General features: G+C 45.0%; 1 protein-coding gene across 1 annotated transcript; it reads right to left on the bottom strand.

Annotated features, from left to right (window-relative positions):
• Positions 1-24,326: 24,326 nt before the first annotated feature.
• RNF4 (ring finger protein 4) lies at positions 24,327-43,408 on the bottom strand. Its single transcript, XM_018563278.1, has 8 exons — positions 43,379-43,408; positions 38,662-38,826; positions 34,195-34,309; positions 31,646-31,731; positions 30,323-30,332; positions 26,730-26,889; positions 26,168-26,219; positions 24,327-24,598 (listed from the first exon to the last, which is right to left on the bottom strand). Exons 2-8 carry the CDS (start codon positions 38,668-38,670, stop codon positions 24,449-24,451), a joined length of 582 nt encoding a protein of 193 aa, XP_018418780.1. The 5' UTR covers positions 38,671-38,826; positions 43,379-43,408; the 3' UTR covers positions 24,327-24,448.
• Between the last annotated feature and the right edge of the window lie 8,355 nt (positions 43,409-51,763).

Genomic DNA, 51,763 nt, shown 5'->3' with positions numbered 1-51,763 from the left:
TAAAATATTTTTTTATTATACACTTTTTGTATTTATTTTTATTAATTTTTATTAAATATTTTTACTTTTAGGGGCTTCGGGGAAATATTGGGCATCTAAACAGACCCCTGATATTTCCCTTTTAAAATAGAAAAAGAGATTGAGTCCTCAATCTCTTTTTCTGTGTCCCCTGTTATCAATGACCAGGAATCCTCTATACTGAGTGTTCCTGTTCATTGATAACATGAGAACAGAGTATGTTACTATGTCCACAATCATGAATGAACAGGGGGTGATGTAGAGCACTGTGATAGGAGGCTGAGCGGTGCGGGTAGGAGAGACGCAGGCCACTCACAGCGATCTCCTGCCGCAGCGCTCGGCCACCTGTGACAGTTTCTCTCCTCCCCGCTGGGACACAGAGCAGGGCCCAGCTGGGAGGAGAGAATAGGATGCGCCGCTGTATCGGCCAGAAAATGGGTCACAATATTCTAATTATTCGAGTTTCACCTGTGTATATATATATATATTCCCCATTCCCATTAACTTATAGTTAATTCAGCATTTCAGTGCTCACCATACCGTGTGACCTTTACAAATTTGCTCTTATTATATTGTTATTGTTATAAATATAGTGATTTCTAGATTAGCCTGTATATTCACAGAGCCATTCGTCCTGCCAAACTGTGAGAATGCACATTTATTCTGTGTGAATGGGAGCAAAAATGAATATTATTTGAATATTTTCTTTCCAGGTTGAATGTAATTCATTCATAATGTTAGTGTGAATCAAGAAAATACCACTTTACGGGATGGAGACAACAGATGGGGGCGAGCAAGGATCATAGGAAATTGGTATTTAATTGCACGATTGGGAATTTAAAGTGAGCATGGCCAAACGTTTGCGGACAATACGCTATTGAACCAGAATTGACTTTTTGGACATCCCACTTCAAAACTACATAAAATGAAGCACATTGCTACGCAATCTCCATAGACAAACAGCATACTGAGACATTTTAGACCCATACATTCCAACTTTTTGAGATGAGAAAGAGGGACACCTTCCGGCCCAATGTACAGTACTTAGGTAATGGACGCACCCCCCTACCACATCCCCGTTATGCAGACCATCAAGAATTGATATGCCAAAAATCATTGCTTAAACTCTATTGTTGCTTTTTTTTTCTACCCTTTAAGGACTTTTTAAAATAGCAAACTAAACAATAAGAGATAAAATGAAGGTGTTAGTACAGAATAACACTTTTGGTAGGAAAATAGTAACTTTTCAAAGATGTCTGTATATCAGACCAAAAAGAGGGACAACTGAGGATGAAAGAGGGATTTAGTTCCCGATCAGGGACAATTGGGAGCAGTGGCGGAACTACCATGGGGGGGGGGGGGCCCGCATCCCCGCTGCTCTCCCCCGCTTGTATGGGCTGAGGAAAAAAATGGACGGCGGAGGAGCTGCTGCCATCCTGAAACTGACAGGAGGACATTGGCACCGCTCTCCTTGCCGCTTGCCGCTCGATCATCGTGATCGGCTGTGTGCGTGGCTGAGCGGAGGATCGGTAAGTATCACTGATATTTACCGACACTCCGTGTGCAGCACAAACACTGGAGTGATCGTTTGATCACTCCAGTGTTTGTAAATAACTGGGGACACATAGTACTATCTGTTCCCAGTTATGAATGAACAGATTTACATCACCTCCTGTTCATTCCTGAATTTCTCGGCACAGCACCGGGAAGGAGGGGGGGAGGCACATGTCCAGCCTGCTGTTTGGACTGGGGAGGTCATTTATTCCTGTGTGCAAGTCAACAGAGGCGACCTTTCCTCTTTCATCCTGTGCAGGAATGACAGGAATATGAAATACACATACAAGGCTCCATTGGCAAAGCTCTAATACAAGTAGAAGTGTCTGCATTGTAGCCATGTGATCTTCAAATCTTATTAAACTCAAATGAAAATAACTGTCTCCTCATTGCGGTTGGTTTGCCTGGTGAATGGAGCCGACATTGCGCTATTTACACTCGCTGCATTTATATCTACATGTCATGATTGTTAAAAACTATTGAAGATCGCTGAAAATATTAATCATTTTATGACAATAAGGATCTGATTTGGGTGTGTTAATTTGGGGGACTGTGCCTTTAAAATCAAAATGTCAGTTGGGCATTCAAAATAAAAATTAAAGTGAGATTTCCTTTTTTAAACTAGCTCAGCTATTGGTTGCAAGCCATCAGGGCTCCCAGTGTATAAATATCTGAGTCACTCAGTGAGGAGCTCATACAAGTTGCCAGAGGATCAGAGGAAGCTGTGCTTTTTTCTGCTCCTTGTTGTGCCTGTGTGGTGCTGAATTGCAGTTGCCTGCTATGGGGAATTGCTTCTTCCACTGTGTATCAGAGGAGGATGATCTATATCACCGATCATCGTCCAAACGACCAGTCTTGCAGCCCTTGTGCGCTTTCCTCGGCTGAGGAGGGCGACTACCCAGGGCCTTGCAGCCCTGATGCGCTTACCTCGGCTGAGGAGGGCGACTACCCAGGGCCTTAAGGGCCTTGCAGCCCTGATGCGCTTACCTCGGCTGAGGAGGGCGACTACCCAGGGCCTTGCAGCCCTGATGCGCTTACCTCGGCTGAGGTGGGCGACTGCCCGGGGCCTTGCTGCCCTGATGCGCTCACCTCGGCTGAGGAGGGCGACTACCCAAGGCCTTAAGGGCCTTGCAGCCCTGATGCGCTTACCTCGGCTGAGGTGGGCGACTGCCGGGGCCTTGCTGCCCTGATGCGCTTACCTCGGCTGAGGAGGGCGACTACCCAGGGCCTTAAGGGCCTTGCAGCCCTGATGCGCTTACCTCGGCTGAGGAGGGCGACTACCCAGGGCCTTAAGGGCCTTGCAGGCCTGATGCGCTTACCTCGGCTGAGGAGGGCGACTACCCAGGGCCTTAAGGGCCTTGCAGCCCTGATGCGCTTACCTCGGCTGAGGAGGGCGACTACCCAGGGCCTTAAGGGCCTTGCAGCCCTGATGCGCTTTCCTCGGCTGAGGTGGGCGACTGCCCGGGGACTTGCAGCCCTGAACAGCTCACCTCCACTGAGGTGGGCGACTGCCCGGGGACTTGCAGCCCTGAACAGCTCACCTCCACTGAGGTGGGCGACTGCCCGGGGACTTGCAGCCCTGAACAGCTCACCTCCACTGAGGTGGGCGACTGCCCGGGGACTTGCAGCCCTGAACAGCTCACCTCCACTGAGGTGGGCGACTGCCCGGGGACTTGCAGCCCTGAACAGCTCACCTCCACTGAGGTGGGCGACTGCCCGGGGACTTGCAGCCCTGAACAGCTCACCTCCACTGAGGTGGGCGACTGCCCGGGGACTTGCAGCCCTGAACAGCTCACCTCCACTGAGGTGGGCGACTGCCCGGGGACTTGCAGCCCTGAACAGCTCACCTCCACTGAGGTGGGCGACTGCCCGGGGACTTGCAGCCCTGAACAGCTCACCTCCACTGAGGTGGGCGACTGCCCGGGGACTTGCAGCCCTGAACAGCTCACCTCCACTGAGGTGGGCGACTGCCCGGGGACTTGCAGCCCTGAACAGCTCACCTCCACTGAGGTGGGCGACTGCCCGGGGACTTGCAGCCCTGAACAGCTCACCTCCACTGAGGTGGGCGACTGCCCGGGGACTTGCAGCCCTGAACAGCTCACCTCCACTGAGGTGGGCGACTGCCCGGGGACTTGCAGCCCTGAACAGCTCACCTCCACTGAGGTGGGCGACTGCCCGGGGACTTGCAGCCCTGAACAGCTCACCTCCACTGAGGTGGGCGACTGCCCGGGGACTTGCAGCCCTGAACAGCTCACCTCCACTGAGGTGGGCGACTGCCCGGGGACTTGCAGCCCTGAACAGCTCACCTCCACTGAGGTGGGCGACTGCCCGGGGACTTGCAGCCCTGAACAGCTCACCTCCACTGAGGTGGGCGACTGCCCGGGGACTTGCAGCCCTGAACAGCTCACCTCCACTGAGGTGGGCGACTGCCCGGGGACTTGCAGCCCTGAACAGCTCACCTCCACTGAGGTGGGCGACTGCCCGGGGACTTGCAGCCCTGAACAGCTCACCTCCACTGAGGTGGGCGACTGCCCGGGGACTTGCAGCCCTGAACAGCTCACCTCCACTGAGGTGGGCGACTGCCCGGGGACTTGCAGCCCTGAACAGCTCACCTCCACTGAGGTGGGCGACTGCCCGGGGACTTGCAGCCCTGAACAGCTCACCTCCACTGAGGTGGGCGACTGCCCGGGGACTTGCAGCCCTGAACAGCTCACCTCCACTGAGGTGGGCGACTGCCCGGGGACTTGCAGCCCTGAACAGCTCACCTCCACTGAGGTGGGCGACTGCCCGGGGACTTGCAGCCCTGAACAGCTCACCTCCACTGAGGTGGGCGACTGCCCGGGGACTTGCAGCCCTGAACAGCTCACCTCCACTGAGGTGGGCGACTGCCCGGGGACTTGCAGCCCTGAACAGCTCACCTCCACTGAGGTGGGCGACTGCCCGGGGACTTGCAGCCCTGAACAGCTCACCTCCACTGAGGTGGGCGACTGCCCGGGGACTTGCAGCCCTGAACAGCTCACCTCCACTGAGGTGGGCGACTGCCCGGGGACTTGCAGCCCTGAACAGCTCACCTCCACTGAGGTGGGCGACTGCCCGGGGACTTGCAGCCCTGAACAGCTCACCTCCACTGAGGTGGGCGACTGCCCGGGGACTTGCAGCCCTGAACAGCTCACCTCCACTGAGGTGGGCGACTGCCCGGGGACTTGCAGCCCTGAACAGCTCACCTCCACTGAGGTGGGCGACTGCCCGGGGACTTGCAGCCCTGAACAGCTCACCTCCACTGAGGTGGGCGACTGCCCGGGGACTTGCAGCCCTGAACAGCTCACCTCCACTGAGGTGGGCGACTGCCCGGGGACTTGCAGCCCTGAACAGCTCACCTCCACTGAGGTGGGCGACTGCCCGGGGACTTGCAGCCCTGAACAGCTCACCTCCACTGAGGTGGGCGACTGCCCGGGGACTTGCAGCCCTGAACAGCTCACCTCCACTGAGGTGGGCGACTGCCCGGGGACTTGCAGCCCTGAACAGCTCACCTCCACTGAGGTGGGCGACTGCCCGGGGACTTGCAGCCCTGAACAGCTCACCTCCACTGAGGTGGGCGACTGCCCGGGGCCTTGCTGCCCTGATGCGCTCACCTCGGCTGAGGTGGGCGACTGCCCGGGGACTTGCAGCCCTGAACAGCTCACCTCCACTGAGGTGGGCAACCGCCCGGGGACTTGCAGCCCTAAACAGCTCACCTCCACTGAGGTGGGCGACTTGCAGCCCTGAACAGCTCACCTCCACTGAGGTGGGCGACTGCCCGGGGCCTTTAGGGCCTTGTAGCCCTGGACAGCTCATCTCGACTGAGGTTGGCGACTCCCCCGGGACTTGCAGCCCTGAACAGCTCACCTCGACTGAGGTGGGCGATTGCCCTAGACCACTAGATAGGTTGTTTGTAATGTGATATCCGGTGGTGATCCTATCAAGCTTCATATTGCACCATGTACTTGGAGAAGGAAGCTTTGGAAAGGTAAGCGCTCAATTACTTGCCTATAACCAGGATTGGGAGCTTCACCCACAAAACAAAAAACACCCTCTGACAAGCAGCCAATATGTGCCAGCCCTGAAAAATTGCTACCGCTACTGGTGGATCAAATTATCACCTGCTACCTTCTGCCATCCTGTTATATATTTACATAGTTAAGATTTTACAAAAAATGACAGCATGACCCTATACAAGGGCTGCAGCAGGTGGAAGGTGTTGGGAACACTAAAGGGGATAGGTCTCCTGCCAGACATATAGGAAGACAGTATGCATTGAACCCAACAGCCTTCACCTAAAATTCTTTCTGATACGAAGCCAATGCTAGTTCTACCCTGCCCCAGTCCTGAACACCTTCTCTTTCCCTAACACACCACTGACTTTTATCTTCTCTCTCATTCAGGTTGTGCTGGCGACCCACCGGAAGTGCCAGCAGAAGGTGCCCATCAAGTCCTTCATTAAGACCTATGATGATTACTATGACATTGAAACAGAGCGGTACGTGCTGGAGAGGGTGGCAGGGTGCCCATTTCTTACCCAGCTATACGCCACTTTCCAGACTCACGTCTCCGCCTGTTTTTTCATGGAGTATGTATGCGCAGTGGCGTAACCAGAGTTATGGGCACCCGGGGCAGAACATTTTTTTTCGCCCACCCCCACCCCCATATTATATAAACATCCACTAGAACTGTACCCCCCACACATATATATCAGCTAAGGAACTACAAGTCTAAGCATACCATCATTGTCCCTGTGCACCCCCACACACTCACACATATCACCCAGGGAACGGCAATTCCCGGGGCAAGCGCCCCCCCACCCCCCCGGTTGTTACGCCACTGTATATATGGAGGCAATATGCTTGATTTTATTGCAGACTATTCCCCTATCGACAATAACACCATCAAGTAAGTCTTATAACTTGGGTTAGAATAGAAGAGAGAGCAAACTTTATAAGATATTTAGTTCAAACCAATCTTTGCTATTTATTACATAATACAATCAGGTTGCATATACAGTAATAAATGTGCTCCTTTTTCTGTTCTTTTATATACTTGGTACTGCAAGGCATTTACAGTTAACCCTTGCAGTGGGGTTACCCCTGCCCTGCTAAGGTTAAGTGCTCGTTTTGGTCTTGGGCCAAAACTAACAGATATATACTCACCTAAACCCAGGTGGGACTGTTAATGTGAAAGAACAAGATTCATGTCCCTGCCTCCTTGTGTGTGTCCCCCCATTGTGTTTCTATATGAATTTAATCTATTTAAAATGTTGTTTCTTCTAAATCTAAACACTCTCTCTTTTATAGGTTCATCGCTGCCGAAACATCATGTGGCTTGGAGTACCTTCATAGCCATTCCATACTCCATAGGTAATTCGACGTGACCCCGCTTTTTATATTTTACCAAAAATATGGGTAATAAATGGGTGTGGTTACTGGGGGTGTGGCCACTGAGGGGTGTGGTCACTAAGGGGCGCTGTAAAGCTTTCTCGCACAGGGCGCCTAAAGGCCTAAGGCCGGCCCTGGGGGTAGTCATTAAATATGCAAGTCCTGCCTCCTGCTTACCTGTTCAGCACATTGCTTGTGCTTTTTTTCCCTACCTTTTAATAGCGCTCACAGTCCCAAAAAGCCAACAGTGCACCATGCACCTTTGTAAAGCTCTCTATAGGCTTCCTTGACTTGCTCTGGTTGAATTACCGTATTTTGCGGTCCATACGCAAAAAAAAAAAAGAAGGTTGTTATACACAGCCCCATATTTACTATATATATGATAGTTGGGAGCATTGCTGTGTCCATACAGAAAATGTAGAGGACACAGGCACTCAGGCAGATCCCAGCTTGCAGGAATACCCTGCAGACTTATCAGATCATTGTTTCCTTTTCCATGAGGAAATAAGAATGTAACTTTTACACCAGATACAATGGTGCACAGTTGGGAGTGAATTAGATTAACGGTACATGATACAATCTCTGCAATCTCTATGAGATGTCATATCGGACATTGCCATGTGGTGCAAGGGATGAGCACAGGCATGTAGTTTGCTTCTAGATTCCCACTGCATGGAAAGGAGGGAGAAGAGGTTCTAGGTTGTACTGAGATAGTTCATCATTATTAAACAATATTGACAGCAACAATATCCATAAATACTCAATCTGACATATTTGTCTTTTCTTTTTACAGCCCATGGAAATGGAGATCAGAACATGACTCCCTCCATCCCAAGTCATCTCACCTTCCAGACGAGGAGGTGTACATCCCTGGGTTCACCTATATCAGCAGCGCGTGGGCGCACATGTGAACCCGCAAGGGACATCAATCTCCTCCTCATAAGATCCGAGGATGGAGATGACAAAAAACACCTCACATATGTCAGCAGTCTCTATACACCACACAGAGTTGATCCAGGGAGTAATCCGATTGCCTTCGGGGGTCAGGAAGGAATTTTTCCCCTTATGTTGGAGCACATGATACCATGCTTCATAAAGTGTTTTCGCCTTCCTCTGGATCAACTCTGTTTTATAAAGTCCCACAAAAAAGAAATATTATAAAACCACACATTATTTGTACAATGTGTTTATCCTAAGTTATTTTTTAGACAGTGTGTTTGCAACTTTGCTGGTCTATATTACTTAAAATGTATCAAGATATAGGTAAAGGTAAACATTTTTTCTTTGTTGGGGATGGAGCAGGAGTGGGTTAGAGTCTCTGTCAAGTTTTTAGTTCTATTTATGTCCCCACTGGGCAGATTTACCCATTTTCTTCTACAATGTAAAGGGGAAAATCAGAATTTTTTGAGATGCCACCAAAACATGAAGTGAAGGGAAATCACCCAATGGGAGCAAATGTTCCTGGAGACAGTTATCTAGGATGGGAATTCCCCTTGAGGAGATTTTCTCTCATTTCCTTTCACATATCCAGGACAGAAAGTGAGGAGAAAAATCAAATGCATCATAGTGCCCCGAGTGATTAAAAAAAAAAATTACGCTTTTCAGTGCATTGGGATTGGGCTACACTGCACAGTTCAACTTTGGATAGGAAATACTTATACTTGTATTGCCTAAGCTCCATCTAGTGGCCATTATGTGGTATTACAAGATCACATTTTAAAATACATTTGACCTACTATAATGATAAATATAGAAGAACCTTCATTCTGTGCATCCACTTACACAGAACGAGCATTCACAGAGATTTGTCGGGTGAATGGCTCTGTGGATTGGTTATATACAGACTCCCATTTGTCTTGAAGCTTTGCAGATGGACAGAAGTGGCAGAAGTGAGGTCAATTACATGCTTCCTGCTCGTCGTTGGAAAAGGGAACAGCTCACTTTAGGGGTTTGGTTAAAGCCCAACTTCGGGAAAAAGTTTATTTAAAATGGTGCCCCAGAAGATTTAAAAAAAATGTAACTCTGGCTGCAATACTCATCTCGTGTCTGGTTTTGTCCCTGGGGTAATTCCTTTCTGTAACTAGGTATCCTTAGTCTTCTGTGTTATAATGACATCCAATGTTATAACTTTCTATGGAAACCTGTACCCTTAGAAATATGTAGTCTGCCACTGCTGACCACCTCCCCTGATGTCTTCATTATTTTATTAGTCACTTAGCTGAAACAAGTATGCAGATGAGGAATTCTAACTTTACTCAGAATTTTAAACCTGCATGCCATTTCCAGGGCAGTGACACAAAGGGGTCTTTTTATTAACAATTCACAGAGCCATTCACCCTGCTAATCTCTAAGAATATTCGTTCTGTGCGAATGGAGGCAAAATGTTGTTAGTAGGGCTGCAACAACTAATCAATTATAATCGTTAATGAGAATCATTGGCAACGATTGTCATCATCGATTAGTTGATTTTCGATTAGTTGCCGCAGCTCTGCTCCTTCGTTCTCCTCCCTGCTGGTGCTGGCTGCAGTGGTCTGTGTCCCTTTCAATCCCCGCTTTTATCGGCAGAGGCAGCGGGGACACAGACCACTGTAGCCTGCACCAGCGGGAAGGAGATACTGCTGTGACTGCATTCCCTCGCTGCCCCCCGTACCTCCGCTGCTGCCCCCTTCCTTCTCTGCCCCTCTGTGCCTCCGCTGCCCTCCACCCGTTTCTCCCCTGCTCCCCCATGCCTCCACTTCATCTAGAAGATGGAAGCCATACCCAGTCTGCTATTGGATATTTCAAATTGCAATAGCCAAAAGCAGTCTGGCTATTTTTGCAATTTGAAATGTCCAATAGCAGGCTGGCTATTGCTCCCGGCAATGAAGTAAAAAAAAAAAAAAAGTTTAAAAAATTAAAGTTAAAGAAAAATTAAAAATGCAAACAAAAAAAAGACAAAGTTAAATAAACTAAAATTAAAAATACAATATTTTAAATAAAAGGTTGATCATTATAGTGGCTTAGAGTTTTACAATTCACATTATTTTAAATCCATGAAACTAATTAAAATGTCTAATATAATACATACAATTATTAAAAAATATATATTTAAAAAGGTGGGAAAAGTCATTTTAAATCTCGTGCCTGACAAATTTTGCTGCAGGAGGTGCGTTGTGGTGCCATTCATTTCAATGGATCCCAAATGCACCTCCTGTCCGCAGCGTGATAGCCCCCACTGGAACGCGTGGTACTGCAATGCCGTGCGTTCCAGTGCAGTGCATCAAAAAATGTGCATACCGTTTTATTCTTAAGTAAACTATGTCTGTAACGCTGCATTTGTGTATTATATTTTAATTAAATGACGGTATTATTTGAAAAAATGTTATTCGATTAATCAATTAATTGAAAAAAATAAATCAGCCAACGAATCGATTATGAAAATAATCGTTAGCTGCAGCCCTAGTTGTTAGTTTACTTTCTTCTCAGGTCAAATGTAATGTAATGCTGCATGATGGCCACTAGATGGAGTTAAGGGGAGGAGTGACTGATTAATCATGGAGGAGCATTACATTCGACCTGAAAAGAAAAAAGAACATTTGTTTTTGCCTCTATTTACACAAAATAAAGGTCATAGAGATTTGCAGGCTGAATGACTCTGCAAATTGTTTATAAATAGACCCCAAAGCCACTGACAGCCAGGCAACTAGTATTACCAAAGGGGGGTGTTGGGTGCCTGGTTCCCCTACTGTGCTTTGTGGTTCTTTATCACTACTGTGTCCTGTGTTTTGTAGGTAGCAGTCAATGGATGAAACCAGAGAGTGCAGTGGAGGCACAGGCAGCCACATACAGAGGACTTTTTAGCAAGATTAAAGACAGTGGCGTTCAGTAAGCGTTGTTGGTTTTCTTTGCAGGCACGGCTTCTTTTTACTGTTTTAAGGTAAACTGAAATAGGAACTGTGCGTAGCCCATATGGACCAATCAGAATTTACTTTTAACTACTTCATTGACTACACTTTACTAACTACCTCAAAATAATATCTGATTGGTTAAGATTCACTAGCCATTTAACCGATTAGCAGACTCAATTCACAAAGCTAACTCACAAAGAGAACCTTTCATTATTTAAAAACAATGGACAGTTATTTTCAGGAGAGTCCAATGAGATTTGGAAAATACAGTCACGTTATCATACTTTCTTCTCAGGTCAAATGTAATGTTATGCTGCATTATGGCCAATAGATGGAGCTAAGCCTTACCCGACAAGAGTCCGAGCTGAGCAGAGGAAGGCTACACTTGCAGACCTTGTCCAACTCTACTAGAGGTGGTGACAGGAACGCACGAGTCAGCGAGGTCCGTGCAGATGCTCGGTTGTAAAGACTGGGAAAGGCAACCACAAGAACAAGATGGGGTACTGAACATAGCAGGGTGCTGAAACAAGAGACAGATTTGAAGTCGGGCGAAAAGATGGACCGGCACTCCAAAGCAAATCCAGTACGTCTATTTATTCACGTACTTGTCGCATAGTCAAACACTAAGTACAACGTTTTGGGGTCTCATAAGATCCCCTTCATCAGGCAAACAAGTCATCACTACTGGATTTGCTTTGGAGTGCCGGTGTCATCTTTTCGCTTCTTTACTTTGACGGGAGCCACCCGTTGACACCCACCTCTTATGTGATAGAGCAGCGGTTCTGAGTGCGATGGGTATACGGACTGTATCTAGATTTGAAGACTGGAACAGAGGCCCGAGTTAATATTGCCCAGGCAAAGCAGTACCAAATCGCTAGCCAGATCGGGGTCAAAGTCACGAGCCAAGTTGGAACACAGATAAATGAGTCAGCAAATCAGTAGACAGAAGCAGGGTCTGGTCACAAGCCATGGTCATCATCTTTGGAATCAAGCTGCAGGTCGGCTCGCAGGGAAATAGGAACAAGCTTAGGACCAGTCAGCAATTAGCCCAGACTCCATCCAACAGCGTGATTATTAGTGCTTATTCACACCACATAAATTAAAATACATAAATTATAAAATCCCAGTAGACACCGAAGTGAGTTCCACACTGTCCACCTTCACCATCCTGCCATCCTTACAGGAAACTCACAAGGGGTGATGCAACCTTGTAAATATATACATAGGTTAAAACAAGGCTCTCAACATCGATTCATAAATTGTGTGCAGTTACCATACACCAGGCACTGGGTATTCTTATTTCCTGTAAGGTGGACCAGGCTAATTGGGTTGGCCTCTTTGTGATGGCTACAAGCCTCTATGACCGGATCTAACGTGGTACCAACATTTCTCAGGCAGACAACAGATCCTCGGGGCATATCACGCTCAACGTAACTTGGTTGCTGGAGACCAAAAACTGCTCATTTTCACAGATTACTCCGCTGACTTCCCTAAACAATGAAGGATTTTCCATCAGATCTGCCAGAAACGTGTGAATCAGAGGATAAAGTTTACTAGACATGTAAGCTGCGGAAAAATTTGGTTTGGATTTTTCGTTATTTCGGGATTCGGGTCTGAAATTCAATTTCGGTTCAGGGTCTCGGACAAAATCCAAATTTTCATTAGTTTACAAACTTATTAAGTATATTAATACTAACGCTGTAGCTCCTAGACCTGAATGGCCTTTGGGAGTCCGAATTTCGGAATACCATTCAGGAACTCCAGAAAGCAATACTGATGTGAGAGATTATATATATTATACACACACATACATAATATTAGAGCTGAGGATTCCAGACCCGAATGGCATTCGAGAGCTCCCGAATATGATATGGAAATTCGGATGCATGAGACCAAAAAACACATCTGATTGGCCAGAAAAGAAAGTCACGTCCGATTCAATTTTGTTTTTAACCCCTTCGTGACTGACAGCGTACAGTGTACGTCGCCAGCATCGGGGCTGTTTAAACAGACTATGTGATAGCAGTCAAAGTAAAAAAAATAAAGTTTTTTTAAAATAAAATAAATCTATTTTGTTGTGTTTTGGGGCATTTAATTAAATTTTTAACTAAATTTAACTAAATTTTGGGGTTTAACGTCAAAATTTGCAACTACCACCATTTTATTCTATAGGGTCTTGGCATTCAGAAAATATATAATGTTTGGGGGTTTAAGTCATTTTCAGGCCTAAAATGTGGAATATAACATGGGTGCAAAAAATGAAAAAAAGGCCTCAGTCATGAAGGGGTTAAACGAAATCCAGAGGGAATCCGAAACTTCGGAAATGGAAATTCAGATTCGAACACATTTGGTTGCATTGGGATTCGGAAAATGAATACGAATTTTGATTTAGAACAAAACAGTCGCACATGTCTAACGTTTGCCCTTACATACATAGTCATTTTACACATCCTCATATTGCATGGTAAAACTACATCTTTTACCTAGCCCGCTCAGCAATTTGTATCTACCTTTGGGAACATGTTACCTTTGTCCTTCCCCAATGGCTCACCTAGCCAGGGCCAAGCTTGGGACGCAACCAATAGGCTCATGTAAGCCATGCACCAGGCTGAGTGCCTAGGTAAATCTTCCTTGCAGGTATGAAACCTAAGATATACCTAAGATGTACATACATCTTCACAGAGGCTTATGTGCAATTTAATGTTCATGGTTTCTCTGACCAAAGAAAGTGTGTGTGTGTGTGTGTGTGTGTGTGTGTGTCCTACTTCATGTGTTAATTTGGAGCAGTATTTCATAACAAACGCTGCTGGTTATTTGTCAACTACGTTGTTTCCCTACAGGGGAAACGAAAGTCACATGCAAGCAGCCATGTCATGCCATTGTTTATTTACCTTGGCTACGTCTATATACTAAGTTATCAGCAACCTATACCCCATCTTGTTACAGGGAGGTGGATACAGGGACCCCCGCTTTCAAGGATGTCAGCAATACCAGACACATTTTCATCAATCATCATCCCTGGATCTGCTGATTGGTGAAACCTGGGAGCAATGCTGGGGTACTCGGTTTCCCCATGGAACAAGGATGAATTAATCTTATATATTTGGGACATACACTGAATTTCCTCTGTAGCCCAAAAAATAATGAATGAAAAAAGCACCAAGATATTACATCTTAAGATGTGGATCGAAGGTGGACATTGCACTGCTCTAGGAGACCCACTTTTCACAAGCAGACATATCACATATGCAAAAATCTTGGGTAGGGACGAGGGACTGCTTTGGGAGCGGCCGTAGGTCACAAGGTTACAATGCTGTTGACGTTAAGTACCTTACTATACTAGGAACCAGCAAAAGCTGTGTTGCGCATTCGAAAGTTTTCTCAAAAGAAATACTCAGAGGCCTGTAAACAAGACATAAGGAACTGGCTAATATTAGAACTAAAGCCCAAACGTTTTTCATGTTTTGCTTTGAATAGAGAAAAGGGGGTCATAACCCCCGTCACCTTTTTTTTTGCCTTCTGTGTTTGGATATTATGAAACGAAACGGAACAAATTTTTTGACGGCGCACAAGTCTAGTGTCCCATTGGGGAGATTTCCCTATACTTTCTGTCCAATAGTTACAATAGGAAGCAAGAGGAAATCCTTTCAAAGTGAGGAATATCCCTGGCGGTCAGCAGGAATACCAGCACTAGTGTCCTAACTGGAGGTTTTCCCACCTATTCCTGATTTAGTGACAACCCAAAATTTGAGAGTTTCTTTCATTTTTGCTTTCAGTGATAACGGTCAGTAATATGTTTTTGCTTCAGTCGCATTTTAAGGCCTAGCAAAAGTTGTGAGCACTAGCTTTCACATTATACTCAAAATCTTAGATCTCCGAAAGCAGGTCACATTTTTTTAAATTCGGGAATGAGTCAGGTAGACCTTTGCCCAAAATGTAAAGGTGTTCCCTCTGCACTCACATTTCCCCTTATTTCTGCAGGGGGTCTAGCCCTACTGAACACTTCCCCCACAGAGGTAATTGCAGTTAATAAAACTTTCCCACAGGCAAAGGCCCCAGAACCTGATGGTCCATGCACAGAACTCTACAAAAATCCTAATGGACAGCACTCCACCTGCACTTACCTCTCATTTTACATTCTAGAGCTTATACGTCTACAGGGGATGAGGCTTACAAAAGGTTATTGCCAAAAGAAAAGTCAAGAATCCACTATTGGCAGGCTTCTACCACCCAATATCCTTGTTAAACCAAGATGCTAAACTGTTGTCTAAGACAATGGCTGATAGAGTGGCCAAGGTACTTTCAGACCTCATCCCTCCTTCCCACGTAGGGTACGTATCTGGCTGTTCTGTGGTGGCCAATGTTAGAAAAATAATGGCTGCCTTGGAACATATACGTTTGCCAGACACTCTTCCGCACTTCTGGCCATGGACATGGAGAAGGCTTTTGACAGTGTTAATTGGGAACAGCTTAAAGAAAACAAGATGGCTCGGATGGTCTTTGGGGGTCCATTTCTGGATGTTATATTTACAATTTATTCTTCTCCAACAGTCCACATTTACACAACTGAGTCCCTCTCTCTGAACTTTTTCTTAAAGAAGGGGAAATACCAGGGTTGTCCCCTTTCCCTACTACTATTTAATATCTTAGATAAGCCCCTAGCCAAATCACTGGCATCACCCACACTCTTCATAGGTCTCACTATGGGCACATACAAATTCTTCCATGTTCACAGACAATATCATGCTCTTCTTACCGGATCCCAAATTTCATGTGCCCAAAATAATACAACACATAGGAGGACTATGACACATTTTAGGGCCCAAAAATTATCTTGACAACTGCTTTTCCTCACAAAACACACAACCAGAGATGTTCTTGAATGGGCAAAATTATATGGAATTCAGGTCAAATCTGAATCTCTCTTCTATTTGTCTGTGAAGATTCTCATTCATCCAGGTCATGACATGAAGGAGAACCTTCACAGACTGAGGCAACAACTGGTTCCCCCAAAAGACCCAACGCCAAAACAAAAGATGAACAACATTGTGTATGCAGTCCAGTGCAGTGAGGAGTGCTCAGAATTGTATGTCGGTGAAACAAAACTGCCTATTATGCAAAAGCAATGAACACCTGGTTTTGATTAACAGATTATGTGGATTGGAGCAACATTCACCATATTTATTCCCAGATAATTTTTGTACAAGTCATTCTGAAGTGAGAAAGCTGGTTGGATAACCAGTGAAACATTTTCAACAAAAATAAAGCAAGTCCAGTTGCCTTGACTTATTTTTTTACAGATATCTCTTCCATTTGGTTATCCAAAATCCTCACAACGGCTCAGAACTCTATTTACTAAACGTCCAAAACTTATCAAGGAAACTATACAGAAATTACAGACATGGTAAAATTTAATCCTATAGAGGTGCCATCCATATCATTACTTATGCCCGTCTACTCTATCCCTTGCAGACATTACCCCGATTACTAATAAACACATAAATGTACAAAATATATAAAAAGCCTTCCTCGTCTTCTTATGAAAAAGTAAAACGCTCATAACAGCCTTTCAGTAGATGCAACTAGAGACGAGGCTGGGTTTGGCATATGCATGCGTTGCATGTGCCGCATTTTAGCCCATTAATTTTAAATGGGCTGTTTAATGCGCAGCAACACACGTTAATGTCCAATAGTACATGCTTTACAGTGCAAGCATTGTGGAGGGACTGGCCCTTAATGAATGTACTGTCAGCTCGCATCTCTTCGGCTGTTTGTTCGCCTGCCTTATGCGTTTCTTTGATCTGGAAACAAGGAACATCTGCCGCAATGCCCAGCGGAGGTGCAATCAGGTCTTTATGATGCATCATTACCGTTAACATACAGGTGCAATAATGATCTAATTATCTTATTAACTATTTCATAGCATAAGATATTTTGAAATGGGTCAGCCTTGTTAAATAGGGAATGGGAAGTGCAGTAGCCTATACCTGTCAAATGAAAGATAACTGCTGTAAATGTCACTCCAGTGGACACTGAAAATTGCACCTTGAAGCACATACAGAGAAAACAACTAATCTGTCCAATACTTAAAGGGGTCCATTTATAAACAATTTGCAGAGCCACTTGCCCTGAGAATCTCTGTGAACGTTCATTCTGTGTGACTATACTTATCTTCTATGCTCACCAGCTCTATCTAGTGGCCATAATGCAGTATTATATTACAATCAACCTGAAAAGATAATACACAAAGAATGTCATTTTTATTTCCTCTATTCGCACAGAATGAATATTCACAGAGATTTGTTCTCTGTTGTTCTGCAAATTGTTTATGAGTAGACCCCAATTTATGTAAATCCCAAAACAATTAACTTCTTTAGCTTTCTCCATTTTGGTTTGTTGGATGTACCATTTAAAGTGTTTTGTTATATTTGACGATGCCAGGAATTCAGTAAGCTGCTAACTATACGTATTAATATAACTCGGCACGTACAGTGTATGTGGCCAGTCATATAGCCACTTTGTGACGGGACGTACACTGTACGTCTCCCGTCACGAAGGGGTTAAACCCTCAGGTGTTTTTGCATATATCTATGGCTAGAAAAAATGTTTTAAACCCCTTTAGAAAACAAGTTTAAACTTACCTGTGTCTTCGCCGCGCGCTCCCGTCCGAAAATCTGAAAAATCTTGGGCGGCCGCAAAGCATCTTGGGGCGGGCGCATGCGCAGTTCAGATTTTCAAGCGGGAGACGAGGAGAGACGCAAGGTAAGTCTATGGACAGCGTGCACCCGCATGCAGACACCGTGGGACAGGAAGTGCCAGCAAGCACAGAGGAATCAGCGCTTGATCGGAGACCTGCAGCAGCGCTGGAGAGAAGGATGAAAAGGACGGGAAAGAAGAGGTAGATCGGATCAAGAGACATTATTTAATGTAAGTGCTGACACTAACAAAGGGGGAAGGGGAAAAAACATTTAGACTTTAATGTCACTTTAAGCGAAACAGAGAGGGAGGTTGTTTTACAACACAAGGTGCAAGTAGTACATTCCTAGCGACTCTCTTTGTGGTACTCAGTGGACTACAACGGACCAATGTGTTATTGGGACAACTCTCTGCCCCTTGCACGATGAGAATTGCCTGTAACTGCTATTTAAAGCTGAACTCCAGTCGGCAGTAAAATATTAGCATGATGTGCGGCTGACTGGAGTTCAGCTTTAACAAATTTCCTGTTTCTAATGTTATGCGCTATAAAGGCGTTCAGGGCTCATTCATGCCGTGACAGTTTATAGTAGGTGGTGTTGACCCCGGCCTAGCACCCATAAGCCCGATGGTCAATTGTGTATAATGACCTGAATACCTCAGTTCAAGGTTTACCTCTTTTTTTGGGGGGGTGGGGGCCTCGTGTTTTTTTGCAGTACAGCTGCCCTAAAGCTATAAGCATAGTGTGGACCGACCTGCCTGGTGTACACTATTGCATTCGGGCCGGGCAGGGAGGGGGCGTTGTAGTCGTGTTGCAGTAGGGATGGCCCAACGCTTTAAGCATAGTGCACACCACACCTGCCTGTTCTACACTGTTGCATTTGGGCATGGGGTGGTAGTCATGTTGCAGTATGGCTGGCCCAATGCTTTAAGCATAGCATGCACCACACCTGCCTGTTCTACACTACGGCTTTCCCCAGCCGGAGGAACCTTGCCTGTACACCACACTGTATTGACGACTATGCCAGCATGAATGAGGTCGAATGTAGTCCTGGCTGTAAAGCAAGTGCTGTGTGGTGAAAATTAGCACTAGAATTGTGTGCTCACGCTGTTGTGCCCTGTGGTCTGAGAGGCAGAGTCGTTATAGAACGCTTTATTAACAAGTTCCGGAATTCATAAAACGTGTGAGTTTATCAGAACATGAAATGGAACTAACTTGTTTAAAGTATAAGACGTTTTACAAATGCAACAACTTTAACCACTTCAAGATTTTTGAACAATAGCGATACGTCCTAAAAAAACATCAAAGTTTTTAGGATGCTTCCCCATCGTCCACCTCCTCTCCCCCTGCTGCTATTAGCAGACCGAATAAAGTAGAAGTACTCACCTGATCCTTGGTCCTTGCGCAGTGACTGCTCCCCTCTCTTGTGGTAACTCCCTATGCATCCTCACTTCTAATACATTGTATGACTGTATAACTCACAGGTCCTTAGACGGCCAGAGCCTGGGGGGAGAAGATGCTGCAGAGACCAGTCTAGCAGACAAGTGAGATCAAGTGAGTATGTCTTCTTTATTCGAGCCCCTAGAGAAAAACGAGCAGTTAACCCTTGCAGTACAGGAGTTTGTCTTTAAGGAATGAGAAAATGATCACCAAATAAACAAGCCCATAGCAAAAAGGTAAAACCTACTCTGTTCCATAAGGGGTATACAGGTACAAGAACTGAAGTGGTTAAATAGTGACATCTACAGGCCGGAAGTATGAACCACACATACTCTAAATTAGCGATGACCCTATCAGCACCGAGGATGTCCACGAACCCCAGATGCCTCTGAACCACCAGAACAGCTGAACAAAATTTGCCAATACTAAAAATGAGCAACAATTACACAAAAGTGTCTCTGAATTGGGATAATTTCAGTGCAATGCATTATCCATTCAGTGGGAAAGGGAAAATACTAGGGATGCACTGATACCATTTTTCCAGACCAAGTACGAGTGCCGATACTTTTCCTCAAGTACCCGCCTATAACAATTACCGATACTTTTTTTTTTTGTGTGTGTGTGTGTGTGTCATGTGACAGTTTTTCTGAAATGTTACAGACTAATGGTTTTAGGACAGTGGTGGAGCACCAGGGCCTGGTTGCAGCGGCACCCCTGGTAGTTCGGCCACTGACTTCAAGTTGTAGAGGGACTAAAAAACCTCAGCAATACATTATATATAGCAATGCAATATACCACCATAGAGGACTGCAAATCTCAGCAATACATTATAAACCAATGCTGAATAATACCATCAGCTATAGATGACTACAAAGCCCAGCAAAACATTATACAGTAATGCAGAATAGTATTATTTTGCATTGCTGTATAATGTATTGCTGGGTTTTGTAGTACTCTTTAGCTGATGGTATTATTATCAGCTATAGGACTACAAATCTCTGAAATAAATTACACAGCAATGCAGAATAACAGTATGTTTTTGCTACATACTCTGTGCTGCTCCTCTGCTTCTGGGTGCTGGCCTGATGTTTGGGGCAGAGGGTCCCAGGAGGGGGACTGGATGGGAGGAGGGTCCCAGGAGGGGGACTGGTTGGGAGGAGGGTGCCAGGAGGGGGACTGGATGGGAGGAGGGTACCAGGAGGGGGACTGGATGGGAGGAGGGTGCCAGGAGGGGGACTGGATGGGAGGAGGGTACCAGGACTGGGAGGAGGGCCCCAGGAGGGGGACTGGCTGGGAGGAGGGGGAGATGTGTAGATGGCAGAAGTGCTGTAAGCACGCGCCGCATGGTTCCCTAGAAAATAAGGTGCTGATCTTGATAAAAGACGTTGCTTCTCTCGGCAGAGGGAAGATGTCCATCTCATAAGGACACTAGCAAACATCTGAGGCTTTCTGGAAGTCGGAGGTCTTATGCAGGGCTGTCCTAACAGCTTTGCTTTGTCATTGTCCAATCTCCTTAAAAACAGTACATTGCTGAATACCATCCTGTGTCCTGTAATGTATTATAAATAAATATTACTCCCTCCAGGACTAGGATAAGTGACTAATGCCAAGGCAATCTTCACATGGTCTCTTCTGAGGGGTTGGAATGGTGGCTAATTTCTTGTCTGCCATTAGCAGGAACCAATGAATACTGTATCATAAGACACCTGACCCCGCCACTAGACCATTCATTACTTCAATAAACAATGTTAGTTAATTTTTACTTTAATAAAGATATTTATTTTTGTCATACAAAGCACTGTTGCATGAACCTTATGTACATGTTTCATAGATATACACACACACATTTTTATTTTTTTTTAAAGAAATTAAGAGTTACAATAAAAAAAGAAAAAAAGTCACAGATAGGCAACGCTAAATCCATGAGGTCAGAAAATGGTGGATTGCTCCAAGAAATTATATCAAAAGATAAAGAAGACCTGTAAAACTAAAACACATAAAAACAAAATACAAATACAGAGACAAGATGTGTTTAATTGATAAGTAATTTTAGTTTTGAGGAAAAATCCTGATTATGTCCTTCCGGTAACAAGGAGTTTCCACCCTCCCAGACCTTCCTCATTAAAGTGACACTAAGCTCGGGAATTAAATCTTAAAAATACATTCAAGTACCTTAACTATTAACAATAATGTATCTAATTTGTGTATCACTCGGCTGTAGATCCTCAAATCATCTCTGAATTGGTGCTGACACCGTCCTTTCTGGACGGTGGCTACTTTTCTTCCCCATGGTCCTGTGTGTCTTGTAGAGTAGCCACCGCTCCAAGCTCGCTCCTGTGATGGACTACAATCTTCGTATTGAGATTGTAGTTCATCGCAGGAGTGAGCTTGGAGCTGTGGCTACTCTACAACACACACAGGCACCATCATGAACAAAAGTAATCAGTGTCAGCACCAATTCAGAGATGATTTGAGGATCTACAGCTGAGTGATACACAAATAAGATACATTTCTGTTAATATTTAGGGTACTTCAATGTATTTTTAAGATTAAACTCCTGCGCTCAGTGTCACTTTAACAGCAGCAGGAAGTTGACAACTTGCAGGTCTGATGTCCATCTTTGTCTAAAACAATACAATCCCAAGAACATCAGAGTTAAGAAGCGATGCTACGGATGAAAAATGGAGTCACATATTCCAATCCGAGCAAAATTCAGGTGCTGAGGGAGGGAAAGCACCAAATGATACACAGAAGGGTAAAAAAAAAAACAAAAAAAAAACAAACAAAAAAAACAGGTATACCCACATACAAAAACAATTGAAGAACCCTTCTCAAAGTGTTCTCTCCAACCTACACAGAGGTAGACTTTATGCAAGGTGAAAAGATACTCCTAAGTTCATCAGAGCACTTGGCATGAGCGGTATCACAGGGTAGTGTGCACTCTAAAGCTCTCTTATTTCTTGCAATTTCACAATAAGGGGGGGTGGGGGGTCTTACACATTATGCAAATGGTCCTTCTTACTGAACATGACTTACAAAGAAACTCTAGTCTAACAGACACATATCCATTTAAAATAGAGATGCAGACCGACAAATAATTTATCATTCTCTTCAGCCAGTCTTGTGATTCGCCCATATATCTAATGCTGCAGAGCCATGCAGGGACACAATACCCACATTTCCTGATTATGCTTTATAACTTCCTGCTCACTATACAAAGAATCAGATGCCATTTCATTGTTACATCAGCAGGCTGGAGATGCATGGGTGACACAAGAAGCTGTAAATCTGAAACACAACATAGGGCACCACCTCGCTGGCTTGTGCAATGTCAGAAATGTGTGAATTACAAGACTGGCTGAACACATCCTGATCACAAATCCTTTGGCAGGTAGAACTATTCACACAGATGTATTTCAACTGGGTGTTTAACATGCACACTTGAAATAAGCCAATCTAAATGTTTTTGAAGAATGTGCTGCAAGTTAAATGAAACACTCCATGAATTATCCTGGCCTTGGAAATGCTTCAAGCGCCATTAGGCAACCTGGCACAGAGGAAAATCCCAGGTAATGGTATAGGCATGCTGTGTTCAAGTAGAGACCTTTATTATGGCACATCAAGGTTTGGAGCACACCGTAATCACTTAAAGGGCCAGGTGCTGAAGCTATGCAAGAAGAACTGTGCCAAATGTTATTTCTGCTCAGATTTTCGATGCCGATAAAGATCATTTTAGAAGCAGCACATATTAAAGATATAACCTCGCAGTCCTGGGGCAAAGGGAGAGAAAATCTGTCAAATCACACGGATGGCATATGACATAGCTCAGCAGATGATACAGACTTAAACGTACCTGTATTCTATATTGAACATGAAAGTTCTACCTAATTGTAGACATGTATGAACACAAGTGGGATTTCTGCAGTAACAAACGGCAAGTTCTTGAAGCAGGAAACCCCAGCCGCAGCTTCGATCGCTGTCTGCATGAGGTCTTACTAAACAGGGATGATTTGCCGGTTCTTGGAATCGGTTTCACCTTGTTTTGGAGACCCAACTTGCCCCAACTTTACAGCTAAGCCCTGCCAACTGCCATACGTCTCTGCAATGCGAGGTCGATAAGACAAAAGGCCAATAAGGACATTCGCCGGACAGCGGAATAGCACTTCATGGAGCTCAGTCAGGTCCTAGTAACAAAGTTAAAGCCAATCAAGTTGGAAGGGGGCACACAGAAGCACCTTTTCTGGCCATTAAAGGTTTTATCAGACATCTACTATTAGCTTTTAGGCAGAATGTGAACTCCTAAACGTTTTTTTATGAAGTCTAGGTTCACTTAAAGAGAAGCAGTCATAATAGGGCTCTGGGAATAATTTGAATATTCAGGTTTAAACTTCAGTAACCGTGCAGGCTCACACATGAATGATTTATATTTGGGTATGTTTGGACAGACTAAAAGTCATGCAATCTATGTACCAGCTTACAAACCTCTACAGATAATGCAATAAAAACATGGAAAAGCAAGCACTAAAAATTACGCCACATCCAAAATCACAAAAAAAAATTTACCCACAGAAGAACACACCACACACTCCCTTTAACGTCAGGGCTCTGTTATTTGATTCTGCTATATACATACTCTGGATTTGGGAGACAGTTTTACGGGTGGTAACTGTCACTACTCAGAGGGCTTCATTCCTAGATGATGAAGCAAGGCTAAATAAGGGGGCTAATATTAACATTTGATAAGCTTGCACAATCACTTCATTCGTATGTTCAAACTCTTGCACAAGCCCAGTTGTGACTGGTCCCATTTAAAGTGGCAATACTACTCTTATTTGAAACAAAATAATTAAGTACAAGGTAAAATGTTAATTCTAAGCTGATATCTGCTTTACAATGTCACATTTGTCAGAGAGGTGGACCTTCATCACCTGAAGGCAACTCGAGGAGCAGGGGCTAAACCTGGTATTTCGTTGTTCTTTCAGGTCCTTTAAATATTAAGATAACCAGATACCAGCTGGCTGGGGCTTGATGTTAAAAGGACAACTCACATGGAAGCAGCACAAACCATACAACATGTATGGAGCTGCTGAAGCCGGCAAACCCAGAAGAGCCACCTGAAAAAGTTGTAATACCCTCTGCCAAAAGGAAGTGCTTTGAAAAGTAAGAGAACCAATATGCAAGTCCTAAACCATGTATTTCTTTGTCCCTGGCCACACAGAGCTAGCATTGCGCAAAGCAGAAATAATGTGCAAATTTTCTTCAACAGAAACTTGTGTCCCAACACAATATACCCTCCTGGACACACCACCTAAAACACCACTGCAGAGAGTTCAGGGGTAGGTCCGGTCTGGGCACACAACACAATTAGGGGTATACCTATAAAGCTGTGAAAGTGACTTTCAGCAAGTCAGATTCTCGGCTTTATAAATGTACACCTTACTGATCCGTCATATATAAATGGGGTGATACTGCTTGTGTGTAAGTTTCTTCCGGCAGGTTGGACAAGAGGTGGCATTTTTAAGGGCATCACGAAGGCACTGGCTGCAGAATATATGACCGCATTTCGTTGACACAATGAGACGTCCGTTTTGCACAATCTAGGGGAAAAAAAACACATTGTAAACTAATTGTTGTTACATGTCATGAGGTATAAACTGGCATAAACCTGACAGAGCACAGTGCTAGATATCCCAGCCTGAGATCTCCCTCACACAATGAGCTGGGAAGTACCACCGGATCACATTAGTGTTGTCTGACAAAGGAACAAATATGGTGCCCACAGGAAGTAATCGGATTCACACAGTTTGTTTTCACATTGCAGATTTTAAGATGAAAGGAAGGAATTTAAACAAGTCCTGGAAGGTTTCAAACACTGAAAGAACGAAGTGCATGTTTAATGTGTATGTAAACCCCAAAATAGATTTTTTTAAAATTACATTTGTCATTGTGTCTCACTGTGTAAAGTTTTTGTTAGCAAATCATTTTTGTGAATGTTACAAAGTTTCTTACTTACGATCCTGCCAGTAACACTTAGGACCCAGTCACAATACTGGGTCGCAGCAAAGTACTATAAGGTACGTTATACACATTGGTGCAATGTGATGCCATTCATTCTGAATAACGCCCTGATGGACTTTGCTGACAAATGTGCAGTGTGACAACTGCCAAAAATTCTTGTGCACATTTTTGGGTGTGTCGTGGTGCATTGAGCAACCCATTCAAATTATCAGGCTGCCTTAATTCCATGCGCGCTGTGTGCACCAACGTAGAGCAATAGTGTGAATGGGCCCTAACTGCAGCATGCTGACAATGCTTAATCACTGCAATCAGCAGAATTGTGAGCCTGCTGTGTGGGCTTCTTCAGTTGAACAATGAGCTGCCTTTGAGGTATTCTCCTTCAACCTAACCCTCAAATGTACAACAGACATAAAAATTGCTTTCTTAGTAGTAGTAATACTTTTGTACTAAGACACATGAATATATGAAGTCTGTAGCTGTCATGCAACATGCCAAGAAATTCATGCCAAACAACATATGCTCTATATCAGGGGTGGGCAAACCCCTGGCCCTTCAGCTGTGATGACACCACAAATCTCATGATGCATCTGTCTCTGGTAGTAATGCATGTGGCTGTGAGAATCTTGCAATGCTTCGTGGAACTTCTAGTTCCACAACAGCTGGAGGGCCACAATTTGCCTACCCCTGGTCTTTATGAACATCTGCTCCAAATACAATCTTCCCTTTTGCCCAGTAAGCTCTGTTTTTGACCGTTATTTTCCATATCATTGTACCTCTGGACATACACCTGCTGTGTGCTGTTTAGATGGTTGACTTGTCAGCATGTGCCATTCTACTTGGCCGTGATCACTTGCCATGTCATCAATCAGGCAGTAATGACGTAAGGACAAATAGCCCAATTTCACAATGTGCCTTAGACTCTCAGAGCGACCCTCAGAAGGTAAGGTAAGCAGCCTTCCTTGGTGACAAGACGACCATCTATGTCTTTCCATGTCTGATGACAAATATTGTATTAGGCAAGCAAACCTCTACATTTAACAGCACTAGAAACCAGGCACAGTGTGAAACCCTTATTCAAGTAGTTATAATAAATAATAATAATAAAAAAATAGATAAAAGAAAAAGCTCTGAGGACATATGAAACTCACTTCGGAATAGCTATCCATACAAATAGGACAAATAATATTTCCTCCAGTCGACCTGTAAAAATACACAGAAATGGCACAGTGTTAGAATTACATATGATGCGGTAAAAAAAAAAAAAAAAGAGACATACTTAGAGCGGAACTGTACCCAGAAATATATACGGATATGTGCAAGATGGTAAAATAAAGCAATTTGCTTCATCTAACCTCCCAGTATGTCTGGCTGGGTAACATTGCACCCCCCAATCCTTTGTGAAATAGCGTTACCAGCTTGATTTCTTCAGCTGGCACCTATATTAGCTGCCGGACAACACGTGCTATCACCATACTAGCATAGTCAGATAAAGCCCACCTCATTCCTTGGCTGGAGGGTGTTTAACATCATTTAGCTCATTCCTGCCCAGCCTTATGGCCCCTTGGCCCACCCCTTTCATGCACTGGATTTTAGTTCTTTCAAATCGTATTAAATGGATTAAGAAAAAGATGATTGGTGGCTATAGGCAACACAGACAATTAACTTTGTGGTTTCCTCACATACAGCAGTAAAAGGCTAAAGGTGCTCAACCTAGATCTAGTGTTGTGTGAAGATGTTACGTCGCTGGATTTACTGCCACCAAAACAAATGTCGTTATCTCTTGAATCTTCATCGTCACTGCTTAATATACTCGCAACATGCGAGGACCCGCTGGCTGGATTTCTTCTATTTCTTCTCTGGCCTTGGTGCTCTGCAAATAAGGTAGAAATGCATAAATGATTTATCAGCAGACAGATTGTCACCACTCCTCAATTACAGCCCCGGTTAAATGATGGCTTCGCCCACTAGCTAGAGAAAAGAAATCACAAATATGGTGTGAGATCTGACTTCAAATAGAAGAGCTTTAAGGACACTTCCACTTAAAAAAGGCTTACTTCCCACTTTTATTCAAAGAAAGTTCAGGAAAACAATGCATCTTCAGTATCTCTAGGCAATACAAATATATGCACATCCAGCTTCCTGGCTTTGGACTTGCAGCACCGCTGCTGCGGCCTCAGACCACTGTCTGTTCCTTCCCGACAGCCTCGACACCGTGCTATCCTGCACAATCTGTTCATAACCCGCAGCTCCCTCCTCCACTGTCCTTCCAGGTGGAGCCATGAACATCAGCCAGTAGCCTTTTCATAAGGGTTGTGCACAAGTCACTAGCAAAATACAGACTTAGGAATGGAGATTTCATCCATCCCAATTCTCTTAGAAATCTCCCAGTTCCAGGAACCCAAGCCAAAACCAGAAGACCTGGAAAGAACTGCAAAGCCAGCTCTTTCCCAGTACAATAACTTGCTTCGTGGAACCGCTCAGCCCCTCTGGCTGAGAGTCCTGGCTGACCATTTTGCCAAATTACACAGTGGCATTGCCATGCACTGTAGGTAAATAGGTAAAGGTCCCATCCCCTCCCCAGAATTTCAGTGTAGCCTTCCTACAAATAAGAAATTTAAAGAGTCAATTTTTAGTCTGTTATTGAGAAACCATAAATATCTAATTTCTGTTAGGCAAAGAGACCCTTCCACCTATTTCTCTATGGCAGTTCCGGCACATTTTCCTTAGGAAGGGTTCAACTACAGAAGGCTCTTCCCTTTAAAGTGACACTAAGATTTTTGTATTCCGCAACTGTTGATGTTATTTTGTCGATCTTTGTATTGTTATTCTAATGGAAAATAATAATTAAAAAAACTTTTGAAATTTAAAAAGGTGACACTAAGCTCAGGAGTTAAATCCTAAAAATGCATTCAAGTATGGTACCTTCACTATTTAAAAAAATTATCTTATTTGTGTATCACTCGGCTGTATATCCTCAAATCATCTCTGAATTGGTGCCGACACTGTCCTTCCTTCTGGAGGGTGGCTACTTTTGTTCCCCATGGTCCCTGTGTGTTGCAAAGTAGTCACCGCTTCATGCTCCTGTCATGTATTACAATCTCAATACAGATTAGTAAACTAAACGTGAGATTGTAGTCCATCACAGGAGTGAGCTTGGAGCGGTGACTACTTTACAACACACACAGGGACCATGGGGAACAAAAGTAGCCACCCTCCAGAAGGAAGGACAGTGTCGGCACCAATTCAGAGATGATTTGAGGATCTACAGCCGAGTGATACATAAAGATAGATTTTTGTTAATAGTTAAGGTACTTGAATGCATTTTTAAGATTTAATTCCTCAGTTTAGTGCCACTTTAAGAAATCATAAAAATCCATTTCTGTTAGGCAAAGATACCCTTCCACCTATACCTCAGTGACAGCCCCAACACTCATCCTTTTCCCTAAAAAGACAGAATACAGAAGGCTCTTCCCTTTATCACTATAGAATTTGTAGCCCTATGGCACTATGTCTGCACTGCAACTAAAAGCTGTGAAGAAGCAGAATACCTAACAGGAGGGGGATGGGGGAGCCTGCACAGGTACATTTAAAATGACATTTAAAGTGTATGTAAAACCAAATTTTTTTTTAAATTTTAGAGACTGGAGGATGGTTAGGACTCCTATGAGTTTTCTTTATGCTGTGTGTCCCATCGGAGTGCTTTCTCTTAACTTCCTGCCCCAAAGTCACAACAGGAAGTAAGACGTGAACTCTCAACATTGAAGTAATATCCCTCTTAGACAGCTGTCACCGGGACAGGCATCCTTAGTGGAAGATCTACGCTATGCTACTGTTCTTGTGACAACTCATAATTTTCCATATTAGAGATAATGGTCTGTATGTCCCCAGCAGGGATACATGTAGCAATAAAAACCTGATAGATGTTCAAACCCCACACCTGGGCTGGAAACTGGGCCAAATGGGGGAATTTTATGTCTGTCTACACATAGGGACAGAATTCTATATAGCCAACAAAGACCATGGCCTAGGACAGCACGACTGCCAGGGGCTGGCTATAGCCAACCACACTTTTCTAAGCATCAGCAACACATTCTAATGCAAAATAAAAGATTGTCAGTGAAATCTTGGAGGGTCACTGATGCTGTACTTGCACAGTGTGTACAGTTCTGTTGGTGGAATAGTGTAGTGCCTTGGTTCTCAACTGGTGGGTCGCGACCCCATGTTCAGTGGGCCACCACATGCTTTCCACTTTTCTAGGTGAGAGGCTCCTTTGCGTCCCCCTAGCACCACACTGTCAGTTCTCAAGCCAAGCATTTAAAATACGCTGCCCGTCGCCGAGTGTCAGCTTGAGGTGGGATGGGCTGGGGGTATGGCCATGAGGGAGCTCCATCCATACATGCATTGCTTACAGTTTCCTCACATGTCCTCTAGAGGTGCCTGGACTGGAGTGATGTCACATTCTGGCTCCCGGCATCTCTACGGCACGCAAGGGAGCTGGACAAGCAATACACATATGGATGGAGCTCCGCCACAGCCCACACTAGACCCCAGGCTGAGGATCCACTTCAGTCCTCATAAGGTAGGGAAGCTGGGTGGACCTTTTGGAGTGTGTATGTGTGTGCGAGAATGTGTATGTGTGTCAGTGTTTTTGAGGGTCTGTTCACACTAGTGCAGTGCGGTAAACCATACCACGCAATCGCACCTAGCGTGCATTCTGGTGTAGGAGGTGTGTTGCGTTGCCATTCATTTGAATGGTACTCCAAAACGCACCTCCCACCCACAGTTCGTAAGCCCGCATCAGAACATGCGGTACCCTAATGCCGTGCGTTCCATTGCAGTGCGATTTGGGTCGCACCCTGATGACCAAGGACAAATGTGGGTCCTGAGGTTACACAGGTTGAGAACCACTGGTGTAGTGTATAGAAACAGTTCAACAGTCTACACACGTTGAACCGCAATGCTATCAGAGAACGGTGACATTATGCAGTTCTAGCTCTACTGTCGCAGCAGGAAAACTTCCACTTTCAGCCTGTCTGCCCCGACCCACCTTAAGCCTTGGGGTGTTAAAACACAGGATCTTGTTCTTGTGATGCTAATGTTCAAATGTTTACTAGGGTAGGAGGAAGAAGTGACAACCTAAGACTGCTGGCCTAGGGGTGGCAAGAAGGTTTACATGGCCATATCTACAAAATTTGTTGTTAGCAGGAGTTCAGGAACAAAGCATGAAAGTACGAGGGTGATAGCTGATAGCTGGGTGAGAAATCTTAGTATTAATAAGGTAAAGGAAACTAAAATAAACTCACCTTCAACAATCTGGTGAAAGAAGGAGAAAAGAAAAAAAAAATAAGTTATAATAACTCGAGCAATAAATATTTAAATACTAATGTACAATAGTTATAAAGATTGCACAAGAAGTGCTATGCATACTGTTACACTGACAGCACAGCTGGGGTATACAAGCTACTCCCATAATAATCTTAATTTAAATGCCATGGGCGTACCTCATGAGTCCTGATCCCATCTTTCCCCTCCCTCCCCCACCCTAAATCATAACCACCACGCCCGCTACACCTACTCCCACAGAGACCCTCACTCCCTTTCACTATAAATCACATCAGCATGCAACTCTGCATGCGGATATGAGATCATATTACATTAAACACATTTTTTATTTACTTACAATTATTGTTTTTCCACTTCCTGGTCCTCTTGGGCATTAGTAATGTAATGTGCCCAAGCATTGCATCCTGGGAAGGTTACATCACAGAGCATTGCTGGGAAATCTTATCTGTAACCTCACGAAAACTCCAGGGAAAGGAATTTTACCCCCCATGAGATGATGTGCATGGTCACATGTCCTAGTCACATGCGCCAGAGTTCCAGGAAGTAAAGGGAGATGGATTATTCTGCCCTTAGTAAAAATGACCACTGTGAGAAGAATGGGGAGGAAAAGAAAATATAATGCAATTTACACTGTTATTCCAGTTGGGGGAAGGAAATCGCACCTACCTGTAGGATTTCCTACCTGATAGGAAAATGCACAAACAGGAAGACCTACAGGTCAAGAAATCCTTTTGAGCTCATGTATAATGTACATACATGATATCACTATGCAGAAAAATTATATATATAGCTGGTCCTTCCCCCTTTTCTATTATTTCCCATTACCTACTAAATATCTAGATTATAACCTTGTACGGTCACGTTGTTCTAAAGATAAGCTTTAGTGATCAGGACCCTCATACCATCTATTTCTCTGTACATTGTGTATTGTTATAGTATTTATGTTGGGTTCTGCATCCACCCTTTACATGGTGGGGCTGTACATCCCTCATGCTGAGAATTCTATCAGAAAAATATATGCTAGTCAATAATCTATCGAGTCCCGAATGCTGCGAGCAGTGTTGAAGCCAACGTAAGAGGAAACGTGTACCAAGTTGTTCAGTGCACAGCCAGACCCAGCCAGACTCTTGGCAAAATATTAACATGCCTGCCAAGTGCCCCCTTTTTGCGACCTCAGAATAAGGCAGCCTGAGAATAAGGCAACACTATATAAATACAATTCAGACTATCAGAATGACTCCAATAATGTTTGCTGCTGAAGTGTAAACTAATAAAAAACTTACCACCACAGAATCATTGTGAGTTAGGTCGGTTAGGTCAACAACGGATGGCTCATAGGATTCACACGTCAAATCCACAACTTCATCCACTGCACACATGCAAAAAAATTACCTATTACTGGCGAAGGAACAGTTTACATATTTGCTACTAAAAGAGCAATAACGTTTTCTACCAATAGCAACCAAACAACCTATTCATGAATTCATTCACATCTGTCAGAATAATTGAAGTCAATCTAAAGCCACAATTGGTTTTCTCCCCATTTTGGATAGAGTAGTGGAGGGCTCAAACCTCTGTCAGGTTTTTTTTTTCACCCTCTGTGTCACATTAGAGAGATTCCCCTTCACTTCCTGATCTGTAAATTCGATCTGTAAATTCAAATATGTGGAGGAAATCTCCTCTTAAGAACGCTGCCATGGGAACAAGTGTCCCCATTGGAATATTTCCCCTCTATTCCTGGTGACAATGGTGATCAGGACAACTAGAAAAGAATAAACTTCCCTAACGGAGACAGCAATGAAATCCTAGTTGAAGAAATAGGTCACCAGCACTCAAAAAGTTTAAAAATGAATAAGTCCTTTTTATTGGACCATGGTGTCACGACAATCGAAAAAAGCCGACGTTTCGGGGCCACACAGGGTCCCTTTCTCAAGGCAGAAAATGTGATGGTCACATTTTCTGCCTTGAGAAAGGGACCCTGCGTGGCCCCGAAACGTCGGCTTTTTTCGATTGTCGCGACACCATGGTCCAATAAAAAGGACTTATTCATTTTTAAACTTTTTGAGTGCTGGTGACCTATTTCTTCAACTGTTCGTTTTGCACGGTGCCATCCGTGGAGTTACTACAAGCACCATCCCTGTGTACTGGCCGGGACTGCTGAAAGGTGTGCGGAGAGCACCCTCACCCTACAGCAATGAAATCCTAACATTTAACATGCTGTCCCGCACTGTTGCCCAGCCAACGATGGCATAGTGTAAATCTAAATAAAGCACAATGTATACAAAAAAATTCAGATGTTTGTGACCAATATTTGCACATCTTTGTGGAAGCCACACTGCCTTATCACTGCCACTTTGCATGTTCTCCATGTGCTTGTGTGGGTTTCCTCCGGGTACTCCAGTTTCCTCCCACACTCCGAAAGACATGCTGTAAGGTTAACTGGCTCCTCTCTAAATTGGACCAGTATGTATGCATGTGACATGGGGGACCTTAGATTGTAAGCTCCTTGAGGGCATGGACTGATGTGAATGTGCACTATATAAAGCACGGCATAAAATTGTTGGCTCTATATAAATACCTTTAATAATAAAAAAATAATAGTGAGGTCTAGGGATGCACCGATAGCGAGTACTCCTCCGATGCCTAGTCCGATACCCGAACTTCCGGTATCAGTAAGCTGGGAAGAGAGTCATTAGACGCCCCCGGCTTCCTGATTGGCCAAAAAGCCGGCTCCATGCTAATCAGGAAGCCAGGTGGCCAGCCATTACACACCGCTTGGCTTCCTTAATGGGACTACCGGTATTGGTGCATCTCTAGTGAGGTCCCTAACATTGATTTAACAGAGCTCCAATCCTGAGCCATACAGAGCAATAAATAGAGTTATAAAAAAGTATGCCTGGAAGTAATGAATACCTCCTTAATGTGACACTAAACTCTGGAGTTAAATCTTAAAAATACATTCAAGAACACTATCTATTAACAATAATGTATCTTATTTGTGTATCACTCGGCTGTAGATCCTCCAATCATCTCTGAATTGGTGCTGACACTATCCTTCCTTCTGGGGGGTGGCTACTTTTGTTCCCCATGGTCCCTGTGTGTTGTAAAGTAGTCACCGCTCCAAGCTCACTCCCGTGATAGACTACAAATGTTTAGTTTACTCATTTGTAATGAGATTGTAGTCCATCCCAGTAGCGAGCTTGGAGCGGTGACTACTTTACAACACACACACACAGGAACAATGGGCAACAAAAGTAGCCACCCTCCAGAAGGAAGGACAGTGTCAGTTTAAATTCAGAGATGATTTGAGGATCTACAGCTGAGTGATGCACAAACAAGATATAGTATTGTTAATAGTTAGGTCACTTGAATGCATATTTAAGTTTTAACACCTGAGTTTAATGTCACTTTAAAAGTGCAGAGACAGAACAGAAACTTGTCAAAGCCAAAAGGCAGCTGAAGTCCTCCAGTGTGTCCCAGCAATCAATATCCGTTTTTTTTTTATAGCTAGGTGAACGTTTCTAGCACATTTACCAGCCAGTCAGCAAACAAATGAGTTCAATATAAATGTCCCAAGGATTTTGCACAGTTGACAGGGGCAAAAAAGATTACTCAATCCTGAGAATTATGAGGAATTCTATTTTTTACTTGAGAAATTTGGAAAACATTCAATTACAAGTTGTGTACTAGTGAAAGGTGATTTCTGTGCTACACAAAAGCAAACAGGTTTTGCAGTTACATACAACGCAAAATAGCAAATCCTATACAATTACACACCCGAGCTTCAGAAATGCATGACAACATATAGAGTTTCTTGACCGTGAATACTTACCACTTTCTTCCAGCTCTATAACTGTTGTCATTGCACTGGTTGACGTGTTCCCTCTTCTTCTCTTGTGTGAAGATCTGGTTTTGGTTGATTGAGATCCTCTACGCTTTCTCTGGGCCTAGAAAAAGGAGAATGAAGAAGGATTACATGAGGAAACCAGAATGGTCTGTGGTTAATCAGAAGAAATGTATAAACGTTCAAGGTGGGTTTTTTTTATAAGCCACTAAAAGAGTTCAGATTGGAGAATAAGAGTTTCACAAATAAACATTTCATGGTGCTTCTATGACACAGCTTGCAGTGTAGGATGGGCTTTTTTAATAAGAAAGCCCAACACAGTTTGCTTGTTTTTTTGGGGCTGCCTAGGAGGTGAACTGAGGAGCTCACGTTATGGTCTAAGTTGGCCCATGGTCCTCAGAGCAGGCACTTCAAAGTCCTTCCTCGCATTCTCATGTTATCTTCAGAACATAGGATATCCCAGAGACTCATCCAATGTTACACTAAGTTCATCTACATCAGTGGTTCTCAACCTTTCTAGGGCCGCGACCCCTTGGTAACATTTGCCAAGTTGTGGTGACCCCCAACGGTAAAATTTAGGGACGACGCGGCTGCTGCAGCGACATCTGGCGAGAGAACTGACACTGCTGCGCTAGGAGAGGGCTGAGGAGGACTCTCACCGAGCACAGCAGAAATCACACAGCGACCCACAGGTTGAGAACCACTGATGTAGAACATGTTTTTCTATTTGTTGGGATTAGCCTTATTATTCAGTGATATTCCCCAGCAAACAGAATAATTTGTTTTTGCCATATGAGTCAGTCAGTCAGTCAGTCAATCTACTCTTTCTGGGAAGATGTAGTAAGGAATTTATATGAATTCCAGCATCCCAATGTTGCAAAGTGAAATAGCCAATAGGAATCTAGCTATGCATTCCTATGGTGGGTTTGATTTTTTTCCAACTCAAGGTGGCCCCCGATGTCGGAAAAAACAAAAAGCAATCGCAGGGAAAGGTTTCCGGGAGAAAGTGTTTCTCTCCCGGGTGGCCGGGAGCCGCTATCTAATAACGGGAGACTCCCGGGCAACCCCTGGCAAATCGTCATTCGAACCCTGACGGGGTCGCGACCCACAGGTTGAGAAGCGCTGATCTACATCTTGTATGACGTCCCTTTTCCAGTGTAGGTGGGCAACCTCTACCACCCTAGGCCTCATACTGCAGATGATGAGGTTGTAAGCCTAGACACATTCACATACCAGGAAGTGCTATTTTTAAGAAGGAATTCATTACAAGAGGTACATTTTTCAGTGTACACTTTTTGAGTTCCGGTCCAATTTAAAGACCTAGCATCAGAAAATTGTACATTTCTCATGTTAAATAATGTCACTAATGTCTAACCACTTATTGGTATTTCTCTACCAGTACTTCTCCTGACAAAACGTTCATCTGCTTCCCTCTCTAGAGGAAGAGAGATGTCTTTGTTCAGCCATCACCCAGGATCATCATCTATATTCCGGACTGGAATGACAGCTTAGAGAGGACACATTCAAATCAATCCTAGTGACTGTGCCCTTCTTGGTTGAATGCACAATTGTCTGACATGGATCAGCCCCTGCTGCAGCTTCTCACCTTGTTACAAAGTTAATGCGTGAACACTTCCTTCTGCCTGCAGCAGACTGATTGCATCATCTCAGGCTAGGCAAAGGCACTTGTCTGAGGCTCAAAGGCTTGATCCAGGTAACGGACTAAAATGTACTAAAGCACAGCAAAACTACCAGAGAACTAGCATGGGGGTCAAAGTGGAAACGAGCCCTAACTCCCCACATATATAATGCTGATTAGTGATGTGTCATGGTTAACTTCAAGCCGTGCATGCAACACAACAACTCAACAGAAGCTACGCATTATATATGAGAGATGAGACATCATCCCATACACAGATAAATGCAATATTAATGTACTGCACTTTTTACTGGTACTTTGTTTTGCTTCGATCATTTATTTTTCTTAGATCTATTGTTGGGTTTCTGCTTGAAGGCTTCAGCCAGTAAAAATATTTTTCAACATAAGCCTACAAAAAAACAGCATTTCGAGAGGCTGTGTACAAATCAGATATGTTTTTAATATGCCATAAATAATGTAAAACACATAACAGAGTAAGGGCCCATTCATCCAAAATGCAATACAAGTCAATATGCCTGGTCACGGGTGCGCACAGTTCACCCTGTGTGTGCTTAGAAAAGTATGCAATGAAATACTTCAATTTTTACCTAATTGCTGTCCTGCCATTGTAATTAAACGGACGGATGGCAGCTTCCTAGTAATGGGTTACCATAAATAAACAGCTTTTTCCGCTCGTGTGTGGGAGTGGGAAAGGGTACATCGTTTACATACAAGCATTCATCACTTTTATGGTGCGTGCACCCTTTCACCGGTTACCCCGGGCTCCACTGTCCCACGTATAAGCCTGGGACCAACACAGCAGCTCTCTGCGCGGATATCGGAGGGAGATCAGCACACTTCCACCGGCTGTTCTCCCCTCCGATCACTGAATGCGATAGTGATGTGTTTAACATAACTTCCACTTTCAGGCTGCCATTTCTGGTTATGTTATTTTGGGTAGGGTAGCTTTTTGCGATTTCGCGGGCACACACAAGGCTTGACGTGTTTGGTATCCAATTGCCCAACGGGACCCCATCTTTTATTTTTCTACAAAAAAATTGGGTAATAATAGAGGTTTCTTAACATAATGTAGAGAAAAGTTTTTTTTTCTCAATTTTTTTTTGGTATTTTTTAATTTATATAGAAAATAAAAATAAAAACCCCAGTGGTGATTGAATACCACCAAAAGTAAGTTCCATCTGTCCCAGAGAAATTATATAAAATGTATTTTGATAGGGTGTTGCATGACTGAATAAAAGCCAGTCAAACTTCCTCAGCGCAGAATACTGAAAAAAGGCCGGGACAGGAAGGGGGTTCAAGTGATTAAGCACACCTGAGTGAGACATGGTACAACCACATCACACCATGGTGTGCCCATAGATCTTAATGAAAGTTCTTGTGACATTTCAATAAAGCTCTAACTAAAAAAAACAAACAGTTTAATGCGGCTCGATTGAGCACATCAGCACTGTCCGAGCACATGCATACCAGGAGCCAAGCAGTTGTGCATGGCTGCTGGCGTGAACAAGCCCTAACACATAAGGACGGATTTATAAACCATTCGCACAGCAAAGAGCTTTTCAGTGCTGTATACCCAATAGATGGAGGTGAGGAACATAGGAATTTCACAGTGAAGAGCTGTGCGAAGGTTTTTAAATCAAAACCATATAAAATAAGGGAAGAACCACAATAATAGAAATGGCAATAGTTATCAATAAAGTGTTATAGAGAAACAACAATCAGTGGTAACTGTGTCATTCATTAAACTGGTCTAGACCTTTAAAGGAAGTAGGTCAGTAAAGTCAAAAGGGCTCCAAAAACTATTACTGCTAAGATGTTAGTAAATACCTACCTCTTCTGCTGTCCATGCCCAGCAATGCAAAGTGCACAGAATTCCTTTCAGAAGCAGACAGTTCCCAGAGAATTGTCATGTTGTGCAGGTTTTGCATCCTATCTTTCATGAGAACTGACTGAGAAAGACTCATCTCTTCAGGGAAGCCACTAGAGTCTCTCCAATCCTATGGAACTCTTTAGCCCAAGCTGTCTGTCTATCTCCCACTCTTTCTGCCTTTAGGCGATCCCTTAAGACTCATCTCTTCAGGGAAGCCTATCCCACCTCAACCTAACCACTGAACCATCACGTTCTCAAACAATTCATCCCCACACAGCTACCTCCTCATGTATCAATTGTCCCTCCCTTTTAGATTGTAAGCCCTCAGGGGCAGGGCCCTCCTTACTATCTTGTCTTGAATTGTATTGTAATGTCTTCCTTACATTGTAAAGCGCTGCGCAAACTGTTGGCGCTAAATAAATACTATGTAATAATAATAATAACTGTATTGCAGGCACATCAAATGCATGTACCAAGCTCACATTCCTATTTCAACATTGTAGATATTATGTATCCACAGTCGTGTAGCTGTGACCCCAACCAATATAGTAACAATTGCAAAATGTCACCAACAGTCCAGCACAGGGATTCACCTTAGTTCAAATCCAGTTTATTCATAGATGTCATAAAGACAAACGTGAAACTCTGTGCTGGAGACAATTTGCAAATGTTACTATGTTTGGAGCGGCACCATCCGCAGTCATTACAAGCACCCGTTATCTCTGGGATATCCGGGTGAGGAGTGCGGCAAAGTATACAGACTTCCTAACCAATATAGGACACGAGGAGTATAGCATAGACCTTAGGCCAGTGTGCAGCTGTACTGCGACAACCAGGGTGCAGGGTAACTGCAATAAAGACTCGATATGCTTCCGCATACCTAATTTACTCATCAAACTGATCAGACACACATCTTTATACTTACACTATTCATGACCAGCCTTGGATAGGAAATTAGATATAAACAGTGAGAAAAAACACCAGACAGAGTGCAGAGTGATAAGTCAGCTTCTTAAAGTGTGCTGGTGCTCATGTCACAGCAACCATTACAGATAAGACTCCAAATTCTTACAAGCTTGCTCTTTAGAACCTGCAGAGAAGTAAACGAGAAGGGAGGAATGAGAAGATGTTACCGGACTTACTCACAGATATGGACACGATATAAAATATTAAAAACCTGTCATAAGAAATATGGCTGACCTCTTGCTAAAAATGCTAGCTGCCTGTCAAACTGATTCTTTGGCATCAACACTCCAGTTACTGACTGGAAGAGCATGCGCATAAGAAGTTTTGGTTTGAGTCACTGCATACCAGTTTGGGGTCCATGCGTCTGCATGAAAACCAGCCAACAGGCATTTTCAACGATGGCATATATGTATTTTTCTTAAGTGTTCAGCTTGGCCCAATGAAAGTATATATTTCATACCTGGATGGGCCGCAAGGACCCTGTGGCCCGGTTCACACCTGGGCGTTTTGTAGCGTGTTCGAACGCTCTGCAAAACGCTCAAACACCGAAATCCCATTATTTCCTATGGGTATGGTTCACACCTGGGCGTATTACAGGCAGTATGAACGTGCTACGAAAAGTCCTACGCCCAAAGAAGTACAGGAGCTTCTTTGGGGCGTTTTTGTCAAGTGTTTCCATTGGGATACAGCCAAGTATCACTCGGAAACGTGCGTTTTTTTTAACCGCAAATAGTGGCAAAAACAAGCGCCACGAAACGCGCATATTCGATACGCCTAGGTGTGAACCCAGCTTTAATTACACTGTAGTGGCTGCAGCTACTACTGTGGTTTGCAGTAATCTTCCAGGTCCTGCAGGTGTGCTAAGTGGCTTCCCCTTTGCAGGTCGCTCGCTCGGCACAGTGGCCATTAAAATAGTATTAAAGTAACTTTTGTTTTTACATGTGTTTACTGCTAGCAAGCAGTAGATATATGCAGAAACCATAAAAATGTATCCAAATATGCGATTACTTACCTGTGTCTCCGTCGCTCGCTCCCCCCTGAAGATTCCAGAGCAGCCATGAAGGATGATGGGGCGGGCCCATGCACAGTAGAGATCTTCAGCGGGGAGAAGAGGAGACACAGTGTAAGTCAATGCAGGCAGCCGGCAGTGTGCACATCAGACAGACACCGTGGGACACAGAATACACAGGAGTCAGCGCCGGATCAGAGACCGGCACCAACGCTTGAGGGACCCCTGAAAACAACTGAAAAGAAGATGATCGGATCAAGAGGCTTCATTTAAGGTAAGTCCTAACACTAGCACGGAGGGGCGGATTGTGACTTTAATGTCATTTAAACTCTGGCCAAGCCACATGAACAGTGTATCTCCTCCTTAGCACTCGGACATACGAATATACATTATCAAAACTCTCAGAAACAGTTGAACTCAAACGGGGGGAGGGTGACTTTAATGTCATTTTAAGCCAATTCATAGTATTTTTAAATCAATGAATACTAGCCATTCTCTGACTGGACAAGGGACAGTGCTGTGACATCCAAACAGACAGTGGAGGGGAATTTGCTCAGTACAGCAGCTGATCCTGGAAGATTGCTATAAGACACTGTAGTAGCTGAAGATAATAGAGTGTCTTACAGGGTCCCAATGGCCTTGCCAGGGAAAATCTATATATAATATTTTTTTATCAGCAAACTGTTATAGATTATTTTCAAAGCTTTCAGCAAGCTTCAAGCTACGTTGATGCCTTTAAAGCGCCTCTAGCTGTAGTGAAATTACAAATCCCATCATTTGCCTCTGGGAGTCATGCCTGTTTCTGTCAGTCTTGCAGTGCCTCATGGGCAGGGCTTGAAACATTTTATGGTGTCTCACCAGTCAGCATGACCGGACAGTAGCCTTGCTACTTATGTTAACATTTTTTAGGGACACATAGAGCTTTCTTTTGATGGTATTTAATCACCACGGGGTTTTTTATTTTTTACTATATAATAGGGACACTATTGCACAGATACCAAGTACTGTACTCGGTACAAATACAAGTACAGATACTTTTGAGCTCCAAGACTAGACTAGAGAAAAACTCAAACGTTAGGAGGTAGCTGTCATTTGTAAGGAGCACACGGAGCTCCTGGGATTTCTACATCTCCGTTTTAATGTATGATTTTGTTTTTATAAATAAAGGGATGCACAGATACCAGTTTTGAGAGTACTGGTACTTGCCGAGTACTTCCAAGTACGAGTACTGATACATTTTTGTTTATTGTCATGTGACGGCTAATACAAGCGATCGGGCTTGAATGTAAAACTCCCGGGCGGCCGGTTAATTACAACGGGCGGCCGGGAAGCTACTCGTTGGGCTCTGCAGTCCTCTCGACACAGACGAGAGCCCTGCTCATGGGATTTGTAGTTCCACAACACCTGGAGAGGAGGGCCAATGTTAGAAATACTCCAGCTTTAAAGAAACCTTCATTTTTAAGATTTCACTCCTGAGTTTCTTTAAACAGCCCCGATGCACGTCGTCAGTCACGAAGGGGTTAAAGCAGAATTAAACCTTTGTCTTTTTGCATATATCTACTGCTAGCAAGCAGTAAATATATGCAAAAACGTTAAAAAAAAGTTACCAAATAGGTTAAAAAACTTACCTGTGTCTCTGCCGCTCGCACCTGGCTGAAGATCTGAAGACTCTCAAGCGCCTGTGAAAGATGATGGGGCGACACATGCGCAGTAGAGATCTTCGGCCAGGAGAAAAGGAGAGACACCGGGTAAGTCAATGCAAGCAGCCGTCAGCGTGCAAGCGGACAGACACCGTGGGACACAGGAAGAAACAGTCAGCGCTGGATCAAAAAACAGCACTAGCGCTGGAGGGACTCATGAAAACTACTGAAAAGAAGATGATCGGATCAAGAGGCATCATTTAAAGTAAGTCCTTACACCAGCATGGGGATGGGGGGGGATTGTGACTTTATGCCACTTAAACTCTGACCAAGCTACATGAACAGTTTATTTCCTCTCCAGCACTCGGACATACGAATAAACATTAGCAAAACTCTCAGAAACAGTTGAACTCAGACAGAGCTGACACCTCCCCGGGTTAGACAAATGCAGCAGCCACATAACAATGGTGGGAAACTAAAAACAATTACACAAGTACCAAGCCAAACATACAGTTTTGTCAAATCCAACCATGCGTGTAATCAAAATGTGCCACAGAAATGGCTGCCAATTCCAGCATCAAGCTTTTGTGTCAATCAAGGAGCGGATACGCAGCCGCATTCTACTCTGTATGTGCCCCAGTGATTTCTCATTTCTGGGGAGTCGAAACCACAATCTTAATATTTATTTCGAATTCCTTAGGGTTGTACTCTAAGCCCTCGTTCACACCTGACCGTTTTGTAGGGCGTTCTACGCTCGACGAACGCTCTACAAAACGGTCAAAAATATAAATTGCATTGTAGTCAATGCCCTCGTTCCCACCTCGCCGTATTTCCGCCCATCCCTAACGCCCTACAAAACGGCCCACGCCTGAAAAGGTCCCGGGACTACTTTGGGCCGTTTTGTAGGGCGTTTTCCATTGGGATACAGCCAGGTAGCCTTTGGAATCGCGCGACGGTCACGCAACTTTATTACCGCGAATCGCGGTAAAAAAACGTGCGACAGACGCGCATATTACAATACGCCTAGGTGTGAATGGGGCCTAAAAGCTTTGTAGAGACCATGCTTCTAAATGACAAAACAATACACTTGCATTAGTTAAAGTGACACTAAACTCAAGAGTTAAACCTTAACAATACATTCAAGTACCCTTATACCTCATTCACATGAGAAACGGCTGGCATGTACAGCTCCGTGCTGTGTGCGCGGCCGTATCGGGCAGCTCCCGGGGGGGGACCGGTGCTGCGTGCGATTAGGACGCAGCCAGTCTTTCTCTATGGGAGTACGTGGCCTACGCACCCCTACGCTGACCCCAAGTGCAGGTCTGTGCGGGTGTCCAGGCTCGGACGCAAACAGGATCCAACCTGTCAACGTACCAGTACGGACACCCGCACGGACGTGCAGGGCGGGTGAGCATAGGGCGGCGTACGGCCGCGTACTCCCATAGAGAAAGAGGGGCTGCGTCCTAATCACACGCAGCACCGGTCCCCCCCGGGAGCTGCCCGATACACGCAGCACAGAGCTGTACATACCGGCTGTTTATTGTGTGAATGAGGTCTTACAATTAACATAAATGTATCTTATTTCTGTATCACTGGGCTGTAGATCCTCCAATCATCTCTGAATTGGTGCTGACACTGTCCTTCCTTCTGGAGGGTGGCTACGTCTGTTCCCCATGGTCCCTGTGTGTGTTGTAAAGTAGTCACCGCTCCAAGCTCACTCCTGTGATGGACTACAATATCAGTACAAATTAGTAAACTAAACCTGGGATTGTAGTCCCTCACAGGAGTGAGCTTGGACTGGTGACTACTTTACAACACACACAGGGACCATGGGGAACAGACGTAGCCACCCTCCAGAAGGAAGGACAGTGTCAGCACCAATTCAGAGATGATTGGAGGATCTACAGCCGAGTGATACACAAAGAAGATACATTTTTGTTAGTAGTTGAGGTACTTGGATGTATTTTTAAAGTTTAACTCCTGAGTTTCGTGTCACTTTAAGATCATCTGGTGACTGTAGTACTAACCTTTTACAAGCGACCAGAAAAATCAGACTTCTCCTCACCATCCTGCCAAAACAAATCAGAAAAGATGGTTTATGATGAATAAACATTACTAGAGAATCCTGATCTATTATCATCCTGCATATTCCTATGCGAGTTCTGTACGTTCTCATCCTGGAAATCATTACCTGCATTTTAGGAACAATTAGTGCCCATTCATAACCAGCAAGCCACGCTGAATGCCCAGGCTGCTGGTGTGCCCTGATAGGTAATGATAAATAAGAAACAATAAGAAGGAGCGGATTGCCACTGTCGCAGAACGGAGCAAATGCCGAGGAGTGTAATGGAATTATTTGGTCCTGAAAATGCAAAGAGCACCTGTCTAAGAGCCTGGTTCTCACCACTCTGGTGGTCACTATTTTACACATGCCCAGATCATCCTCCTGCAGTTTAGAAGTCTTGTATTTAAAGTAATACTGAAGTCAAAAGGTTGTTAAGCTATTTTAAATGCCGATGAAATCACTTACAACGAATGCTGCTCTTTGATGTTTAAACATTTTAGTTTCCTGCAGAACATTTTTAGGGTGGTTCCTTTCCCTTGCAGGGTTCTATGGAGCCACCTTTGTGTGTGCTAGTAAGCTGTGGGTCTCTACACAATCACAGGCAAAGCAAGGCAAGATACTCCGATCTTCCTGATCCCCACTCTTCCCCTCCTGCTTCCTCTCTCCTCCCTTCCCAGGCTAGTCCATGGACTGCTGGAGATTGCTCTGTCCCTTGTGATCTTGTACTGGACAGGAAGTTCAGGGAAGCCGAGCTGAGAGAGTTGGAGCTGTCTGGAATTCTGATGACTAAGTGCTTGGACAAAAATTTAAAGCAATGCTTTGCATTGTATATTTTTCTGATCTGGATTCATTACTGTGAAAAAGTTTGAGAGTTTAAAAGGAGAAGTATGCGGTCAGTGCTTTCCCCCATAGTTCTCCTAAGGGTCACGGGAGGACACAAACTAGCGTCCTCCTGTCACCCTAAGCTCAGTATACCGCGAGCTGTAGCTCCCTATACACTGAGACGCCGGGACGGATCCCGACATTACTGTCTGGATCCAACCAGCTGTGTGAGTGACAGCTGGATCTGCCTATCTAGAGGCAGAGCCAGGTGTACCCGCCCCCTCCCCGGTCCATTCGGCCAGTCAGTCAACCTTCTTGAACATGTTGGCTTGTGTGCTGTCTGGTGAAGGTGTGAGCCATTGTCAGTTGGATCTGAAGAAATTGTGAGAAAGATTGAGAGATTCCAAACGCCACTGTAGTGCACCTATAGAACTTTTACAAATGGAGTATAGCGCTGTTTATCATTTTATACAGGTGGCGGCGTATACCATTCTCATGTGGGCTGCCTGGTACTCTCCAGTTGGGGAAGGCGGCACAGGTTTTTGTTTTATAGTAATATACCAGGTCTGCCCCCACCCCACCGCGAGCCGTGCCGGTGTGTGTACAACAACAGACTGACAACTAAAGTTGATGATTTCTAGGAGCGCCAACATTTTAGCCCACTAAACCAACAGGCGAACCTTTGCTGGCAATACATTAGAGCTGCATTCCTGACTCCCTTACAGCATTCGCTGACACTGTTGTTAATGACCAGAAGTACACTTTGCCTGGTAAAGCAGCCGGTCCTCATCAATGTCAGGCTAGAGTAGTGTGGATATGGTGCATCACAGGCTAGTGACAGGGCTGCTTGCCTGGGGACCACAATTGTCACCCACCCAGTGTACTGGGGTGAGCCTTTAAATGTAACTCTGGGCAGGAGGGCAGTTTCAGATATATAATGGGAATTAGACAGACCTTCACCGACTTGTGTCTGGATGGGCAAAGGGAGCTCACCGACTTGTGTCTGGATGGGCAAAGGGAGCTCACCGACTTGTGTCTGGATGGGCAAAGGGAGCTCACCGACTTGTGTCTGGATGGGCAAAGGGAGCTCACCGACTTGTGTCTGGATGGGCAAAGGGAGCTCACCGACTTGTGTCTGGATGGGCAAAGGGAGCTCACCGACTTGTGTCTGGATGGGCAAAGGGAGCTCACCGACTTGTGTCTGGATGGGCAAAGGGAGCTCACCGACTTGTGTCTGGATGGGCAAAGGGAGCTCACCGACTTGTGTCTGGATGGGCAAAGGGAGCTCACCGACTTGTGTCTGGATGGGCAAAGGGAGCTCACCGACTTTCCAGCCCGCGTCTGGACGGGCAGAGGGGGCTCGCCAGCCCGCGTCTGGATGGGAAAGGGGCGGCTCTCCGCCATGCATTAGAATGGGCAAAAGGGATTTTATTGCCACGCTTTAGGATGGGCAAAGGGGGCTCACCTGCCCGCGTCTGGATGGACAAAGGGGATCACAGCCAATGTGCAGGAGATGGAAGGCCCTCTAGGGTCAGTGGCATCCTGCATTTATACAAACACCCAAAATATGTGCACACTGTCCTTCATACAGGTCACATGAATACACAGAGATAATGTGTTTGTTCAGAGATATGTGTTCACTGTACTCACCAGACAGCTGCAAGGCCTACTCATGGGCCGTACACCCTACTATGATCACCCATTTCCGCCCTCACATGAATGACAACACCCGGTACTTACCGCACGGCCTGTCCCCGCTCATCAGTCGTGTCTCTTTCCTCCCCGGTCACACACCCGCCCTATCCCCCCCAGCACACTTTTCAACCTCCGCTGCTCACAACTGTCTAGTTTTCAGTTTCGTTTAACTTCCGTCTCCGCGCTGAGCATGCCGGGGGATGTAGTTCTTCCTGAAGGCTGGGCGGATCGGATGGCGTGATAGGTAGATGACTAGAAGGATGAATCAGGTGGATAGATAAGACAGATCGATAGATGGATAGACGGACGGATGGACTTAGGTCTATCTATCTAGCCATCGTTCTATCAAGGACGGACAGACAGATATAGATGGATAGACAGACGGATGTGCGTCTATCTATCTGGCCACCGTTCTATCTAGGATGGACGAACGGATGGAGAGATGGGTGGACAGATAGATATATAAATAGATGGACGGATAGATAGACGATGAGACACGACTCATCGGATAGATGGATGGGTAGATAGATAGATGGATGGATAGATAGATAGATAGACGATAGATAGACAGACAGATGGATAGATAGAAGATGGATGGACTGGTAGATAGACGGATGGATAGGTAGACAGACAGACGGATGTTTATCTAGCGATCTATCCATCTATCTATATCCATCCATATCTATATAGCCATCGTTCTATCTAGGACGGACAGATAGATGGATGAATGGATATATACATACATGGATGGAGGGATAGATAGATGGATGGATAGATAGACCAACGAATATATGGATGGATAGATAGGTAGGTAGATGGGTGGATAGATAGTTGATAGGTAGATATGGATAGACAGACAGACGGATGTTTATCTAGCGATCTATCTATCTATATCCTTCCATATCTACCTATCATCTATCCATCCATCTATCTATCTAGCCATCTTTCTATCTAGGATGGACAGCTAGATAGATAGAGTCAAGGTATATACTGTTAGCCAAAGTGGAGTTCTCCTTGAAGTAGGGCTAAGCCGGACACAGCCGCCCTCTTCTGGCACATATCAGATAACCCATTGAAGTCTGAATCTTAGAGTCACCATGATTACACTGATCAATCAGATGCTATGTATGAATCTGTGTTCACTGGTAATGTTAGTAATTGGGTGATATTCTTCTCTTTATCTTTCCATGTCTGGCCTCCTGTGTTGTGCACAATGCACACAGCATTGTCTATACAGGTTCAGGATTTGTGTCCCTGTGTGTGTGATAAAACACAGCTTGCTCTATTGTGGATGGCCACCATCTATCAGCCTGGAAATGAAGCAATTTAGCCATTCCGCATTGTTTGCAGATGAATGTGCGGCTGCCACAGGCATCAGGACAGGAATCTGCCGCAGAACACCTGTTTCCAGATTGTAATAATGAGGAATTATCCCTGAGAGCACTTGTGACATCTCCCTAAAGCGGGCTTATTATGGAGCAGCTGGGAGACACCATCAGGCAAATCTGAGATGTAATAAGTATGTATAATGGCTCACATTTACCAGGAAGAGCCATTGCTTTATTGAAGCATTTATACTTGTCATCCTGCATTAAGCTGCCCATACACCTTACAATTATCTGCAGATTTTCTGTGGTCAGATGGAATAGGTGCAACAGATTCCTCCATCTACACTTAACTGTGTGGATGGAGTAATCTCCACCTGGGCCAATCTGTTGCACTTTTTCCATCTGACCACAGAAAATCTGCAGATAATTGCAAGGCTGGGCACACACCTTACAACCATCGCAACACTTTTGTCTTGCGATGGTTGTTAGGTACTTAAAAAAACGTACGATCTGCCTATGTTGCATAGGCAGATCGTACTTGCGATGATCGCAAGCCACGCCCCCTGAGGGGCGGGCTTCCGATGACCGCAATGCCGAACGGGCAGTGTGCGCTTGCGCACGCCGGCCCGTACGGCTGTTATCGTACGGACATGCCACAAACCGGCCGAACATCGTACGATGCTCGGCGGGTTTTCGAACATGTCCATAAGTTTAAAGTCGTGCGACCTTACAGTGGTAGAGGTCGCACGGCTTCCACACACCTTACGATCATCGTACGATCGCGGGATTTCGTACGATAATCGTAAGGTGTGTGGGGACCCCAAGGTGTATGGGCACCTTAAGGGTGCACACTTCCTATGTGCGCAGGTTTCATTTATGAACTCACATATGTTTCTCAGCTTCGGGGGCATTTGGCTTCCAAAGTAATAGCCTGGCCATAGACATCAGACGGAGATTGGACATTTAGTTCCAGATCCCCAACTGTTACAAGTGACTGGCACTGACTGCCTTTTACCTCTGACTGCTCTTTATGGACTGCCTTATGGTTCTGATTTGCATAAGAATGGACTTTGTATAAGATAGATGGCAGTCAGGATCAGGTATGTTGAGATGCGGTGCCTGGATTGTTACCTAAGATGAGAAGGCGCTACCTAACCGGATCCTGCAGAGGGGATCTTCTGCCTTTTTTGCCGCCGACTGCACATTCTTGATTTAACAGAGAAGGACAGTTTGCAGTGGATGATTTTTTTCTGTTTATTTTTGTAACAACTGTTTTATTTTTCCATCTAGAGGAGCCTAGTCATAGTCTTGTGACTATGAGGGCTATTCACAAAGCTGCGAAGGCAGCCGAGTGTATAACCCACCCGAAGTGAAGTGAGCCGAACGCCGTTCGGCTATTCACTTCAGGCTTGTAGAGGTGATTTCAGCCGTATATCGGCTGAAATCAGCCGTACACCCGTTTGCTTCAGCTGGCTCTGACAGGATACTCGCTGCCGTTCAGCCTATTCTCATAGGGGCGGAACGGCAGTGAGTGAATAGCCGAATGCCGCAGAGAGGCATTCGGCTCGGCTATATACAGAGCAGAATAGAAAATCAGTGAAAAAAGTAGAACATTAAAAAAAAAAAAAATTAAATGATAAATAAAAAAAATATATATATAAAGATTTGTTTAAAAAAACAAAACAATTGGGGGGAGCTAGCAGTGACAGCTAGCTCCGCCCTTCTGTTTGCTATTGGCCGGGACCTGCTAGAGTCTTCTAGCAGGTCCCAGCCAATGAATAACAACTCGGCAGAGCCAGCCGTAACCTCACGGCTGGCTACGCCCAGTTATTGTTTAATGACAGTTCAGCGTCCCGGGGTAACCTGGCTCCGCCCAGCTGTCATCTGTGAGGCTTTTGGCCAGCCGTTCACCCCACTTCGGGTGTCATTTCGGGTCAGTCAAGCCGAAGCATATGCCTTCGGGAGCTGTACGGGCTATAGTGAATAGCCTAGCCTGTACAGCAGCCCTTTGGTTCGACTGAACCGTAGGGCTCAGGCGGCCAAAGCTGGCCGAAGGATCAGCCAGAGCTACGGCTGATCCTTTGGCTAGCTTTGTGAATAACCCTCTATGTTTAGGTAGGTGGTACTGGGAGCAGTGGGGATCGGAGGGGACACAGAGTTGATGAAACACCAGCTCCTAGCAGGGAGGAGAAAAGCATAGATCCAGATCAACTACCGTATTTTGCGGTCTATAAGACGCTCCGGACAATAGGACGCAGGGCTTCTGTGACAGAAATTCTGTCACAGAAGCTGCAGTTAGTGACCGCTGAGACAGGTGGCGCTGTCTCAGTCATCACACAGAGCAGACGAAGAACGACGTTCTTCGTCTGCTCTAGCGGTTCTATGGTGAGCTCCTATGGGGGAACGTAATCACGGTCCCCCAGAGGAGCGGGGGACCCCGAAAAACACGGCGGTGGGCGGACACGATTGCCGCTCAATTTAATACCAGGGATCTCATTAGATCCCTGGTATTAAAGGAGAACTATGAGATGAGTGATTTCCACTCACCTCATAGTTCTAGCCAACCTGTGACAATGAGACTGTCACAGGTCGGTTCAGTAGATCGGGAGGTGAGGGAACACATACCAGGTTCGCTCACCTCTCGATCCTGTCACGGCTCTCTGCAGTGACAGGGGAGGGGCTGGATTCCCCCCTCCCCGCTCCGATCTGCCAGCGCTGACTGGCGGAACGGGCGGGGGAGGGGGCGGGTACGCTGGCTCTGCCTCTAGATAGGCAGAGCCAGCTGTAACTCACGCAGCTGGGCGGATCCCGTCATCTACGTCGGGATCTGCTCCGGCTGCGGCGTCTCAGTATACTGCGAGCAGTAGCTCGCTGTATACTGAGCTTAGGGTGACGGGAGGATGCTAGTTTGTGTCCTCCCGTTACCCTAAGGAGAACTATGGGGAAAACACTGACCCCATAGTTCTCCTTTAAACGAGCAGCGGCTCCCACTGTACATTCAGCTCTGCTTGTTAGGAGCAGGGCAGAATGTACAAAAAGAAACTACTCGCCTGGCGCCCGAAACTGCATGTCCCGGGCGTCGGGCGATAGGTATTCCCTCCATAAGACGCAGGCACATTTTTCCCCTCCTGTTGGGGGGAAAAAAAAGTGTGTCTTATGGAGCGAAAAAATATGGTAATCGACAATGATTCTCATTATTGATTATTATCAAATCAATTGATTGGTTGTTGCAGCCATATTGTAATGTATAGATGACTGGATCAGAGTAAATCCAAAACTAAAGCTCTTGTGGGATGTTCCCGGTCTACAGTGGTCAGGGCCTACCAAAAGTGGTCCAAGGAAGCAAAACTGGTGAACTGACAACAGGGTCATGGGCGGCCAAGGCTCATTGATGCACGTAGGGAGGGAAGGCTGACCTGTGTAGTCTGATCCAATAGAAGAGCTACTATAGATCAAATTGCTGACAAAGTTAATGCTGGTTCTAAACAAAAGGTGTCTGAACACACAGTGCATCACAGTTTGTTGTGTATGGGGCTGTGTAGCCACAGACTGGTCAGGGTGACCATGCTGACCCGTGTCCACTGCCAAAAGCACCTACAATGGGCATGTGAGCATCAGAGCTGGACCATAGAGCAATGGAAGAAGGTGGCCTGGTCTGATGAATCATGCTTTCTTTTATATCATGTGGATGGCCGGGTGTGTGCGTCACTTACCTGGCAAAGAGATGGCACCAGGATGTACTATGGGAAGAAGGCAAGCCGGAAGAGGCAGTGTTATGCTTTGGGCAATGTTCTGCTGGGAAGCCTTGTGTCCTGCCATTTATGTGGATGTTACGTTGACACGTACCACCTACCAAAACATTGTTGTTTACCAAGTGCCATGGAAATATTATTACTTAAAAGACCGTGGCCTCTTTTTAGCAGGATAATGCGCCCTGTCACGCTGCATTAATGGTTCAAGAATGGTTTAAGGAACACAACGACGAGTTTGAGGTGTTGACTTGGCCTCCAAATTCTCCAGATCTCAATCCAATTGAGCATCTGTGGGATGTGCTGGAAAAACAAGTCTGATTCCATGGAGGCCCCACCTTGCAACATACAGGTAGGGTTGCCACCCTTCCTAGTATCAGTGCCGATACCGAGTATTTAGGCGAGTACTCATACTCGTCCAAATGCTCCAATACCTTACCCGATACCAATGCGGTTCTGCCGCAAGGCAAACAAGGCGTTGGCCTTGGGTGGCAGACTTCAGGGGGGCGGGCGGAGGATGCGGCAGCATCAAAGGACGGAGTCGGCAAGGAGGCAGAGAAAAGCGTCGAGGAGGCTGTGGTGGAGGAGGGGGAAGAGACAGAGGAGACGGACCAGCAAGAGGGGGCGGGGCGAAACAGAGACCATGTCGTATCAGAAAGGGGCGGGGCCTGGATGCCATCGCGCTATAGGAAGCCGGTGCATGCTTGACAGAACACTGGGTCATAGAAGAGCCGTCGAGGTGCGAAGGAGGCC

Source organism: Nanorana parkeri, unplaced genomic scaffold, assembly GCF_000935625.1.
Source record: "Nanorana parkeri isolate BGI_ZX_2015 unplaced genomic scaffold, ASM93562v1 scaffold647, whole genome shotgun sequence".
Taxonomy (NCBI): Eukaryota; Metazoa; Chordata; class Amphibia; order Anura; family Dicroglossidae; genus Nanorana; species Nanorana parkeri.
Note: the sequence above shows the minus strand (reverse complement) of the source record. Positions and strands in the feature narration are given on the sequence as shown.

Bases quoted from the DNA above. Each gene is read 5' to 3' on its own strand.
- RNF4 (XM_018563278.1), bottom strand. The intron at 31,732-34,194 runs GTAAGTATTCAC...GCATGTGTGCAG, and splicing joins TATAGAGCTGGAAGAAAGTG to TGGATGAAGTTGTGGATTTG. The intron at 24,599-26,167 runs GTGAGTTTCATA...TTTTTCCCCTAG, and splicing joins GTATGGATAGCTATTCCGAA to ATTGTGCAAAACGGACGTCT.